The 72,089-nt window shown below is 39.6% G+C and overlaps 2 protein-coding genes and 1 long non-coding RNA gene across 4 annotated transcripts; 2 read left to right on the top strand and 1 right to left on the bottom strand.

Moving 5' to 3' along the window:
- Positions 1-9,065: 9,065 nt before the first annotated feature.
- dlx3b (distal-less homeobox 3b) lies at positions 9,066-14,584 on the top strand. The gene is made up of 4 exons (XM_060848513.1): positions 9,066-9,123; positions 10,271-10,636; positions 12,111-12,301; positions 13,304-14,584. Exons 1-4 carry the CDS (start codon positions 9,081-9,083, stop codon positions 13,607-13,609), a joined length of 906 nt encoding a protein of 301 aa, XP_060704496.1. The 5' UTR covers positions 9,066-9,080; the 3' UTR covers positions 13,610-14,584.
- A 4,736-nt stretch (positions 14,585-19,320) lies between these two features.
- On the top strand, positions 19,321-50,506 carry LOC132830732 (uncharacterized). The gene is made up of 4 exons (XR_009646439.1): positions 19,321-19,519; positions 21,235-21,327; positions 46,132-46,228; positions 50,328-50,506. It is a non-coding gene; the product is annotated as an uncharacterized LOC132830732 (long non-coding RNA).
- Positions 22,407-29,519, bottom strand: LOC132830731 (homeobox protein DLX-6-like). 2 transcript variants are annotated; one of them, XM_060848564.1, is made up of 4 exons: positions 29,498-29,519; positions 28,048-28,513; positions 27,127-27,320; positions 22,407-24,345 (listed from the first exon to the last, which is right to left on the bottom strand). In XM_060848564.1, the coding sequence occupies exons 2-4, from the start codon at positions 28,346-28,348 to the stop codon at positions 24,094-24,096; spliced, it is 747 nt and encodes a 248-aa protein (XP_060704547.1). In that variant the 5' UTR covers positions 28,349-28,513; positions 29,498-29,519; the 3' UTR covers positions 22,407-24,093. The 2 variants fall into 2 exon arrangements, with proteins under 2 accessions (XP_060704547.1, XP_060704548.1); XM_060848565.1 differs by lacking the exons at positions 27,127-27,320; positions 29,498-29,519 and having other exon boundaries at positions 24,223-24,345; positions 28,048-28,831.
- Positions 50,507-72,089: the final 21,583 nt, after the last annotated feature.

Here is a 72,089-nt window from a genome sequence, read left to right as displayed (position 1 = left end):
TTTCAAAACAGGTAGGTTGATTCTGATTTGTAAGGATATTGCTCTAATAAATGAACCAAAGAGTGATGTTACCTATTTTATTGGGTTTAAACAGAAGCAGTGTGTGCATAATTCATTGCATTGGGAGTAATGTCCATCACTATTAGAATGAGGCCAAGTCAAAAAATAAATCTGCATTACTAATGTGGTATATGAATTTTCATGCCAGTGTGATGCCAGGTATGTAAGCTGTACATTCCAAAGACTGGTGTATAGTATCAAACAACATGCCCCTTTAGTTGTCTGCTTTAAGCAAAATACTGACCTAACTAAAAATTGTTAGTTGCAATTGCAAAACTCTCAACATTGTGTCCAACATTAGGTGCAATTATGCAATTGGACAATATTTTCGATATAATTCTGGGTCTGTGAAGAACTATACTAACAACCAATTTAGGATAGTCAGTCCAGCTTGCAATGTCATGCACCTGTGTACTGTAAAACTCATACACTAACACACAAATAAAAAGAACATGTGTTAGATTCTTGTAAAAACCCAACTAGTTCACTAATATTCTTAAGAAAGAAGAACCTGCCACCCCATCCTGATATGGCCACTATATTAAAGCCTTGAACCATGCAACATGGTTGACTTTTAATGACCCAGAGCAAATAGAAATGGCTAATAAATCTACCCTTGCATGCCATAGTCTATATTCTGAGAAAAGTACTGTTAAATGTAATTTGTTTTTAATCACACGGTGTCCTTTTCTTTGAGTGTTGTCATCTATTCTCCATCAACTTCTTTCTGGTCAAAAATTAGTGTGTGTTATTAATAAATGTAAAATGCTGATTGGAAAGCCAGAGATACACATAATATCATCGGTTAGCATTGCACTTTGTCTGAATATTGATAAATAATGCAGTGAAATGTGCAAAATGTATGGTAGATCAATAGCTGAAAGAGTAAGATAACTTAAACTTTGGATAGCACCATTTTCAGAAATACCTTAATACTCAAAGATATCAATATTTTGTTAAGAAAACAACGACTCTGCATAAATTGTGGAATGGATGAAATAATAATGTCTTTAAAATATGGCAAACTCTACCTTTTGTCAGCACCAGGACATTTATTAGGGTGAAATTTAAACCAAACTCCTTTAGTTCCACTTGCAATAGATTTTAATATCAAATATTTAATGTTTCCTTTACCAGACCACTGTTAACAGCATAACATATTAAAATGAATAGTTATATGAGGATTCACGAAAGAAATTACATAGCCTCCTTATGTAAAGCATCCAGGCTATTAGCTTTCAAAGTGAACATTTTAATATGGTCTGTGCATTTTGGAAAAGGTAAATTATTTTACTTTCATTGTTGAGTGCATTACATCCCAAGCTTCCAAAGAACCTAAAAGCAAAAGTTTTGACCTATGTATGGTGGATTTGAAAGCCTCTGAAAGCTGACTAAAAGGCTGAAGCACAAAAAGAAACTCATTGTTAAGGCTTAAAAAAAAACTACACTCACTTGTGCAAAGAAAATAACAAGATGTATTTTGCAGCAGGAAAATCTGCAATCTGCTGCACAAAATAAAGACCCGATCTGAAATGCTTTTTGCAGCAGACAATACTCTCCAGTCTCCTTATTCACACTGACTCAATATGGTGCCATTGGAGATCATAATTTAATGCTGGATTATACTACATCATCCTCCTATTGGATTCAAAATTGAATGATTTGTGTACACCATGTTAATGGGAATATAGCGTTCCTTTGGAATCTCCATTCTTGTTGGTTTGCAACTTCTGGCTAGCTCTGTAGAAGCTCTCTCATCATAAGTCAGAATGAAATGGTTCTATCTCCACTCCAAGAGCAAATGTATTATTTGAGGTTCACACACCAAAAACAATGAAAAATTATTCGACCATCAGCGATACTGTCCTTTCGGTAAAATGCCAAGCTGATGCCTATATGCCTGTTCAGGTGAACAAAACATGTTTCGGTGGTCTCAGCTGAATAAGACCAGAAGTGTAACTCTGCTGGGGTTTCTCTCTATAAACACCACCAAACAGAATAGCTAGTCATTCATGTCAGTGATTCTTGTGAAACTGTGATATGCATAAATTGGTGGCTATATTTATCTACAAAATAACAACAAGTCATTCATTTAAATTGAAAGCAACAAATGCTGGTGATCACATTGGGTCAGACAGCATCCTACATTTAGTTAAATTGAAGGTCTTAAGACATGCGAAGGATGTCAAAAATGTAACATGGTTGGAAATATTTTTCTTTGCAAATTCATAAAAAGTGAAGAAAATATGTTCTAATCTGAAAAATAACTTAGGAAATAATATAATGTGCACATTTTAATTTAAGAAATCTCTCTCTAGAATGACCAAACAAATGTCCCACACTCATTGAGGAAGTGATTATTTTAATTTACATTAGTTTACCTGATTCGTTGATTGCAGTTTAGTGCTGAAGAGCTGTTAGTGTTCACTAAATTGGAAAATGAAGCATAGAAAATTCCCAAGCCATCAGTTACACTGCAAGTCTATTTTGGAGTAAAATTGAGGAGTCACTGACTCTTTGAAGAATACCATGAGCAACTGCGACACTGTTTAATTCTTTTTTTGACTAATGAAAAAAACATACAGAGTGAAGCTACTTTTTATTATGAATTCTTAGACAATGACAAGTTAATTATTTCAATATGGGCTTCATCTGGCTAAGAGTTGAGCAGTCTTATCTAAAACAGTCATATTCTCTGTTACTATGAGAGAGGGTACGATGTTAACACTTTTTCGATTAGTGTCATTTCAAAGGAGTATCTGATATGACTTTTAATTTAACTTGACAAATCATTAAAGAACATACTTTTAAATGCTGAGAACCTTGGAGGAAAAGTTTAACTACCAGTTGCTTATTTCATGCCCAGTAAATGAGGGATCAGCAAATGAAAGTCAGTGGGGAGAGGGATAGCACTCTAACTACTCCATTGGAGTAGAGTAGAGAGCAGAGTATATTTTATTTGCCATTTCTACCATATACAACTGGTACAGTAAAAATGAGACCGTGTTCCTCCAGGACCAAGGGTTCTACATGGGCAGCACAAACCACACAATTGTACACTGCATAAAGTGCATAATAAGTGCAAAACACATAAGTTACAGTATATCAAAGAATGATAAATAATAGATATTTTTCTGGAGCAATTTGAAGTCATGCAAAGAATTTCAAATGGGCAAGATTCCATCACACTGTGTTAAGGAGCATGATAGCTTAGGGGAAGAAACTGTTGCACAATCTGGCTGTGACAGACTGAATGCTGTGGTATCTTCCACCAGATGGCAGGAGGGAGAAGAGTTTGAGTGAGGGGTGTGCGGGGTCTTCCACAATGCTCTTAGCCTTTTGGTTGTAGTGTGTGTGGTGTAAATGTCTGTAATGTAGGGAAGAGGACCCCAACGATCTTCTCAGCTGTCCTTACTATCCGTCGTAGGGTCTTACAATCCGAGACGGTGCAATTCCTGAACCAGGCAGTGATGCAGCAGCTCAGGGTACCCTCAATGAACCCTCAGTAGAATGTAGTGAGAATGGGGTGTGGGAGGTAGGCTTTCCTCAGCTTTAGGATCACATTTAGAACTTCCAGGAAGGTCTGTAAATAGGTGAGTGACATATCTGTTTAAAGAGGAAGGAGGGTGGGTGAATATGCAAATCAGATGCTTTCAATATTAAATGGCTGCTTCCAATTTACATGTTCAAATATCCAGCATGTGAGAGGCTTTTAAGGTGCAGTGACAATATCCCTACTTCTGACTCAGGAGGCCTGGGTTCAAGTCCCACCTCCTCCAGAGGTGAGTACTAATATCTCTTAACAGCAGATTAGAAAATGTCTACATAGGTTGTGTGCCCCTCACTGCCTACCCATCTGTACCAGGCTTCAAGATGTGCAACCAAAAGCCTGAAAGAGAGGACAGGAAACTTTAATTCAGTTTTATCAAAGCCAGAAGAACCAAGTAGTATTCCATCTGCTGCTGGTCTGTTTGGGACCCTTGCCAGAAGCATCAGCCTGGTCTCATAGTCAAAGCTCCCACAGTTCTGCATGAGAGTCAGCCAATTTTCTCAGCTTTTTTCACAACTGACAAGCTATTAATAGACTTGGGGTTCAAACTAGATCAGGGCTAATGTGAAGTAGGTGCTCCAACAACTTTGAACCCATTTCAAGTGAAACCTAATGGACACCCCCTTTGCTTTTAAAGTTCCATGAGCAGCTGACAACTGGGTACTTTACAGTGATTTATTTTATAAGATCTGAACACTGCTGTAATGGAAGCTGTGAATTCCATCAAACTCATAGGATTCCTGCTGCTGACAGAGTAGCCAGGAGCCACTTATCTAATTGCTCACCACCTCAGTCTCTACAGGTTAAATGGAGACAAGCGAGTGTGACAGGCAGATGGGGAAAAGTAATGGCTAATTCAAAACATATTTTCTAAGCATTCAACTTACATTTTAGAATACATTCAACGCTAAGTGAGTGAGATTCCTCCCATCAATACTTTATCAAAACTGTTGATGTTTTAAAAGGGATTACCCATTCTGTGTCTGTGGCAAAATGATTTTTAGTAAAATCACTGACAGGTGGAATTTTGCTTTTAAATTTATCTGAGGAAGTTTCAGAATGATAGACTTTGATCTACTCATTTCAAAACAGTGAATGATTATGAAAACTGTCCTGTATAGAAATATATCCCTCGCCGTTGATCTTAGATGGTCATTATTTGGATCAAAGAACAAATATGCCTCAGCCCTGGTAGAGTCATTAACAAGTTCTGTATCCAACTTGATCTTCGTTAAATCCAATGTGACTTAGATAATTCAGATAAAATCAAAAGTGGTTGAGATGATGCTAAAATTGACTTGTTCTTATCATATACTTTAATTCTCTGTTTTAATTAAGGGGTTAACTGAGTTAGAATGAGTGGGTTAATTTTCCTTAAAGTACTGGACAAAAATAATTTTATTGAAGCATGGAACACACTTGTTTAGTAGTGTGTTTTAACAAGTTTGTAAAACTCTTGCACTATGGAAAACACAAAAGTCCTTGAATCCATTTAATTATCTTTTGGTAATAATAATTCATTATTTTATGCAAGTAAATTCTACAGCCAATTGTTCTCTAAACTGGATCCCATAAACAATGGCCTGCATTGTGTAGTGGCTGGGGAGGAATGTTGATCAATTCTACTTCCTGTTCTTTTTATCAAACTTTAAGGGCATTTATGTTTGTAATAGGTGGGGGGAGATGCTCGTATTAGCACATGAACTGTAATTGGCATCTCCAACAGTACATTATAAATTTACTACTACATTATCAGCCTAGGTTAAATGTTCAACTCTTAAAATGGTGCATAAACTCAGAATCTTCTGCCTTTATTGCAATAGTGGTTACTAGTTTAGTCAAATTGTAGTCACAGTGAAATTAAACTCATCTACACCAAGTTTCATTGACATTTCAGTGAGTGTTTTGGGATTACTCTGCATACTGTGTTGGTGTAAAAGCCCTAGGTTATACACCTCAGTGTGTGTAAATGGCTTTGTAATATATGGAATTATGTGTACTATGAGTACCAGTCTCATTGGGGCAGTTAATTTTCTGGTAAGATCAAAAATATTAGAATTAAGCTTTTAAACTTGGCATTGAGTCAAACTTTGCTTATGATGTATTGTAGCAGGGGAAAAGCTCAATATGGTTCAACTCTTTCTTGGAGATGGTCTTAGACCCCTGCTAAGTGTATTTTGCATGACTTCAAATCTAAATTCAGCCAAATTTCAAAGTGCTTCAAATCAGCGTTAAATGCTTATTCTGTGTGTCCATATAAATGCCTTTACTCCACTTCTAACTACATAAAAGTGCACAATTTCTCTGGAGAGGTAAAACCTGAATATTAGAAACCTGTTATTAACAACAGAAAGGTCCAACATGAAAGAAAATGCTGCGGATGCTGGAAATGCAAAATAGCATCAGAGAATATTGAAAATTCTCAACAGCTCTGGAAGCATCTTTCACAAAAGGTTATCAATCTGAAAAGTTAACATAAAGGATGTTGGCTGTCATGGGAGAGTCTGGGAACAGTGGGTATCATCTCAGAATGAAGGGGTGCCAATCTAAGACTGACAGGAGGAAGAATATCTTCTCTCAAAGGTTGAGACTGTTTGGAACTCTTTGCTATAGAGAGAGGGTAGAGTCTTTGCATATATTTAAGGCTGAAATTTATTCTTGATCGAGGGTAATGGGGTAGGGCAGACAATTGCACATGGGGACTGTCAGAGCTGCCATGATCCTATGAAAGGTGGAACAGGCTCAAATGGATTATCAGCCTTATCCTACTCCTGTTTCTAATGTAGTTTTTAAATAACTTTTTGCTTCTTTCGCCAGACCAACTAAGCTATAAGAAGTTACATTCAGTCAGCTCCCCAATGATTCAGAAAGTGCGGATGATGGGTCAGTGCTTGAAATCTTGAGGTATCTGGATGTAGGTTTGCTCGCTGAGCTGGAAGGTTCATTTTCAGAAGTTTCGTTACCTAGTATGTTCTCAAAATGTCTGAAAATGAACCTTCCAGCTCAGTGAGCAAACCTACATCCAGAACCTCAACCTGAGCTACAAATCTTCTCAAAACTCGCTATCTTGAGGTGTCTTTAATTCTTCCAAATAGTGACTGTCAAGTGGACTCTGTCAGCTGTTTCTGTTTCTGTTTTATCAATCACAGCATCTCAATCACTGTCCAATTCTTTGATTCTGTTGGTAACAACATTTCTGGGGTAAAAAAAAACAAGACTACTAGGCAGCACCTATGAATAGGAGAAAGTGAGGACTGCAGATGCTGGAGATCAGAGTCCAGAGTGTGATGCTGAAAAAGCACAGCATTCAGGCAGTACCCGAGGAACAGGCGAATCGACGTTTTGGGCATAAGCCCTTCATCAGGAAAGGGGTCATGCCCGAAACGTTGATTCTCCTGCTCCTCGGATGATGCCTGACCCGCTGTGCTTTTCCAGCACCACTTATAAATAAAAAAAAGCTACCTGTTCATACTGATTTACCTCACTCGCTACTAATTGGGCAGCTAAATATTCACAACACAGTGAATAACTCAGCAGGTCTGGCAGCATCTGTGGAGAGAGAAAGGGAGTTAATGTTCCCAATCCGGTATAATTTCTTCAGCACTGTTTTTCTCAACAGATTCTGTGTTTTCTTTCAACAACACTCGTAGCATTTTGTGTGAAAACCGAAGTCAGTTTGCTTCGGTGAAGAATTATTGACGAAGACCTTGACAATTCTGCTCTTCACCAAAAAGAAAATGAAATAAAATCACATTGAATAAAAGAGGCAATGGCTGCTGAACTTTTACGTTGGCATCTAACAAAATATGTTAAATCCAAGCAGATCATTCCTGCACAGTTCTGACAAAGGGTCTGGAGGCGGAAATTCGATTGATCGCTCCACGAATGTTGCCAGACCTGCTGAATTTCTCGAGCAATTTCCGTTTTTGTTTCAGATGATTTCACAGACTTTGTTGACGTTAGAAATCACGAATGGTATCCTGAATAATATTCCTTCCTTGGTCTGACTCACAGATTGTGTCACCTCTTCTTGTGTTCATGTATCACCATGTAGCAGATAGCGACGTTATTAAAGCTCATTGTATTGCAAGCGTGCACATGAGATTTGCAGGGCCCAATGTTGTCAGGTTTGAATGAGCGTTGCTCCCAGTTCACATCCTGGCACTGTCTAACAGTAAGTACCGTTCACAGTTTGAGGGTCACTTTTCAGGATATGCCAGGATTTTTAAAAAACCCTCCTCATCCTATCTATCGAAGCCTCACGGCAGGAAGACACAACCGTTAAGTGTTCAATGGAGTGTGAAAGCTTCTGATGAAGAGTCACTGGGACTGGAACCATTAATTCTGCTTTCTTTGCAAAGATGCTGACAGAGCTGTTGAATTTCTTCAGCAGTTTCTGTTTTTAGAATATAGAATGTGGCATAGTACAGGAACAGGCCCTTCGGTCAACCAGGTCTGTTTTGCTTCAGACCTCCTGCAGCCTCAGCTTTTCTTTATGTTTTATTTTAAAGTTTAAAAGGTGATTTGTTAAGATACTTGATTAAGCCGCGTTCAGGTGCGTGAGGCTTTCTGTCTGATAGATGATAATGGTGGTAGGATTGCTTATCCTGAGCATTTGTTCCAGACAAATCAAAATTAACCGAAGCTAAACTTATGAATAAGCGACTCACAACTATGCTCCAAATACTGGACGGGGCCAAGTCTGTGCGGAGGGAACACTAGGTGGCACCATTGTATATCAAATCTGCCAGTATTACTGATTATCAACTCAATCTCCCAGCGCCAGAAATATTCTTAGAAGTCATTATTTGAAATATGAGGTGCATTTTAGCTTGTAGTGCAACCGTGTGATAGCGAAAATGTGTAATTTCTCCGTTATTCAGTAGCATTTGCAAGGAACGATGCATACACTGATCTCGGGAGTTGAAACAATGTAAACTAACTTTGCACGGTGTTTTCTATATGACTTAACCACTGCGTGATCTATAAGGAACAGGAACCCGGTTCAGTTTGTCTTGTATTTGATTATAATCCATGAAATATTGTTTTGAGATTCAGGGAGAATGCGAAATAGTTTGTGGGGGGGGGGGGGTGGGGATGAAGCTGAAAAGAGTAAAACCTGAAAAAGAAACCAAGTTGAACATCAGTTAGTGACGGAGTTTGCTCTCAGCTTCACGGACAGAGGCCGTGAAAATGTCTCCTGTTAAATATTCAGGAAGGGGGGTATACAAGCACCACCTTACATTAATGTAACGTTTGATGTGAAATATTACAAGATGTGGTAATTTGTAGGATCTGTCATCCTAAAATAACTAGCCGGTCCCTTTCCTCAAACTTTGTGCTAATCGCTTGCAAAATTCCGCCGTTTGTTTTCTGTAAGTTTGTTTCCCCTTCATTCACTTTGGAGCCGAGTTATTTAAGTTCTCCTCAAAGCCCGCGAGCGAAGAGATCTTTCCGGGGAGCCTGGTCGATGCTGCGCACTGTTTATTTGCCTCAGTCTCCCGGTCGGTCAGGTAAACGTGGGCGGGGGAGGGAGGGTGGGGGGAGAGGGTCACCCTGTCGGTGTCTGGGTCCATGCGGCACCGCATGTTGGTGTCACTGCGTGCCCGCGGCATGTACAGTCCGGGACACCTCAGCTCGTTTACCTCCCTCCCTCCCCCCCGCCGTGAGTCACTATGTCAGCGGTTTGCAGCATGTTCGGCCTCACTGTGGGAAGGGTGTTTCGCCTAGTAAGAAAGGTGGAGATATTCTAGATGTTGGCGTCTGAAACCATGGTAAAACCAGCAACACATTTTCAGCTAAAACCAGCAACACAGGTTTAAACCACACCCAGTTCCCTGCAACTAAAACACTCAGTTGGGAGGCTGCACTCAGTTGGAACTGCATATATATTTTTTAAAAAGTTGGTATACACGGTTTAAAAAGTTTATGGTTGTAGATTAAAAGGGTTTGGATATTTGTATAATCCAGGTCCGATATATTGTATCGACCTTTCCTGTAAATTTTAGCTTATTTCAGCTTTCAGCACAAGTTTCAGTTACACGTAGCCATGACAATAAATGTGGCTCGAACAGGAACGAGCAGGACTCCTCTCGCCTCGCTGTCTGTTTTTTTTTCCCCTTGCAGGCTTTGATTTTTGAAAGAGAAAAAAACTGTAGAATGTCAAGCCGGCGCGACCACACCATCTCGCCTCGCCCAAGTAGATCGGGTCTCACCCTATTTTGTCTCTGTGTGTGTGTGTGTGTGTGTAAGAAATCAAACCAGTTACAAACGAAGAAGTGCTAGTCGGAACTTGCTCCGAGTTCTGTTTAAATTCTTCAAGCCCCTCCAAATGAGTGCTTGCAGGGAGCATCTACGAAAAAAAAGGCAGACACTTTTAATAGTTGAGGAAGAGGGATAATAGACTTGGCTCCACAAATATGAGCGTGGGAAGTCTGAAAAACTTGGACTGCTTTTCTCGGCGACATCTGTGGAACCAATAAGCTTCCTGTATCCACCCTTCGGTTCCATATAATTAGGGGTTTAAGCACGCCGGGCTTGTTCGCTTCCATCAGTTTGGTTGGAGTTGCTGTAAGGATCTCATCTCCTTGGTGCACAGTGATGTGTGCATAGTTTGAGCTTTGTATTTTTTTTAAAAAAGTCTTTCTTTTTTATTTTAAGAAAAAAGAGAGAGAATCTGGTCGTTGGGAACAATGAGTGGAGCCTATGAAAAAAAGCTGCCTGCCCTCCTCACGGACATGCAGAGTTCGATGGGATGTCACCCTGCGAAAGATTCTCCAACCCTCCCAGAATCAACGGCGACAGATGTTGGCTATTATAATGCGCAGTCCTGTCATCCTCAACATGACTACTACTCGACATCAGCCTATTCTCAACCGGTGAACCACTATTCGTACCACCAATTTAATCTGAACAATATTCCGGGGCCTGGCTCTTATTCCCAAAAACCCGAGTATGCTTACAGCAATTCGTACCGTCAGTACAGCCATTTCAACAGGGATCCGCAACTATCGGCGGCCGAGAGAGGTAAGGTCTCTTGAAATTCCCAATTGCGAGGATCATTCCAAGTGCAAACTAATTGCTGCTTCGTCATATATAATGTCGCATTCCCTCGCAGAAAGAGAGGGTTGCCTGTTTGCATGTTAGAGGGAGATTGTTAGTCTAGTCTTTGTGCGTGAATGTTTATACCTGACGGAGTGTTATAGAAAGCGATAACACAATTTATCAGACGCTGTAAGGCCCCCTTTGGATGAGCTGACATGCCGTGCAGAGATACCTGCATCAGAATAAAGTATCTAACTTGATAGACAACACACACATTTTCACTTCACTCTTCGGCTGACGCCGTTTAGATCGACAGTAAGGTGTTACCCAATGCTACAGTACACTTGGCTTTGTTAAGGCTTGTATTGTAATCTTTGGAACCATCCATGGTGACCAAAATGTTTTAAGGCGCGAAATAATTATAAGGATCTTAACCAGGCACATTTGACAATGTCAACCAAGGAATGACAACCCAAAGTATCTAAGGAAGTTAAGTTCTCGACTAAATTTAAAATATCACTTTAAATTGGTGCTCAGTGATACTAGGAGTTAGTCAAAGTGAACGCTTCTCATGAAGCAGGAATTTGGTAGACCTGATTAGCTCTTTACGGTAACATTTGAACCTAACAGGGTTGCGAGACAGGAGTCCTGGGTTCGAGCTGGTGTTAAGACCAAGACTTGTTTTCAGCATTTGATGGGAACGAACTTGCTTTGTTCAGGCTCAGGCGCATTGCTGCTTTACTAGTTTGTGAAACATCAATATAACAATCGTACATCGTGATCGGGAAAGTTGAGTGTTAATTTCTAGTCAGCGATAATGCATCTTGTCACAGCTCTAAAAGGGACAAATGCAGATTAGAAAATTAAAGCTGGCCACATCATTTCAAGTTGCACAGTGTAAAGATTGCCCCCAGTCCACCTTCCTCATTTGGGCACTGGTCAGTGCTCTGTATGGGGATGTCTTCTTTAATCCTGCCATGATTTTATTTCTCTATTGGCCCACTATAAAACATAAAGCCTTAAGTAAACAAAATTATCCTGTATATGAATGACGTGGAAAACATGAAAAGGGATTTCACTATTTAAATTAGATAATAATCCTTTGGGTTGTATCGTGTAATAATAATTAACAACAATAATAATTAGCAGTTTCTCCCCTCTTTCTGTAATTAGTATTATGCAAGGAATCATTGCCTGAACTAACAGAATAGCAAACTGAGCTTTAAAAGTATCTTTCTATTAAACAGTCAACTATTCAAGTTGCATTCTAATCTTCTAAAGAACTCTACAACCCATTTGATATACTTTACATTTGCAATTTGGATGAGAAGGAAAAAGAACAATTTTGTTTTAGCCTTGTGTGAATTTTGAATTGCTGCATCGTGTTTTTTTAATGATGTGAAGTCTCAACCATTCTGTGAGACCATGTTTAACTTTTCTTTGGTGTGTGCTTAAGTTTCAGTGAAAGAAGAACCAGAGCCTGAAGTGCGAATTGTGAACGGGAAACCTAAAAAGATCCGTAAGCCCAGGACAATATACTCGAGTTTCCAGTTGGCAGCTCTGCAGAAACGCTTCCAAAAGGCACAGTATCTGGCGTTACCTGAGCGGGCAGAACTGGCAGCCTCTCTGGGACTTACGCAAACACAGGTAAACTCTATTCACAGTATCGGTGCACCCACTGCCTTTACATCAGTACCCTTGGGCTAAGGCTTAACCTGGGAGGGTGCAATAAGTATCTGGAGTGATTGCTCCACACCCGCTTTACTGCTGAGACAAGTCACCTTTCTTTCTGGCTTATAAACAGGTATACTAGCAATATATACAATGTTACCTGAAATGGTTTTCTCACTACACTGCTTTCTCCAAATATTTCTCACAGCCAATCATTACCATGCTTTGGTTTCATTGCCTTTTTGAGAATGCACCATGTAGCCAAATAAGTATTCACTTATTTATGGGATTTTGCATTTTTCACTGTAGGTCTTGTTTCTTTTTCATTGATTGATCATTGCTGTCCTATTGCCACTGGAAAAGATAAAGTGGTGTAATGATGAAAGCTTTTACATAACAGTTTGCAAAGTAAATTTGTAATCAGACATTAATATAATATTATGTTTTTAAAATAGCAAATTTATTAAATCAGTGACAAAGAGGGAAAACATCTGGCATTGTACCTACCTGCAATCATATATAGTTTTCTACATAATAAAAAAAAGGCATCAACACAACAGTATGAAAATATTTCAATCAAACATATTTCAAAAGCCTTAAAATGTGTTTTCCACATTTTCTCTCCGTGTGTGTGTACATACATGGAAGATTTGAATGAGGAGGGGTGCAGCATGAGTTCGGATTAATACTGATTATAGAACAGAATCTATGTAGTAAAATGAGCTTATTCTTTGAAAGATTACAGGGATTAAATAAAAAGTACTAAAAACTGAAAACTGAAATAGAAGAAATGTCCTTTAGTCTAAGTGACCATAAAGAGGCAAATCTTTCCTGTAATAATGGTTGTAGTTACATATTTCTGAGAAGTGATTTTTATGGTATCCTTTGTTAAAATTTGCTTGCTTTCTCTATTATGCTAAATAACAAAGACTTAACCACAAACTTCATTTTTTAAAATTTTCTTTCCCACCTACTCAGGTGAAAATCTGGTTTCAGAACAGAAGATCCAAGTTTAAGAAGTTATACAAAAATGGAGAGCTCACAATGGAGCACAGTCCTAACAACAGCGACTCGATGGCATGCAATTCACCACCTTCTCCAGCCGTTTGGGAGAGCCACAGTTCAACTAGGAACCCCATCAAACATCAAACCCCTCATAATTCATCTCAGAGCTACCTGGAAGACTTTAATCATTGGTACCCACCCCATCCCTCAGGCTCTCACTTAACAGCAACAAACTCACTGCACCAGCCACCACCTCAGAGTACTGGAGCAGTCTATTAAAACTTTTATTTTTACTTCAAAAACCTTGAAACATTTGAACTTTTGATCTCTTGCTGTTTTGGAAAATGACAACAACAACTTGCGTCTATATAGCTCCTTTTAGTGAGGGGAGGGGGGTGAGAAATATGCCAAAACTCTTCACAGATATGTAAAAATAAATAAGGTATGTAGTGAATAAAACTACATCGACATTGCAGAAGAGCCAGGCTGTAAGTGAACTAAAAACATCAGGAAAATGGAATAAATTTCCAGCATATACCCCCATTCATTTCTATAGTAAAACAAAGCAGTTTTGTACATAATACCAATAACTGTATATGAGGAACAAAATCGAGGTATTTTGTAACTCTGTCAGTTGTCAGATCTCCGCTGCACACTGAACTGTTATAATTTTCCCAATTTCAGTAACACACAATTTTTTTGCATTCCTTTGCCTATGTTTTGTTATATTATTTAAGTTTTTTTTGATCTATTGGAGTGGTTAAATTATTACTGCCTGTATAATATTAGAGAGTAGTGGCCAGTTTGTTTGATGTAGCAGATATATTGTATCCATTGAACGATGTCCGATGCAGTATGATTTAAAATATGGTATTCACTGTAAAATGGGAATTCAGTTTGCAATAGATCAAACGATGGAGTACAAACTGTGGACAAATAGCAGGAACTCTATTTATGATGCTCCATCAGGGTATCTTTTTTCTAAAAGAAAGTGTACATAAAATTTTACACTCCAGCTATAAAGTAATAATTAAGAAAAACCTTGCGGGTAATTTTTAAGAATATATGTGACACTGGGAGGAACTCCTCAAAATCATGAAAATTTCATTGCAACTATTTGGCTTGTAAAGAATGTCCGAGAAGCACCAAGCTCTGTTTTAACTTACATTCTGTTTTGTAATAAATCTTTTAAATGCTTGTCTGACTATGTCCTTGAGAATGTTAATAATAATAAAAAAAGTCATCATTCCACAACTTGCTTCCATATTCTTTATTTAGGAAATAGAAATGATGACAACTTGAAATCTGTTGACAAGATGGCTTATTCTAAACTACACTCCGTATTCACACTGTGGTCTCTTTTTTTCCCCTGAGTCGCCATTAAATAATTAAATATTCACGATCCGCTAAAGTTGCTTTCTTAACCGGAGTACCATCTCCGACGTTACCCCCAGTTGTACAAATTCTAGAAGTTACAATTTAACAGGATGGTGACCCTGGGTTACACCTGCATTCTACTAAGATTGAAAGGCTTGGAAATGTGACTAATAGATGGCTTACTTTACCGAAATGGCCCCTTTTCCCCAACAGGGCTGGATACAATGTCGGAATACAATGAAATATTAAAACACACATGAAAACCGACGAGAACTCCCACGTAAGGGTAGCATATGGAAAACAAATAGTTAAACGTACACCCATCTCCTGCTATTAAAGGCAGTTTGGTTTGAGGGCTGCGTGCAAAAGCTCTATAGGCGACAGCCAGGCAGACATTGTGGAGACACTGAGTTGCGTGGAGCAGGATTTTATTAGGCACGACTGCCAGAAAAAAAACTGCTCCATCGCCTGGGGTTAATATCGTGCTAGAGCTCACATACCAGCAAGTGCATCAAAGCTGTTGCAATTGCCAGGCTGACTACAACAGGAGCTGTCTGGTTTAACCCTATTCTTACCGAACTCAGCAACCGAATGTAACAGAGGTCGGCATTTGAAATGAAAAGGATGCGTCTACCAGAGAAGGGGAACGGGAATAAAAGGGGATAGTTACTTGGAAGCGAACTTGAAGTGGAAAAGATTTCCAGTGACAAAGTTCACCACTCATGCCTGTGCCTAGTGTATTGCAGCAGAATGAATATTTAGTTTGGACATGTAGTGAGGTAAATGTCACTATCCCCAGGTAGTTCTCAATAATTCCCCATGCAAACTCCGAATCCAGATGTGACTTGAGGTCCAGTGGTAGTAACTGCGCTGACACATTTTACTGCACAGCATCTTTAACAGGCTTACCGCTCAAGGTTCTGCCTCGCCGAAAAAAAATAAAGCCAGGAGTATTTCTAATGTAGGATTAGGACATCAAATGCCATTGCTATCAAAGCCAATTCGGTACATAGTTCAAAACTTGATGATGCATTTGCTTCTAACGCAGGCATTCTGTAGCGTGTATTTGTCCTGTCCTTTCTGCACATAAATAGATCCATAGGTGGTCTATTTCGTACAATTCCGTAGAATAGTTGCCCTGATTTCCCCATCTATGTGCCTGTGTATAAAGTGGACAATTTATGGCTTATTCGATCCTAAAAGCGCGCCGTACTATTTACAACAGTGAGCTTGTGAGTCAGGGTTATTTTTCTCTATTTGTGTACATAATACGAGTAATAAGTAAGGCTGAGTAACAAGCACGCAGCGTTAGGAAATATCTTAGGTAGTAATTAAAACATGACGAAATCCTAAAAGCGGTCTCCTCGCTGTAATTGAAGGGAGTGTGTGTGTGTGTCATGTTGCAAAATATACAGCGTTGTGATAAATTGGGGGAAACTCAAAGTAAAGACAGATTCCAAACTTTGAGGAATACACTGGCTGCGTCGGGAGTACCAGAGACCCAAGTCACCATAGGTTTCACTGTGCTATCCATGACTCTGCCCTCTGTCATGTTAATATCTCCATCTATTCCGCCAAGTCGTGCGCAGAATCCCTCCAGGAAAGCCGATGTCACTGTTGAATGAAACGTTTCTGTTCCCGTCGGTAGCAACAGCTGTAAAAATCAAGTGGAAATCCATAGATCAAAAGAATAAAATTGTTTCGCCAGACGCTATGCAAGGACTGCAGTTGTAGAGAATGTGACCAACATCAATTGCAGGCTGCAGTTAAAATACAATGATCAGTTATCAGTCATCATTATGAAGCACGCAGACAAATTGGTTGAAAATGATCGCTGATCACACTACGTGTTGTTATGTAGCCCAGTAACTACATGCAGATATTGTGATGGACGTTGTGCACAGAATTCTAGCAAATGCACACATCTTGCCTAGTGAGGTACATGGAACACCTATAGGAACTGATCGAAGAAATTAACATCATTTTACGTTCATTTCATACCAATGCATCATCGCGCTATTTCTTTACTTGAAAGAAAATGTTCTTGCCCAGCTATGTGTAGAAACAGGGAGAACTCCAGCCAAACACTCTTGATGACCAGTGACAGAACTTCGACAGATATCATCCCCGACACTTGAAGAATACTCCCAATTTATTTCGGAAACTTCATAGTTTCCCCCCCCCCCCCCCCCCACCCCCCATCCCCACCCCGACAATCTGCAAAAATGGCACAAACGCAAATGATGTTGTTCCCATAGCCATACAGGAAACTGCGTTGTTGACATGCAGAACAATTTAACGGGTGGTGGTGGGGGTCCTTCGAGGAAACGGCGGAAAATTGTAACCCTCTGCACTTCCTAGGCCCTACAATTTGTACAAAATTAACCCAAAAGGAACTCCATCCGCTCACATTGCGGCCAGGAAATTAAATGCTTTGTTTATTAGAAACAAAACTAGAAATTGCTGGAAAAGCTCTGCAGGCGTGGCAGCATCTGTGCAGAGAAATCCGAGTTCATGTTTCGGGTTCAGTGACCCTTCCTTAGGACTGGTCTCCCCAATTCCTGCTTTTGTCTGTGATTTCCAGCAACCGCGGTTCTTTCGGCTGTGGTTTTGTTTACGCCTTTACTTAGGTCTCAGTTTCAGAGTGTAACACTTCCACCAAAGTTCGTATCCAAAGAACAAAAAATGCGTTCTTTGATTAATAAATGCGCCTCTCATTTCTATGAATTTTTTTCCTCGATTCGCGAAACGCGAATTATCAGTTTGTTAAGTCGGACTGGTGCGGCGGGTCACACAAATGCACCCCTGCCTGGATATTATAACTACTTAACGCTCGAATTGCAAAATCAGCAAATGATTTTTTTTTGTTTTTGAATATTATTCGATGGGTCAGGCGGTTACAATCTGCTCATCTTACTTCATGGTGGAATTTTAGATGACTTTACTTAAAAATTGGCATCTGAAGGGATAGACAATAAATGAACATTCTCCACAAAATAATGCATATATGGTTTCTTCGAACAATATATAACAATCCATTTCTGCAAAGCGAAATATTTAACTATGTTGAATATTAATTATGTTGCGAATACAGTGTGCAACTTCTTAGTGCTGCATTTCGCGCAGAAAAATTTGACAAACTGAATTTACTGGCTCTAATTGAAGATAACTAGTGTTGGAAGGAGGGAAAAATCGTTTAAAACTGATACACCAAAAAGGTGGAGGCTATCTAAATGCTGGCATTTTACGTGACACAGGTAGAGGGAGCAGCGGACTGCAGTCATCTCGGTGAGGATGACAAAGGTAATGTTGTTTTCAGAAGAACGCTTTGCAGTACAAAAAGCAGCTCGTAAATACTTTGGTTAGAGCCATGACTTAAAAATAGCCCGCCCATTGACAGAGAGAAAGTGAAACTGGCGCGGGTGGGTTTCAGTGGGAAGGGTGGGGGTGAGATGGGGGAATGCATAATTGGAAAAAAAAGGTTAAAGCTTCAGTTTCATTGTCGCAAAATGTCCGTGATTTCAAATATTGCCAATGTTGCACTGACAACATTTAGAATGTACGGTTAGAGTTGAAAGGAAGCAAGCAGTGTATCCAATTTCGGCACGGGGTGTGCACGTTAAAAAAAAAGAAATAGATGGCATAAAACAGCATTCTGGAATCATTACATAACATTTAGCATGTAACATCGTCCCTAAGAGCAATAATTAAGTGTAACCCTTTCCGGCCTGAAAGGCACCATTTGCATTCAATAATATTCCTCAGCCTGGGAACTATGGAATCGTGATGAATCCCCTTGTACTGCTGTAGCGTTGATTCAATTAAAGCGAAGAATTGACAATTTCGAACATGATGCCAGGATTCTGTGCAAGGCTGCCAGCGGAAGGTTAAAACGAAACCCAGTCCCGACAGTTCTGTCAAGTGAACACGCTGTGTGATTCGGGTCGAGAGCTCGAGCTGCCGCCCCCTCCCGAGTCTGCAATCGGCGGAAAAGAAATACCGAGATCCGGCGAGCCTGATCACTAGTACACGCGATTTAAAAACCCCTGATCTTTAGACATCAAAGCGTGCAGCAGAATTTCATCCACATTGCCGGAACCCGGTTTGACCTCACAACTCTTTGAACCGTTACAGCGGAAAGTATTTTTAACAAAGCCCATTGAAAGATCCCTCACCTCACCTTAAAAAGACCACTTTCCAACCTCTTCTCTTCCCACAGAGAAAAGAGGGAATAAATGCCTAGCCTGATCTCGGCTCCTCACTGTGGACAAGCACTATCATTCCCAGATTTACTGGAGAATGTGTCCCAGCGGCTCGTAATAATAAAAAAAATAATCCGAACTGTAATTATATCTGTACGATTTGTATTCATCAAACAGCCCCAAGTTCGTCAAAGAGAAGAGTAAATAATGAATTCAGTTCTCTGGAGTTCCTAAACCTTTCCAGTAATTATGCTGTTTGGAAGACTATACGTAGGCTGTCCAGATTGGACTGCTATTATTATAATCTCAAGCTTTGAAATTACCTATAATTTGCAAAGATGAGCAATTTCTCTATTCAACACATTTTATCCCATCTCTCGATGAGTAAACATGGCCAGTAATAAAGGCTAATTGAGCTGAGAATATAAAGAGGACGCTGATAGCAGAATTAATTCACACTTGGAGCTTTAACCAGAGCTAGCAGCACCGGCGTTGTTAGCTCCATTTTTTTTACCGCATGCATTTCAGGGGAAGAAAATAAAAGAGGCTGACAAATTGCCATTCTGTTCAGGCTGCAAAATAATTTCCGAGTAAACACCAACCATAGCAGGTAAGCTCTCGCCTTCGCCTATGATTCTCGTATTCTCTTAAACAGGATATCTGCTTCAGTGGAGTTAAGAAATATACTGCCCTGTGCATTGAAGGTGTTGCTACATAGAAGGGAGGAATGCTGAGATACCGAGCAATATCTCAAGTCAACATGTTAAGTTTGGATGTAGGAGACGGATGTGTGTTCTGCTCACCCCTGTGGTTGCATGTGGTATGTTTCTTTTGCCTCGAAGGCGTTCTTAACGTTTAGCAACCTGATTCGGTATGTTATTAGTCATGCATTTTTTTTTGTATCGGTGGTCGACCCGTTAGGACAGATAGTTTGCAGAAAACAACGGGCAGGATTATTTTTTTTCAAAAGACGCAGCTGTTGTGTACGGGGGAGGCAATGGAGATTTGGGAAAAAAAATACTAATAAGCTACCTCGATTACATCAGCCAAGATGCAAGTTTTGAAATAATTCCACACCCACTTATGATTCCCTGGTGTGCTCCATCACCCATTTGCCCCAAAGGCATTGGGTGTAACGGGGCATAATCTGCCCCCCTCCCCCTCCTTTTACCAAACTGGTTTGTTGATAGATTATTTGCTGAGTATTCCAGTACATGAAAATTACTTACAGGCCTGGTGCTGTCAATGGGTAGGCTAAGCCGAACTCACCAGGCAGGTCACTTAAAAATGTATGCTAATGTTTAAGAGGGATCACGGATAAGATTTACAATATGTTAAGACCGAATATGTCAATAAACGAAAAGGATGCGTTTTAGGTGATAATGTATCTGAAGTAACAAAAGAGGGTGTACTTCAACAGGGGATAGAAAAAAAACCCAGAACCCCATGATCTTTCACTTGGCTTGTGACTTAATTATTCTGTATCTCAGCCATCAGTTTAGACCCAATGATACTGAATTCATTTTATCCTTGTATCTTTGTTCTCTGATTTTATTTTACTTTAATACCACCGCTTGCAATTTCACAGGATAAGAACTAACATGCCAGATAGGCTTCAGATTGCTTCCCCCTGGTCGGCACAACATCAAGGGCCGAAGGGCCTGGACTGCGCTGTAATGTTCTATATTCTACTTAATGGGGGGGGGAGTTACAATTTTTCCTACAAGGTAGTGAAAGTTAAGAGATACCAAATTTCACTGGACTATTTAGCAGTTTACTATTAAATAATCTACAACGGCTGGGGCTGGTACGAACCAGCAACACTATTGTCTCCTCGGTTCACTAATTCTATAACGGATGTTGTCGCGCCATTTGTGATGCAGATTTCCTCGTTTGTTTTTTTAAACTATCGATCCAATCCTACTTCTTTTGTATATATATTCCTTTATCAGTATTTTGCTGATTACAATATACACCTGCAAGTAATTTAGGTAATAATAACTCAAATCTGGGCTGCCCAACTGCAACCGGTGCATCTGCCTGATTCGCATTTTTTTCCCCCCACTCGGAATTGTTACATATTAAGCAGCGCATTTAGGCGACTGAAAATTGCTGGTAATTATCTTGATGGAAAGCGCTTTATTCAGGGAGCTACAGTCAAAATTGCTCTAATTACAGCCCTTTTCACACAAGCATAAAAAAAATCTTAAAATAGCAGAGAAGTGGGCTTTGCACACGGCTTCCAGTGCAGATGTTACGGGGGGAGGCTTGACATGCGAGCTATTATGCATTAAAATCTGTAAACACCACTATCTTGTCTTGTAGACTGACTTTGACAAAAAATTGGGAGAGCAAACCATGGATTTCAATACGTGTTGTAGTTTGTGAGACCTGACAAGTGGAGATCAGAGACACGTGGTAAGTAATGAGTTTCTTAATTGGGAATGTTAGATACAGGTGTATCTGTCAGACCGCTGAACGAGGAATATAGATTTATTCGCTTCTAGCATTTTCTTTCCCCCAGGAAAACGTCGAACACATTCTTCCAAGCCCGAGGGCTTAAAGGCCGCTAGCCCTGACTGGCAATCAGCACATATTATATCTTAATCGACCTCATTTGATAGGACGGATTTATCATTTACTTGGCTCATCAGGGATATACTGTAGCAGACTCTAACTCTTCACTCCGCTTAGAAATACATCCAAAAGGCATGATAGTGGATGTTTAGTAACATATCGGGGAGAGAGGCTAAAACACGGCCCGTACAAAAGGTGCTATTCCCCTGCAGTGAATATTGTTACTGAGAACAGAATTAGCACAGATTTTGGATCGGCCTCCGCTGACGTACTGCAGACATTGAAAGGCACACGCATTGCTGATTCGACGTTGGCACCATTTTATTACTTTAAAGAAGGAGGGGGTTAAAACAGCGGAAAACTAAATAACTGTCATCTAGGTGCATATATTGAAGGATTGATCAGGATGAATGGCAATGAAAATCAAGATAAAATATTAATGTCAAAAGTGCAACTGACTGTACATGTTGGGGCGTTGAGAATGTATACTGATCGTTGGTGATAACATCGACTGGCCACAGGTAGTACAAGATGATGTACAGCCGCCGGAATCACTTAACAGACAATACATATACTGCACATTGGAAAGACATGTTATCATCTACAATTATTCCTCATACGACAAGTACTAACTTTATTTTTCTCTCTCTGTTAGGACCTTTTTAATAGGACGTGCCCTCCTATAATAGAAAATAAATCTCCCCCAACATTACAACTATCTCATCCCAAAATATATAATTAGTTTAAAGGGGACAACATGTCTCAGTTGTTAACACATTAAGGTTTCAAAATCAAGAATCACAGACAAATTGCGATTTTTTTTTGTTCAAACCAAATTTTCCACAATATCAAGGAATTCTTCTGTCACTTGTGAGAAATACAGAGGCACAATCCTTGGTGACCACACTGAAAACCACAGGTTCATTTTAAAAGTCCAGGTTTTTTTTTAATCATGAAGACAAATAACATTTCCAGAAATGCACCAGTTCTTGGCGAATCCAAAATGTGGTCATGCAAAAAAAAAGTCACGTTTCCTCCACTTTTTAACATGGCCGCATACATTTTATATATTTATATATTTTAAATTCTATCGAGGTTCCTCTTTATGTTTGACCCCAAAGGAAATTGAAGCGAGAAACTGTGACGGGATGTGCAATGAATGGAATAGTTTGATCAATTACATGCAAACCTTGTGTCGTTCCTTTACACATAATTACAGTTAAATCCACAGTTAAGTCGGCATTGCTTTTTTTTAGAAAAATGCTAACACGCTTCGGTTTCTATAATCCTGAGAAACGTACTATCAAATTGGGTAGCCATATTTATCCAAATTGGTTCGATTGATCGCGTTAACACGGGTTTTACTTAGAATAATGAGACATAATACATATGCACTATTTACAACTAATTAAACAATATATACACACGTAATGTTCCCTCGCTGTCTGCTCTCCAAGAAATCGTTTACCTTCATATTGCTTGCTTTTTAATGTCACAACATAGGCTGTATTTCAAATTTTAAAAAAACACGTTCATTGTGAACAGCATTGTTTGCTGTTGAGAGACTGGAGGGATGGGCACAGAGTGCATGCACCCTGTTGAAAACCCTTTTGCAAACGGTGGGAACGAGTCAGCCCAGAGGTTTCCGCCTCCAGTTAGATTTGAAAGATTTGAACATGGCTGAACGACTGCCCACAGCAGTTCCACAAATTGGAGATCTCAATGGAAATAGGAGTTTAGAGTGTCCCAGTTCAATTATATACAGTGCAAATCAAACGTTTACTGTCTTGAAAAATACAGGAAACGTTGGAAAGATAGAATATTTCCTCCAGGATCTTGAAAACGGTTATTGTTTGAGGTATTGATTTTTTTTTCAGAAATTCAAGGGAATTTCTGATCAACAATCAAATCCATCGCGAATTTCCAAACTTGCTGAACCATTCCGGTTTTGTGATTGTATGTGTGCATTTACCAAATTCACTTCACATTAAACAGATCGTTTTTGGGGGTGAAAAAAACCCTGAATATTCCAGCCGCATATTCTTCAATTAACCAGGTGTTCGCAGCTCGATCTGACTGAAGCCATATTTGGCAAATGACACATTCATGCTTCAAGCTTGAATTACGGTAATTAAATAAAAATACACAAAAAAGAAAGCTGATATGGTAGGAGCCCAAAGAAGGGATTGGATTAGTTTATCCGTAAACGCTTTGAAATACAGCCCATGCATTTGCCCAACTAAGAAGGATTTGCATCCTGGAGTAAAAAAAAGTTTTGTTTTGTCAAAACACTAAAATTGAGTTTAATAGAACAGGTATAAAATCAGATTTTTTTTGTAATTCACAACGTAGATTATAGACGCATCAAACTACTCCAATAGAATTACAAACATTCGACAACTGTGTATTGCACTCATTAGAGGAGTTTGACTCTATATACTCATTGTATTTCTGGAACAAACCTGTTTAGATACGACTGAAAGCATATAGTCATTGTTATGTCGATTCAGTCGTCTTTTCTCGTCCATAAGACTACTTCAAATCATGTGACATTGTTTTGAGTGTTTTTTTTAAGAAGTTTGTGGGAATGATGCTACTCTGGGTTAATCACATCATCTGGGGTCTTGGCATGGTGTCCTGGTGGGGCGGCGGGTACCATGACCCAAAACTGTTAATGTAGCTGTTCGGTGGCATAGTGGAGCCCTTATTTGGCATGGGCACGTCCCAGACTGGTGGGATGTTGGGCGAACATGGAGACAAAGCAGCGGAGGTGGGCAGGTGGTCGCCTTCTTGCACATTGGAACTGTGTTTCATCAATTTCTTGTATTTGGAGCGCTTATTCTGAAACCAGATTTTCACCTGAAATAAAATGAGAAACAAACGCATCACATTTTACCGTACTGCTAAGCTAATGTGCTAACCCGGCGCTTTTGGGCTTCTGCCGAATGCAAGCCAGTCCAATGTTTTACTTAAAATTAATAAAAATCGATTGTCTATGTGTTTATCCATTCATCTCGCCAAAACACCCCCAAAAGGACTCCCATTTAGCTTTTAATATGTTAGGGATTTTTTTTGTAAAAACAAACTAGTTTCACATTTGTTAATACTTATAAATGGTTAATGTGTTATATACACAAGACTATAAGCTACTGCAGCCGTTCCCAATGATCTTGTCAAGCCATTGTTGCCCGAACATACAGGCTGCTCTCAAAAAGGTCGTGAGTAAATAATTATCTACTCACATTTAGAAGCTCCAAAAGCAATTGAGTGCAATTGAGTACGGTATATGCATATTAAAGATTCAGATAACGCAGTTGTGAAAGGTTTCAATGGGAAAGTACAAATAAAACACACGCTAACAGACTGCCCAGGCGGTTCTAAATGCAAATCAAGATGATATGCCACTGTCCAGTTTCTTTAAAAACCATTTAGGAATTTGTATAACGTAGCTCAAGTAAAGGTAGGATCAAAAAGCTAGAGATTGACGGTAATAAGTCATAACGTCTGGTAATTTTAATTGCCCTACAGACCATAATAAAGACGAACATTCACATTTTTTTCGTAGAATTTGATTATAGATAATAATTTTTCAACTTAAAAAAAGAAGTGTTGCTTCCTTAGTAAAGATGTCATGGCTTAACTTGAAGCTAAAGGTATCTTTTTAGAGACAGAGCACCTGTGGCATTTTAGGAATTTGGCTCATGGCAATTTAACTTGCATTGAAAATCCCATGTCCTTGCTTATTACGAGGTTTTCAAGTCTTTTGCCAATGCAAAACGACTTGATGCAGACCCTAGTTCCTCAGGCAAGATTAAAGTGTTAAAAAAAAAGCTAAAGGGGACTACTGTCTGTTTTCCCCTTGCTCCAACACTTCAGGGAGAAGAAAGTGACACAAAAAAGTCAACAGATTAATGCAACATCTCTGAACGTTTAATCAGCATTACAAATCCACAAAAAGCACAACTTTGAATATAAATTATTTTATACTAATCTATCAAGCGTCCAATTATTAATTGTTTTAGTCAAAAAAAATCGGTGCCTTTATGTAGGCCGTGGGATCTGTAGCTAATCTGCATTTTAAAAAGTATAGATTGTTTGAACTTTCATTTTACGTAAACCGGATAAGGACGCTATTTCTAAGATGTTCCAGATAGAACTACCTGGCGATCATATATAGCGAGCATTTCTAGTTCAGACACAACCCAAATATCGAAGTGTCGCTCGCTAACACGTTACCTGCCTGCTTTAACTGCTCTACTGCTATTTGGGTAAATTGTCCACAGGACAACAACAACAACAACAAAAATCGAGCAGAGAACAAGCACCCAGAACAATTGCTCAGAATTCGGAGGGCGGCAGTATTCAGTTTTCTTACGTGTGTGCAAACTATCATTCCTTCAATTGTTCTAAATAAAGGGTTTTGAAAGTCCGCTAAATTTGTGGTAGCAATTTAAGAGCTAAAACAAAAGGCTGTAGCCAAATCCTTACGACATTTTAAAGAAATAATGCAGCAATAATTGAAACAAACACTTAGACAATTGAATCAAATAGCATTCATTTGGCAAGAAGGGACTGTAGCAATGCAGGGTCAATTCTCCGCAAAATCATCACTTGTTTATAGACCCTCAATAAACCAGCCCATTGAGGGTCTATAAACAAGTGATGATTTTAGTTGTGTGGAGGAAGCAACGCGTCTTTTGTGAATCCCTGCAGTGTGGATTTATCTAATGCACTGGAATGAATTCGGAGAATTGGAAATGGTTATCTTTTCATCGCAGACGGCCATTTTGGATAGGTGAATGTAGCATTTTTAAAACCTGGGGAAATGATAGTAAGAGGAAGGCGCAGCAGTCATGTAGCCGCTGGAAAAGCACTATTCCGCCCTGAGCTACCAATCACAAAACAAATGTTTCAAGTTCCTGGAGAATAGTTGTTAACATGCATCCCGTTTTATGAAAGAAAAAAAACCCTTTCGCGATAAAGTTGGCGCGTAAACGATGAGCGTTTAATTTTGCAACATCCTCCCCACACAAAATAAAATCTGTGCCGTTGAAGCGACAGAGGCTTTTTTGACATAACACAGGATTTTCCAACGCCACACCCTCTAGAAATTAGACAAAAACAAAATTTCTCTAAAGCGGCATCGTGCACATACAGTGCTGTAATTAGATCCCGTGCCGTTTTGTTGAACGTGGGGGGGGGGGGGGGGGGGGGAACATGTTTCAGTCCACGCTACATCTTCTTGCATCTCTACAGCACACGCTGTCATTGAGTGAATCTGAAGTGGGAATTTCTGCACACATTCCAGCGCCCTGATAGCTTTAAATGTGTTCGGATCTCGGGTGAACCGTCCAAGAATTCACAGCGAGTCTTGTCTATTGCTGTTTCCTTTTTAACATTTAGTTCATCGCTTATAATTCTAATTGGACGAATTCCATTCCCTTTACCAACAGAGAGGGGTGATTTTTTTTTCTTTACATTTGATCTGTGTTTGGCAGACGGGGTTATGTTTGTACACAGATAGCCTGTTTGATTTTCCCCAATAACAAACAAGACGGTGCTTTAAAATAAAACAACAAAAAAAGAAAATGGACTTTCTACCCCTAAAGAGGGGAGACTTGGTTCTGCCTAGTACCCTACCTGTGTCTGTGTGAGTCCCAGAGAAGCTGCTAATTCTGCTCTCTCTGGTAGTGCCAAATACTGTGTCTGTTGGAAGCGGTGATTCAGGGCTTGTAGTTGCAGACTCGAGTAAATGGTCCTTGGCTTTCTGATTTTTTTCCCTTTGCCGTTCAATCGTATTTCCCCGTTTTCGATTACAGTCGATTTCTCGTGCTCTTGGAGTGAAAGTGGAAAGAATGCAATTTTAGGGAATATCAGTTCCACAACACGATCTGCTCTCCACAACAACAACCACCCACCTCTCAAAACAAAATATCAAATTTACATGCCTGGAATGGATGATCCCATTAAAGACGGAAGTTTAACGATGCGAGTGATAACCGAAGAGAGAGAGAGAGAGAAAGAAAGTAATGCTTTGAACCGAAGTTAGGTGTTGGATGCGCTGCAGAAACTCAGTTCTGATGTCTATGGCTTGCTCCCTCACTCGGAGCTGACTCTACCGCACACAAAAAAGCAGCATTTGCGTGCCTTGTCTGCCAAGTCGGGAATATTTGCCCCGACTGCTCAATGTGATAATACAATTCTACAAAAAAGCCTGGTCAAAGTGGATCTCTCGGCAAACAATAGATCATTTTAGCTGTAGCGCTGGTCCGTGAATGTGACTATTTGGACAGGGAACAGGAGAGTTGTACACAGCTTCTGATTTCCCAGCGTTAGTTCTGTCCACTTGCCTATTGTCTATTTAAAGACCGCAATTACCTTTCGTTTAATGAACACATAAATAATTTCATCAGCGAGGCCTCTCAAATCTCGGCAGCGCACTCTCTCCAAAAAGGCTTTGAGTTGCAGCGTGGCGACAGAAACCACAGGGGAAAGCGGTCGGATACACTGCTTTTTTTATTCAGTAAGTTTGAAGTCGGTGGCCGGAGCCCGAGTCCTTACCTGAGTCCTCTAACCTGGTGTGGCCCAAAGTGCTGCTGTTCTGGTAGGGCATGTACGGATTGGGTGCGTGGTTGCTAACTGAGCTCGGGTACGGGTAACCCAGCGATCTGCCGTAGGAAGAGGCGCCGGAATAGGAGCCATCGTGTTGGGAGTGTCCGCTGGAGTGCAGGCCGTGCACCGGGTAGTGTCCATGGGACATGCCAGGGGATGACTGCTGAGCGGGATGACCAAACTCCAGAAAGGCCGACTTGGATGAGTCTGGTGCTAGCAGACCGTCAGCCATCGCGGTCATAGTCATCATTAACGAGGAAGTGCACGGGACTGACTAGGAATTACCAGCGTGCAGGAAATTGACAAGGAATTGACGCGCCACATGAAACTGACCCAGGGGCCGCTCGCCAAAACCCAAATCCAGGCGTCTTCCCCCTCGATTTTCCCGAGCAGAGGCGAATTTCCCGCTTGACGGCTGAGTCGAAAAAAAAACAGGGGTTTAAGTTGAGAGAATTCCCCGTGAAATTCAGGAAAACTTCTGGATTTGCATGGCTGCTTCATGCATATGGATCTGATATGCCAACGTATCCAATTGGCTGTCTCCTGCCGTGTGATTGGACGACGGGCGTATTACATCACCTCGCCGGCGGCGATCCTAATTAACTTTAATTAGGACTCGGTTAATGAGAGCGCTCCAGCTTCAAGCAACTAGCAGCCCCGTCCGTCCCAGATAACCGGCAATCTCTCTCTCTCTCTCATACACACACACACAAACATGCGAGAAAATTGTCCTGTGCGCGGCAGCCACTATGTATCCTTTGGGTGGGGAGCTGAGTTTGGGGGGGGGTGGGTGGGGGAGGGAGGTGAACATAGAGGGGTGGTGTTGGTGGGTGTGGGTGGTGACAGAACCTGATAAACAAACAAACTCCCCAGCTGCCAACAGATGCGTAGCTCAGGAACCACGACTCGAGGTTGAGTTTGAAACAAACTGAGCAGGGCGCAGTAAAACGAGGAATGGTTTTATTTTGGGGCTGGAGGTGGGTGGTTGGGAAGCAGAGACTGGAGGTGGGAATACAGCAGTACATAGGAAAACCGTGTAGATGCCGCCGCGTTCTGAAAGTTTACGTTTCAAATACAACATTACTGCAATCTAACTAGAGAGGCAGGATGCTTTCTTTTTAAAAAATGGATGAAAATGATCTCGAAACAAAGTCTGCCGCTGTGAAGGAGCATTACAATGGCATTTATTTGTAGCCGTGGGTTCCTTCGGCCTCTAGTCTATCTGTTCCATCACGTTCTAAAAAACTTCAGGGTAGGAGGAAAAGAAGCAAAAAAGTTGCATTTTTAAAGTGCAGTTTAGGACAAATACCTTACATATTGCCCTTTAATTATACCTGGTCTCTTCCGCTATCTGTTAATCAATGCACCGATGTAAATGACATTCTCATGTGATACCCACTTCAACTATAAATATCTTTAGCCCTGTCGCAAAGCGGCGAATTGTCTGGCGCTGTCACTGCCGTCCCTGCAGCCTCGTGTCTCGGCCACACCAGGTATTTGTCCCGTCAGAGTCAGATCTCGCCATGATCATTTGATTCCATCTTGGTGAATGTAGGTGGGACAAGTCCCCGGAACTTCGTTTTAACAAGTCAAGATCGTTTACTAATTTCTGTACATTGTTCTTGTCCTCTCTCCTCTCTGTCACCGCTATGTTGAGTTCGCTTCTGGCGTACCATTAAATTAACGGGTGATTTGCGGATCATTGCTCGGATGTATATTTTGGATCAATTTGATTATAACTAGCTGCTTGTATTGTCAAGGCGACGACGGGTTGGGGTAGGTTTATATATATATAGTGTGTGTGTGTGTAGAGAGAGACAATTTACAAACGACTTTTGCACAGAGGGTGAACGAATTGTCAAAGAGTTATGGGGGGGGGGGACTTTTTTATTAAGCCAGGCGTGTCAGTGGGAGATAATGAGAAGCGTTGTGACAGTTTGCGCTAACGGCTGTGTGAAATGCGTGAAAGCGCTACCTGAGCTTCCGCCTCACCCACCGGAGGGCTCAAAGATGCTGGAAAGCATGTGGAGAGCCTGAGCTGTTCTTTGTTTGGTCTTCGTGTTAACCTTGGAACGGAACACGCGAGAAAGAAATCCGATCTTCCGACGGTCTGGGAACTGTACAAAAAGAAACGTTCAAGCGATCTTTAAGAGATCCCCCCCAAAAAAGTCCGATGCTGAATTCCATTTATTTGTCGGCTTTTTACAAAACAAATCTGAAAAGAAAACAATGCGACATCGAATGACTGATTCCCAAACTGTTTGGTAAATACAATTGGAGAACCTTAAAAATCTAGTATCTACCGACACGTGGCCCATTTAAATAACTTGCATATCTCTTTCCCAACTCAGCATAAAACATTGGAGGTTGGGGTGAAGGTAAAGCTTGAAGCTAAACTTCCAGATTCTAAGTCATTCTTTCCCAATAATTTGAGATTTTTTAAATCTTGAGGGTAGGTGCAGGCAATGCACACACGCACACACAGAGGGCTTCCCGTCACGGTTAAAATCCTCGTTTTCCCTGTTCAAATATCGGCTAGTTTTGCCGTAGCGATCTGAGCAGGTGAATGTTGACATGTGTGGACAAAACTCAAGGGGGTCTATGAATCGAAACGTTTCCCTGTCGCCTCCCCCAGCTCCCCACCCACTCCCCGACCATCTTGTCTTGAAGCGTGTTGCCTTTATATGTATACTTTGTTCCAGTACTGTTTTTTTAAATGGCTTCTTTTTAAAATAAAAGAACTCTGCGGGGTGTAGTCAGTTTTTAACATTTTTTTGCCTTCTAACGGCCCGTAATTACAGCCGATCTGTGCAGCATGAATAAGCCCTCATTGTAAAACTCCCGGCCGGTTCGCTCCGTTTGCTTTCTCCCGCTGAGTAGATGATTTGCAGCTTTCCAAATGCACCAAGAACGGGCATTCAAAGCCAGGCAGAGAAAAGATCCTCACTCACAAAAGAGAGAAGCGGGCTATTAAATAGTTAATTATATAACAGGTGCAACCAGTCTGCGGAAATTGGGAGTAGTTTTCGCGATTTTGCTTGCTTTCATTTAAAAAAATTAAATATAAGGCTTTTAACTCATCAGTTCGAGGCGAATTGCGAAGACTGGAATATTATTCCAAATTGGAAGCTAATTGATTGGGAAACACGGATTATAAATATACCATCATTTCGGTGTTCTGAGCAAGTCATACTGGACTCGAAATGTACCTGCTGAATTTCTCCAGGATTTTCTGCATTTTATTATAATATCAGTAGCGTGAAGACTAGCGACATTTGACTAGCGACATTTTTAGCTTAAGTACAATAGGATGCGGGGAATTTGCAATGGTGTTGCTCTGTGAATTTAAAATGCAGCAAAGACTGTGTGTTGAGAAGAAACTGTTATCTTGCCTAAACAGTACATCGATGTTCTATGTGGCAAGCCTTGAACCTGTTCGTTTAGAGTCCGTTCATAAATGCATTTGGAGTTAGACACTTTGCTACTTTGTATGTACCACGCGTCACCTTCTAAACCAGTCTACGCAAAGGTTCAGGAGTCTTAGTTAAATTAACAAGTGCATTCCGGAGCTTCTGATATTCCTGTTTGAGTTCCCATCTGGAGGTGTGTGATCTGCGGTTGCACATGTTTAATCCGGGGGGGCGGGGTGTATTTCCAATTAATGTTGGAATACTCAGCAGGTCTGGTCGCACTCCGTGGAGAGGGAAACCGGGTTCATGTTTAAAGTTTGCGACTTTTCTTTGGTACGGTTCACCAGAAATGCCACAGCAAACCTACCCAGCCTTTTCATCATTTTTCCCTGATTTTATTTCAGATTTCCAGCATCCCCAGTATTTTACCTTTGTGTATGTTGAATCCGGAGTTCAAGTAAGCACTGTTGTGTTGCATTTAAAGGGATTGGAAGAATTAGTAATTTAGATTGAACAACCACCAGCAAATTTTAAACTGATGGAAAAATCGGCGACAGTTGATTCTGATAGGGGAATAGAGTTCACTTAGCAAGACAGGCACTGGAAGGTCTTAAACCAACCCTTACATTTATAATTTTCATGCATACAACTTGAGAAATGGTACTCCTCACCTTTTGCCATTCCACCCTGCACAAACCCATGTTATGTTATTCTGCCTTGAAACAAGTACTGTGTTTTTCACACGTTGCAACATTCCCTAAAAACTGTTTGGTTTACACAAGTTGTGAAAATTCCTATACCTCCGTTGTACCCAGATGCTGTCTGTGATCCACTCGTGTCCTGACGATAAGGAACAAGTTTCCAAATAATGAATGGTGTTGTGTAAACACTTCGTCCTGAGATTGTGGAAGTAAAGGTGTGTATCCATCAGCCATTTTAGGAGCTTTGCGAAAAGTTCATTATTGGAATTAAAAAAAAACAAATTGTTGAACTCCGTCCAGTTTTGGCAAAACAAAATCTGTTCACTTAATGAACTAAAAAAAAACAGATAACAAACCTCTACTGCTCTAACCCACCTCACACTACAGGCTGGAAGGAGTTCTTGATCATCACGCAGGGACCTTTTCAATTAGAAAGTAATTCCTACCGAACAGTAATGTTCTTTGCATTGAGAATTTATTTGTTTCAGCCAACACTAGAGCTACGGCATTGCAGCTTTTGCCTAAGATTATTAGACTGAAAACCCCTCTGCACAGCCTGAAGCACCAAATGCAGAAATAAATATGATAATTAAGCCATTTCCTTACGTGTGCCCTTCGAAAAGCGACATAAGCAACAACTCTCCTGCTTATTGTGCACGCGTGATGGAATAGAATGATGTTGGGAGTCTAATGTTGAATTGATTCTAAAATCCATTTCTGATACAAAACTAAGCTAGCTGCAATTATTAGGCTTAATTTTGAACCATGTAGAATGGTTCCACTTTATTTTTGGCTTTCTTGTCGTTTTAAATACAAAATCCGTGTTCAGGTAAAAGCAAACGAATATTATGGAAATAATTGATACTATCAAATACATTGGGGATGTTTATATATATATATATAAAAACACATTTGCTTTGTTTAGTTGTTGGATAATATCTACATCTAACAGAAGAAAGGCATAATTTTGGCTACTACGAGCTTATTAAAATATAAATAAAACAGAATTCCAGGTCCCCTTAAAAAGAAGTCCAGTCCCTGAATACTGTAACTTGAAGAACGCAACAAAGTTTGAAACGAGAATTGAATAGCCGAAAGTGTTCACGGGGTCTATAAACTCAGTGATAATAAAGCAAGTATATTCCAGAAAGGTCAGCTTTTACTTTAAGAGCTGTTCTGGCAGAAGTCAGGGTGAGAAAGTTTTTTTTTGAAAAGGCAAACCTATAGGAAAAGTTAATATCGCTGGACTTGGTAACAATTGCTGCAAGTGCGTTCTCACGAAGAAGACTCGCTAATGGCAAGTCAGTAGCACACCCTAGTTTGGAGATACGTGTACAATCGCTCGCAAACTTGGTTTGAAAGCAGCGTTGTGGGGACGATTAAGTCACACTTGCTGATCTACGCCGACTGCTTTTAACCAAGTTATCAAGTCGGCATTGCAATCTAACTTTAACACACATCAGTGTTATAGTGAAGAACATGTAGTCAAGTCGGATAACACAGATGCTTTCACCAAGGAATGAGACCAGAACAAATACATGGAATAACATTCAAGAATTCCCCACATACATGTTTTTCCAAAACAAATGCAAATTCACATTACAGCATGAAAGCAAAAGATAAAGGCAATGTTTTCTTACTAGAAGTTAAAACACATTCCACTTTTATTTACTTGTGTATTTACCTTTTTTTTAACAAAAAGAATAAATACTTAGACTTGCAAAGCATAAGTTTTAAACGCAAATCGTGCAGGGCAAGACGTAAATCATTTGGTGACAATTCAAAGTGGTTGTCATAACACGGTGAAGCACCGAGAAAAGGAAAGGTACCCTCTTTTAAGAGCTATAATTATGGATAAAGCAAGAACAAAGGCGAGCCCTGGAGCCATGCATTGGAGGTTGAGGCTTCAATGTGCAGTAATAGAAGGAGAGAAGCTTTAATAACTAGACATGGGAACGTCAGAGCAGACATCCAGGCGTCTCAACACCCCCACTGCACGACTTCGAAACGAATTAATACGTTTTAGAAACAAGACCAACAAGCATGGTGTGAGATGGGCATAAATAATAAATGCCCCATTCAGATCCACTGAAGAAAACTGGACATTGTTATTGGGCAAGAGCGGGTTCTCAAAATTCACAAAACCAGATACTGCTCTTTAATCAAGATAAATATGGTTTCTATTGCCAGAGTCAAGTTAAAGTGGGCAACCTTGGCTTAAGGAAAATTACTGAGTTTAACTATAATGACACAGGGGGAAAATGCAGAGCAGCCGCTTTCTTCTAACTGTAAACGTTTCTTCCGTGTTTGGCTTTGTAGCAGTACATTCCTTAGGCAGTGTACGTTTGAGCTGTGTTGCCTTCAATGAACACAACACGAAAACAGGACTTTACAGATGCCCATCTACCCCGACAAAGTTACGCGTTCGCCGCAAATAATTAAGTTGTCTCAAAAACTAAATCTTGGTTAAAGATTGTCGCTTTTAGTTGCTTGAACTTTATCGACAATACTTCACAACTAAACGAGCTTACCATTTAAATCTATCAAATGGGAATGATAATGTGGGTCAATTGCACACATGGACAAAACTCACCAACTGCTCATTGTAAAATGCAGACTTTAATTTTTGTAAACCTAAAACCGCAAACATCCGTTAGAATGGGTTCTCACGGCGTTTTTAAAAGCTCTAGACATATGCATTGCCAAATCTAATAACTGGACACTGGGCTTCTAAGACACGGTGAGCAGACTCTTTAAAATGAACGAATGCTGTGCACACAGATTTATCTAAAATGTCGATTTTTCTACAGCTGAAGGAGGAATGGGAGCCTGACCTGTATAGGTGAGCGGCCCAGTCACTTGACTAGCCAGCTATAAGACAAAGCAGAAGCCAAAGGCTTAAACTGGTTTGGGTGGCAATGTTTGTTCATCACAGAATCACATCCGAAATCATTGGGGACTTTTCTCTCGAGTATAGCGGAAAACACAAATTGGAATTTGACAAATAGAATCCAATTATTCGAATCATTAGCCTAGTCTTCACTTGTAAACGAAACAACAAATTTAATTAGAGCTCTTATTAGTGATTTGGGACGGCGAATTGCTGTCAGTTTTCAATTGGCATCACTTAGTTCAGCGGAGTTTTAACACCAGCAGAATAGAAACTGTCCCGGTCTGACGATTCCACACAACCACCGATTGGTGAACTTGCAAGTTGCTGGTTTTTGGGGGGAGTGCAGGGAGGAGGGGAATTGGCGGATTGGGAAGTGTGGGGTGGGGGTAAGAGGGAGTGGAGAAGTGGGATTGGGAGACATGTGGATCCGGGTGCACTTTTCAAATTAATTCCCTCCCAATTCTCCATCTCTGATGCTTCGAATTTCGCCAGTGTTTCTCAGCTACAATTAACATTTTCTGATGGGCACAAAAATGACTATAATCGCGGCTGGATCGGTTTGAGCTCTTTCTCAGCAGTAAACAGAGAGCAGCTGCGCTTCCAATGATTAAAACATTTACGAAGCTCTTCAAAATTCAATTGGCATAACGCTCCCCATCTTGTGAGACAGCTTTGGCCTGCGCTGGTTCGCAATTCATTTTAAAAAAATGAGCCGAGATGGATGCACAGATAATCGCATGGTTACATCTCCACACAGAACCTATGTGCAGAGCACCTCGAGTCACAGCTAAGCTGTTTAACATTAGATCGCGTTGCTGTCTCATCACTTGAGTTTTCTAATGATAATTTCGTCACACCAAATTTTAAAACCTTAATTTGTGTTTTTAATTACACCAAACACGAGCCGTACACCAAAAGACCACAAACATTGCTGTTCAGCAAATCATATTATTATTTAATGTTTAATTTTCTACTTCAAATAACGGAGCGCTCACAATGGTTTTGTTAACCTTAACGTATTATTAACATTAATGTATTGTTCACCTCCTAATCAGCACTTTTGATCTGCAGTTTACAAATAACAGCCCATAAGCAAACATATAATCAAATTCGCGTTCCAATTCGTGCAAAAGGATCTAAACACAACACAGCGTCCTCTGCTAAATGAGCGCGCTCTCTCGCCTCTTCGCAAATAAAAATGAACATGTTTGCGTTCCGCTGCTGACTTTGGAAAGTCAGTACTCTGTCTATTCCACTTGTGGTACTGGAGAGTGGCCAACTATCACATAACCACGAGATGTGTTTAAGCTTGCAGGTTTGGAAAGAATTTGCAGCAAGCTAAGTGAGGACAGGAAGGGCAGTAATCCCGCGGTTGTTCATTCACCACCATTTCCCCCCCCCCCCACCCCCCTGCAATCCCTGGTTTCAGAACCACTCCACTCCCGCCATTGATCTCTTGAAGAGGTGAAATGACCCAGTCGCCTTGACTGCTGCATAAGTGAATGACAAGTGGCCGAGAAGATCGGCGATTCAAACCGAATTCGCGGGAGAAAGGCCCGGATCCACGCACTGCTGTGACCAAAGTGAATTAATTCTTATGCCATGACCAACAAGTAGTCTATCCTAATTAATGCTGGAGTCAGCTCTTGCGTGCTCTGCAATTAAATGTTAACTTTTCAACATATTGCTCTTGATACCTTTCATACATTCATCCTCTCCTCCAATATAATTCTGTTCATAAATAGGATGGGGTGTATCATTAAGTAAGTGGAAGTGCCAATAATAAAGAGGGCAGATCAGAACTCTGTATCGGTTGCGCCTTCTTACTACCGAATGGCGTTCAGCGTCTCTCTCATTAAGGTCCCAATCATTTCCCGTCTTTGTTGGTCTTCAGTGATTTTAGAAACCTTTCTTTATTCAAAAAAGCATAATTAAATCTCACGTACACTTGTGGCATTCGCTGACTGGTCGCTAGTGTACGGGATTGGTGCCACTTCCATCATCTTTAATCTCAACATGAGGTAAAAATGGTTTAAATGGGTTAGTTACAGTTGGTGATCACAGATAAGTCTTCGCTGGTTCAATTATTTATTGTAAAATGCTCCGTCAGTTCGATGGCCTAACTATGTCGATCACGCTTATTTTTGGAAATGGGCACGTGATGTGATCAATAAACATTTTAAAAATGTGTTTTTTTGATGAATTTCGCACAGTGCAACTGGGGACATGAATATAGGAAAGCAATCAAGTTCACCAAAATCTTGTTCATAACGGAATCGGCCAAAATAATTTAAAATAAAACTTTCATCAGTATAATAAAGCACAAAAAAAGTTATCTAGACTCGAACGCGCAATTAGAGGTCAAGTTGCCCCCCCCCCCCCCCCCCCTTCAATGTTTTTGCACCTCTCGGTGACTCTGGGACTAAAGGGGGAGCAGATTAATTGTGCCAATTCGGAAAGAAATATTTTCGCACACGTCTGTTCTGGTCCGCAGTTCAGTCGATATAATAAGGGGGAGCCTATTTAAGTCAAGGTCCCTGCCACAGACAAACAAGCAAAACCAGCACGAAATGTACATTCACTGTGTTAACGTTGGATGATTGATGAGTATCCCTCCTCGGCCGGGCTGCTTATTTTTGTAGGATCAAGTGTAGCACTTGCACCTCCCAAAAGGGTGGAACACATCGGTCCATTTTCATTTTGTAACCTACACACAACTAAACAAAATATTTCAACTTCAGATTCCCGCCTCCGAATAATTTCCTGGTGAGTTTACTCCACCTGCCTGGTTTCATGTTCTTTACTTGTTTGCATCTTGTTTTTACATAACTGAGCACCACTCTGTCCCGTATTTATTTCGCATGTCATTTGTTACTCTTAGGAGAGAAAACATTAGACGCTTCGATCCCGAAATTAGTAGCTGGTCAGTGGTAAATCAGAAACAGCAATTGGGTTTTTGTCCGTTCGTTTTCTGCTCTCAGTGATTGGACAGAGATTTGACTGACCTTAGATTTGTGACCAGTTCTTGATAGATTATTACTAACTATCTATTATTTTGCACGTGGAAAGAGAGTCTTCTGTATTTAGGGAGATTGTCGAATAATGCAAAATTGCCAACAGAACTGCGCACAACAGAGAATCAGTGGGGCATGATCGATGTTACAATTACATACAATGAATAAGACAGGTGCCACTAATCTATGAAGATTCTCCTGGAAGATCCCAAAAATAAAAAAAATGGTCCATTTCATATATTTGGTTCCTCTTAGCAGTTTCTATTCTAACATCACATGCAAGTTCTCGAGCAGTAATGTTCAATAGTGAGCTATTCAGGCAATTATATAGTTGGAGGATGGCACTCTTGTAGTGAGATTATAGTGTCCCTCTTTCAATGCTAGTGTCCCATTGTTGAATTAGCAGGTTGTGCTCAAGTCCGATCCTGCTCCAAAGGTGTGTATTAACATCTCTGAACAGGGTGATTCAGAAAATTTCTATAGTTGCAGGATGCCACTATTTAGTGGGAATTACCCCCACATTACCCCACACAGCTCCTCCTCTGAGTCCATCAGTTCTTATAACATACAATTCACATCCCTTCCAAGCCAAATGGAAATACACAAGATTCCTTTTATCAACCACTAACCGATCTTTTACATTTCTAAACAAAAGTTATGCTGCAGACTGCCTGTTGTAGAAAGTCAGTAGCAAAATAAAATCCATAAGGCAGGAAAATAATCCACTTTGTGATTAAACCTTTTTAAATCCAGGAAAATCTCAGTTCCAAGATATGTAATTGATGATATTTTAATCATTAACTGCTAACTGAACCCAATGTGCTGATTCTTTGAACTTGAAAAGGCATTCTTTTATTAATCCATCTGTACTATATAGCGCACCATGATTTATTTTAATCTGTTCCCTTAATTATTCCTCAGGGAATAAAAGCTTTTGAACAAAAATATTCACACAGAAGATTCCTGCTATTTTGACTTTGAGTAAATACTTTGGCTTTTTTTTTAAAGCGTCTTTCATTTTTTCCAAGCAAGCTCTATTTTCACACCAGTTGCACGTGTTTTACATGAAATGCAATTAATAACTAGGTGTATTATTGATAAGGTCAGACTTGCTCATGTCCTCTGAAGATTGCTACAGATTATTTTAGTTGTGTAAAAAGATGTTAATTTATAAATTTATACGATGTCTTGTTTTTCTCCTGCAGTAAGGGATTAAATTAGTATTTGAGTTGATTCACGTGGATTATAAACTCAGCTGGGCATGTAATGACTGAGTAAGATTAAAACTTTGAACAATTTGCTACAAAGAGAATGATGACAATTACGAAAAGGTGAAATGACTTAGTAATTGATTAGATTCTCCACAAAATGGAAACACGCTCTTCAGCCCAATAAGTCCACACTGCCCCTCTGAAGAGTAACCCACCCAGACCCATTCCCCAACCCCATATTTACTCCTGACTAATGCATCTAACACTATAGGCAATTTAGCATAGTCAATTCATCTGATCTGCACATCTTTGGATTGTGGAAAGAAACTGGAGCACACAGAGGAAACCCACACAGACATGGGAGAATGTACAAACTCCACACAGCCTGTCGCCCAAGCTGGGAAGTGAACGCAGGTCCCTAGCACTGTGAGGCAGCGGTGCTAACAACGGAGGCACAGTGCTGCCCCTATTCAAACAATATAAACCATAAAGGTGAAACTTGAAAACTTTGATCACTCAACTTAGATCATTTTAGTATTCTGTTAATATATTATGAAGTTTGCAAACTGTTTTGCTTAGTTTTGAGTCCTCTTTTTGTGCAGTGTTTTTGTGATGATACCCCCTGTAGTAGCTTCATGCCTTTGGCCTAATCACTGCAAGCTCATAGGAGAACATACCCTTTATTACTAGGAGAAACAGACAGAGCTACATTGGTTCATATGAATCATAGTTTTTATTAAAATGATATGTTGGACCTGTTATCCAATTAAAAACAATGAAAATTTTTGATCATCAAAAATCTTAATGAATATCACTTTCAATGATACAGTTACTGTTCAGTCGCTCAGATGATCTTGCAAAGGGTCACAAAAGATTGCAACTTAATTGCAGAGGCAAGTCATGATCTGATGGGGTGTGCAGTGATGTGAAACCTCCTTTAGACTGGACATTAAATGAAGTCTAGCTTCAGTGTAGTGTCAAGTTGAGTATCAAAATTTTTTACTGGTGAACTGAGAATCTTCTCAAATGATTTTGTTTTTGCTTCGAATTGCTTTGAGAATCTGCAACCATCCTAACCTTGAGTTTATTCACTACCCACTTTTAAAATAGATCTCCCTAATTTATTTCAGATATACAGAATTGCCAAACAAAAATCTTCTTTGGGTCAGCATTTGTCTTTAACCGTTCTTCTGACACCAAGAACAGAAGTTGTATTCAATCAAACAAGCATTCTCATAGAGTCATTGAGGTCCACAGCATTAAAAAAACATTGACCCATAGAAGTCATGAAGTCAGCAGAGGTTGCAGAGATCGTGGACAGTCAAGGGATTTGAATGATAGCAGTTTAATCATTGTGATTTAGTAAATATCTGTATTTAGCTTGAAATTCAGTAAAAAAAAGAAATTTTTAAACACAGGACTTTGCACTGGACAGTGTACTTTGGGAAGGATGTGAAGGTATTAGAAATATGGCAGAGAAAGTTTATGAGAATAACACCAGAGAATTTTATTCTGATAGATCGATTGAAGAAGGTGGAACTGTTCTCATTGGAGAAAAAAATTAGAGGGAATTTAATTGACATATTTCAAATCAAAGGGATCTATTCTACATAGATATGGAGAAAAGTTCCCTTTGATGCAGATCTAGAAACAGAGGACGTCAATTTAAAACATTTTTACAATTCATCAATCCTTGTCACTGGCTATGCCAACAATTTTTGATCATCCCTAAGTGGTCTGTAGAAAGTGGTAAGCTGCCTTCCTGAACCATTGCAGTCCAGAGGAAGGGCAGGCGAGTACAATGACAATGTTGTTGGGAAGGGTTTCCAGGATTTTTATTCAATGATAAAGACTGTTTAGCAACATAGTTTCAAGTCAGGTTGGTGTGTGGATTGGAGGGCAAGTTGCAGAGGGTGGTGTTTGTTGGCCCTTGACCCTTTGGTTGTAGGGTTCATCAGTTATGAAATTTGAGAAATCTTGGTGAATTGGTGTAATGTATCTTGTTGATGTTGCAGACTGTTACACTGAGTGTTAGTGATGAGGGAGTGAATAATAAAATGTGTTGAACAGGATGCCAATTAAATGAGCTGCTTTGTTCTATATAGTTTTGAGCTTCCTGAATGTTATTGGAGATGCACTCATCCAGACAAGTGGGGGATATTCCATGCAATCCTGGCTTCTATGGTGAGGATTGGCAAAAGACACAGCAACATGAGGAAAACATGTTTTAAGCAGCGCATGATTAGAACCTGGAATGTACTTTTTGGAGTGTAGCTATGGCAGATTTATCAAGGCCACCAAAAGGAATTAGTTAATAACCTCAGTAGAAAACAATTGCAGGGCTACAGGAAAAAAAGTGGGAAAGTGAGACAAATTCATATGGTCTTGAGGAGAGCCACACAGACAGGAGGTGCTGAATTTTCTCCTTCTAATTATAAACATCATTTTTATAGAATTTTTGATTAGAATGGGAAAATGAGCAGTTTTAAAGTCAAAGATTTTTGAAGGATTGCAGCACATTTTTAAATTGACCCTTACTGTAAGTGATGTTTTCATATCTGCTGGTTCAAACAGTCGGCAAATCCAAGCTACAAATCAACTGGCACCAGGAGCTGTGTATTTGTGAAGATTTGGATGGAAACAAATAGCTGGGTCACCTGCGAATAGGTGTCCAGTTGTCAATGAAAAAGATCTCGTATCGGCCATCACTGATGTGATGAGTTCCTAGCTACATGGACAGCTTGTGAATATGAATGTACAAGGCTGAAGCCATTAGACTTTTGGAAGGGAAGGAGCTTTTTCTGTTCTGCAGTAAAAAAAAGTATCTTAAGCCTAATGATAACCAATTAATTTTCCTCTGGATGTGGGTTCGCTCCCTGAGCTGAAAGGTTCGTTTTCAGACGTTTAATCACCATACCAGGTAACATCTTCAATGAGCCTCCAGATGAAGTACTGGTGGTGTAGCCCACTTTTTATTTATGTGTTTGGGGTTCCTTGGGTTGGCGATGTCATTTCCTGTGCTGATGTTATTTCTTATGGTGATGATATTTCCTGTTCTTTTTCTCAGGAGGTGGTAAATGGGATCCAAGTCAATGTGTTTGTTGATAGAATTCTATTTGGAATGCCATGTTTCTAGGAATTCTTGTGCATGCCTATATTTGGCTTGTCCAAGGATGGATGAATTGTCTCAGTCAAAATGGTGTCCTTCCTCATCCATTTATAAGGATACGAGTGAGAGTGGGTCATGTCTTTTTGTGGCTAGTTCATGTTCATGTACAGTATCCTGGTGGCTAGTTTTCCGCTTGTTTGTCTAATGTAATGTTTGTTACAGTTCTTGCAAGGTATTTTGTAAATGACATTAATTTTGCTTGTTGTCTGCTTAGGGTCTTTCAAGTTCATTTGCTGCTGTTTTAGTGTGTTGGTGGGTTTGTGGGCTACCATGATGCCAAGGATTCTGAGTAGTCTGGCAGTCATTTCTGAGATATCTTTGATGTAGGGGAGAATGGCTAAGGTTTCTGGATGTGTTTTGTCTGCTTGTTTGGGTTTGTTGCTGAGAAATCGGTGGACTGTATTCATTGGGTACCCGTTCTTTTTGAATACACTGTATAAGTGATTTTCTTCTGCTCTTCATAGTTCCTCTGTGCTGCAGTATGTGGTGGCTCACTGAAATAATGTTCTAATGCAGCTTCGTTTGTGGCTGTTGGGAAGATTGCATCTATAGCTCAAATGTGGTCTGTTTGTGCTATTTTCCTGGTTTGACACTGGTTTGAAGGTCCCCATTGATTGTTCGCTCTACTGCAACATCTAGGAATGGCAGTTTGTTGTTGTTTTTCCTCCTTAGTTCAAACTGGAACTCTATCAACAAACATACTATACTTGGATCCCACTTACCACACCCTGAGAAAAAGAACAGAAAATGACATCACCATAAGAAATAACATCACCACAGGAAATGACATCACCAACTCAAGGAAACCCAAACACATAAATAGAAAATGGGTTACACCATCAGTGCTTCATCTGGACGCTCACTGATGATGGTACCTAGTATGGTGATGAAATGTCTGAGAACGAACCTTCCAGCTCAGTGAGCAAACCTACATCCAGAACCTCAACCTGAGCTACAAATCTTCTCAAAACTTGCCAATTGCCCTCTCACCAATTGCAGTTGGGATTGCTTTTTAATTAATTAGTTGGAGGCCTTTATCAATGTGAACTGGTCATCTATTCTCACAAAACAAAGTGAATGTACCTGAAAAAGGAAGATTGGGAAGTAGCATTCTGCTCAGCAAAGTGATCATCTCAGTAAACCCTGTGGACAGAGACCACTAAACTATCTTTTCAATCTTTCTCTCCCCTCCATGACATCCATGTGTAAGTAGAGAGGGGATTTTATGAGGGAGTTAGAGTTTTATCCAGTGGACTCATATGTTGATGGTTCATAAGTTATTATCTGCAGTTTGAATCTACTTATTTGTAATAAAAGGGAATTCTCGTTTAAGTACAGAAACCTGGTCCATGTTTTCTGTCAACCTAGATCTAAAAGACAGATAAATTGGGGAATTCTTTATAATTTAAACCTTTTGTGATGAGTCTGGAAATAGCAAGGTTTGATTTCCAAAACACTACTTCAATGAAGCATGACATAATCTGTAACCAATTTATGATTCTCTGACATTATCAGGTAAAACTAGAAATTGATGTAGAAATGCAACTTCAATTTCTGAAGAAGTCAAGTTCAACTCAATAAGTTAACTGCCTTTCTACAGCTGCTGCCTTACCTGCTAAGATTTTTCAGTGAATTCTGTTTTGATTTTAGCTTTCCAGCAGTGTTTTACTTTCACAGTTTTGGAGTGAAGTATATATACATGTACAAATTAGCAAGTAGTAAATTAATTTTTAAAATTGAGATTCTTTTTAAGATCAATTTTTGACAAGTACATAAATATTATGAATTTAAGTTCAGCAGCAAATACTTAAGAAGTGGCTAGCATTTCATAGAGTTTTGTAAGACACAACCTAATATCTGATAATAACCAATGAGTTAAGTGGCCAAGCAAGTATTTCCTTTGGAAATGTTTTAGCCTTCACAGCAGTGGTTAAGGCTCCATTATAAACATTATAAAATCCCTTTTGTGCACGTAAGATGACATCACTTAATGTTTCTTTCAGGATGCTTAGTTAAAATTATTTTAACATTAACCAAACATTTAGAGTCTTCATCGATTGTATTTATTATAACATATACTATAAATAAATTGATGACTTCTAATTTTTATTCTGCTACATTACATTAACTAAGGCAAAAGGGAATCAATGTATCTATTATAATACATAAAAAATATGCCTTTTAACAAAATAACACAAATTAACTACATTTCAAATAAACACATTTATGACATTCCTAAGGAAGCACAATCAAATTTGTGATCGAGCTTCACATCTTCAGTTATCAGCTAATCTTCTGCTCTTGACAAATCTTGTCAATATCCTTCTGTTTACCGCGATTAGTGATTATTCAAAGTTTCTTTCCCCACAGTGTGAAATGGCCTTCCAGATCCTTTGGGAGGATATAGCAATTGAAAGGATACTCTTTCCTGTCCTAGATGACATTTGCATGACATACTGCTAAACATTCCAAATTTCTGCAAACATCCTCTATAAAAATCATAAATCAGACAAATTACTTTTTCTCAGTTTTTGTTTTAACTTATGGCAACTAGTAATGGATGTATTGGCAACAATTTTAGGGTTCACTTGTGTTTTGTAAAATTACGTACAAAAAATTTCTGTGGTAGATCCTCAAGTTTTCAAATCTGTAAGAAAGCTTTCTTAGCAAATAAAGAATACAAGTAAATCAAGTTACTTACTTATTTCATAGCATATCCATCAAGAATTGAAATGGCATTGCAAGTGTATCTGTTCAGCTGTGATATAAGTGAAGGCAAACGTTAGAATTCTTTCCTTGACACTATATCCTAGAAATGTACATTCTTCTGTTTATTTGATACTAATTCAACATAAGAGAAAATGACTAGTGATTATAGACACATTCACCATAGTTACCTCAACCACAGGACCCAAATAAGTTGAACTGTGTTACTGAAATTTCTGAGTGTAACATTTTTATATTTCAAAAACACATTCTTATTGCTTTTCCTAAACACTGCCATTTTTTGTACAAATATTTGTTCATTGAACAACTTTATATCTCATTAAAAATGATAGCATTAATATTATGAAAAATGGTACAGTTGACAACTTTCATGTAAGAATACAATCCACTTTGCATCACAAAGAACATTAAACAGTATAGCAAGAACTAAAGTCATTGAAGGAATGAACAGACATTAATTTTTCTCTTGTAATATTTTAACACCAGAAATAGCAATAAGTCTGTTAGGATAATAGCATACAGTTTTTTTTTCTCACTGAAATTAGTCAAATTAATCAAACCCTAGGCTATTAAAACAAGAAATAACCACCAGGGATAAAACATTTTAATTGTCCAGTCATTATTTTACTGAAAATAATGTTGGTATTTATCAAAACAGAAATGGCAAATACAGTTACATCATGTGAAAAGATGAATGCTGTTGGATTCATAATCACAAATCCTCTCGGGTGGTGGGGGGGTGGTGCAATCAGCAATTTTGACATTTTTATCCACAGTACGATTTCACAGGTATTGTGCACTGATGAATTCCATCAGGAGTTATCTATTCTTTGGATTTCTATGGTGCTAACTGTTTTCTGAGTGTCTTTACTTTGTATAACCAAAGACTGTTTTGTCTGCATTCCCAGAACAGATCAACCCATTTAAATGAACACATGACCTTTAATGGAACTGAGCTTTCTAATCCTTAGCTGACCTGCAGAGGACCGTTGTGGCACGAATCAGGTAATCTAACACGGTAAAGCAGGGAATTACACTCCCTTGAAGCCAAAGACGTCCCTGGGTCCTCCTGTCCACCAAACACCAATTTGAATCAGACAGTTTGTTTAGGACATACAGAGCCAGATCAGCCTGTGTGAAAAAATCTCTTTGCAGGTAGTCCACGACTGCACACTGAATTAAAAGGTTTGTTTTGCAATAATAATTAGGAAAGATACATTTGCAAAGACAAATTCATGAAATCAGATAGGCAATAATCTCAAGTCCAGCTGACCATAGAATGGGGAATAGAGTCAGACAACATGGAAACAGATCCTTCAGTCCAACTCACGTACGGTGATCTGATATCCTAATCTGACCTAGTCCTACTTGCCAGCATTTGCCCCATATCCCTCTGTACCCATCCAGATGCGTTTTTTATACTGTAAGTTTACCCACCTCCACCACCTCATCTGGCAGCTCGCTCCATACTTGGAATACCCTCTGCATGAAATATTTATATCCCTGGTCTTTTTAACATCTTTCCTCTCTCACCATAAACCTAGTTTTGGACCCCTCCCCCATCCTAGGAAGAAGACTCATCCAAGTGGTGCAATGCTGACTCTAGAAGTAATGTCCTGAATTTAATATTTAGATATCACGTAGCATATATATTCAAGTAATGGTTGATCTTGCGTATAAGACAACCCTGATGTTTAGCCAAAAAAAAATACAAACTCTTTCTGTTTACCAATTGCTTGGTCCTGGAGTCAAACCCATCCTGGTACAAATATACTAATTCATAGAATCATACAACAAGACATCATTGAATGCTACGGTTCAGCTCCTTGTACCTGTACATGTCAACATGTGTAGTCAAGGCTACCACCTCACTAACATGTGCTGCACTCTTACCAATTTTGACCTCCAATTGACAAATTAGCATCAAGAATGAATGACAGATGTACAGTGTAAGCAAAATAAAGTTGTTGAGATTGCAAGGCAGACAAATATTTGTAGAGCAGCTAGAGAATTCTGATTGCAGGAAGCACATCTGAGGGGCCTAAGAATAAATCTGTGAAGAGAAGAAAACCTAGCAATATGGGCAGCAGTTGTCAAATGAAGTTGTAAGATAGATATCCATCAAAATTGCCAGAATGGTCTGCCAGATTATTACTACCTAAAACTATCCATATTTTTGCCCTGAAAGAAGCAAATAGATTAGGCACTGCAGATTTCAAGAAATAATTTTGCATGATCACATTTGACCAAAACTTTGCATAATTTAAAATAAAAAATCAATAATAAAAATACTTGTTGGCTTATTTTACATTAATTTTGTTAATAAGTTTGGCAGGAGCAAACTCTGATCTGGCAACTTTGCAACAGTGATGGGAGAGGGTGAATTTCTACCCTTGAAAATATTACATGTGTAAAGTCAAGCCCTACATCTTGGTAAAGTGTCAGCAATAGAAACTCAATCATGACATGAGTATATATTATCTAACAAGAGTTTGGTGTTCTGAAACATGCAGAATTATGCTGAACTTACGAAAGTAAACACTTTCATTCCATTGTCATTTACGCGTTACAGGATAGCCCAATTCTCGATTTCTCATTTTGAACATATTGCACCACCTTTGTGTGTGAGAGTGGGCACTAAGCAATTGAGAATCATTGACTCCTGATCTTCTTAGCTCTACGTTGCATAAAACTAAAGTTGTTTCATCCTGTCAGAAGAAATATTTGCATTTATTTAACACTTGAAATTGCAATTTTGTATTGCTAAGTTACATATTGGGCCACCTGCATCTAAAATACAACAGCACAATAATAATAAATTATCGAGTGAACCAATGGTTAAAATCAAACATGAGCAGAAATTGCTGGAATAACATGACAAGTCTGGCAGCATCTGCGGGTGGAAGCTGATTCACAGAATCTGTAGTTCTTTATTTTTCTTTTCTCGAACTGCACATGTAATTTGTTATTTCTTGGCTTTTACCTCGGATTTTAAATCCATTGAAGGCTGATGGTTAAAGGGAATGAATGTGAAATAAGTATGGGCAGCCTTAATGCATTTCTTGGTACAAAAGGGAATGTAATGTTTTTTAAAAAAATAATTCTCACCCAAAATTTGAACATTGTGGTTTCAACATGCAAGTGAGATGGCACAGAATAGGTTGCTTGGGAACTGGAAGATGTCACATTGGTGCACTTAGCAGCATTCTTCTAATGTTGATACAAATGGATGTTATTAGAACATAGTACATGCTTTACCTTACATAACAGTAGGGCAGTAGCTGGTACTAACCCTCAAGCTTGAAACAGAAGAATTCCATTTCTCAACATGAACATTTCTCAGTTCAATCAGCATAAATGTTTTGAAAACAAGTTCTGATCAAAGTAAATTAAGAAGTTAAATTTTCTGATGAAGTTTGCTTGAACTAAACAGGGAACCATTGGAAACTGAATACTATTTGTTAAGAAAATATCTCTCAAAACTTCAGGATTCTCCAAACAGTTTTTGGCCCATCACATACTTTTCAAGTTTAGTGACTTTCTCCATTTCAGTAAATGCAACAGCCAACAAGTATGATGCACGTTTCCGCAAACACTGGTGAAATCATCATCACACCACTCAATTTTAGTGAAACTAGTTGAATGATAAGCATCAGCAAGGATACCAGGGAGAAACAACTGATTTTCTTTAGAAAGTCCCAAGGGGTTTTTGTTTCTCCCTTGGCAGTAAAGCAGAGCCCCCAGTCTAATGGTACCTCCCTCAGTATTACACTGTAGGATCAGCCGAAATCTAAAGATTCCATTTGTGGAGTAGAGCTTGAACCCTAAACCTCTGAACCTCAAAACCAATGAGAATGCTACTACTAAAACATAGGTGACACCTGCACCAACCAACCCCATCGCCCTTTGGCTGAACACTTCAACTCTCCATCCCACTCCACCAAGGGCATGCAGGGTGTGGGCCTCCTCCACCCTAACCACCCAATGCTTGGAGGAAGAACACCTCACCTTCCGCCTTGGGATCCTGCAACCCATGCGGCATCAATGTGGACTTCACCAGTTTCCTCATTTCCCCTCTCCCCACCTTATCCCAGGCCCAAGCCTCCAACTCAGCACTGCACTCTTGACCTGTCCACCGTCTTTCCCATCTATCTGCTCCACCCTCCTCTCCAACTTATCACCTTCTCCTCCACCTTCATCTACTTATTACATTCTCAACTACCTTCCCCCCAGCTCCCCCATGCCCCTCCCCCACCCTCCCACACCCCCAATCCCATTCATCTCTCAGCTCCCTGGCCCACAAGCCTCATTTGTGAAGGGCTTATGCTGAAACGTCGATTCTCCTGCTCCTTGGGTGCTGCCTGACTTCCTGTGCTTTTCTAACACCGCACTCTTAAAAGATTATGTAATAAAGCAATATACATTGTACATAAAAGAACAGTGGCAACTTTATATAAATAACTTTATCTAGATATTGTAACCAGTGTTGCAATAGGAAAGCACATACATTAAGAAACAGAACACAGGTATCCATTTAGCAGACCTCTGCACAAAGTCAAAATAAAAGCACTGTCTCTTTCACATTTTTTTTATATTGAAATAGTAACTTTTTTAGGATAAGAACACTGAAGTGAAAAAAAGTTAACAAACCTTAAAAAAAAAATTGTATTCTTGCAAATTAAAGTATTATCAACTATGCCATTGATAATTTTCTTCGGGGAACAATCTAACAGTGTGTAAAGTCAAATTTTGGATGGATACATTCAAAGAATATTTCATATCAGCAACCTTCAAAAGATCTGCCATTTTAGCCCAAAATTCCTGCAAAGATCTTAAAAGAGTCTGCAGAGGAGATTTCTTTATTTGGCGTGGAAGATGGTGGAAGGGACATCCCATTATCAGGTAAATGTGCCAGCCTGCTTGATTAACTATGCTTAGCTACTTTGTACAACAACACAGGGATGCAGAGTCTATATTCTGATAGAAGTCAAAGTATTTGTAATCTCCTGGGTTATGATGTACTCTAACTCTTTTGATCTTGGTGGAAGGATGGGAGAGGCATTTCCTGAAATATGTAATCCATTTTTCTGTCCTTTCTTTCCAGGTGCAATAAACTCATCGTTTTGCTGTATGAAGGATACTAGTGATAGCTTTCAAAGATTAAAGTTCAAAATGCAGTAAAAGTCTGAAATTATAAAGTTATATTTACACTAATATATATATTATGAACAAATAAGTAATTGCTCGCAATTTCCACTCATGTCAATCTAGCAAGTAATCTATTGCCACTTTCTCTTCCATCATGTTAAAATATATATTTTATTTTAATAGTAAATTACTCTGCATACCTTACATTTTCAAAATAAAACATTCTGATTGCAATATTTGTTTTGTTGTATTTAATAAATTGTAGAATAAGTAACCTAACAAGCATATTGAAAATCTATATTAGTCTGAAATGTATATATGGTCACAATCATTTTTATCACACACCAAAGGCTAACTTCTTAAGCACCTCTTCACTTTTTGTATATTGAAATGCAAATTTGAATATAAATAGAATTGTGACTGTGGATTAAAAAGGCAGTTGTTCAGTAATTGATTGTACAACATATCATCACTTTTTAAGCATATCTTCACACATGGGTCTTTTCCTTTTGGGGAACAGTGGGGAGATGGCAGAAGGATTTCAGGGCTGATTATCAGTCCATTAAACCACATCATGAATTCGACTTCCATGGCCAACAGGTCCTGGCAGGAACTTGAAACTGAAGTTTCCAGGCTAAAGATAGGGACACTGCAACTGCATCATTGGAAATGAGCCATGCTATAAACCATCAATTGCCAGTTGTGACCATGTCCATTTGACCAGCTGGATCTTGTAGACTGTGAGATCTCTGTTTGGGTTGTTAACCTGGGCCAATCAGGAATCCCTGACTGGCTAAGATAAACAGGAGATTATTTTCAACTCTATTTCGATTTAATCTCTACCCTCCCCTTCACTTTTTTGATCACACAGCATTGCTCTTTGATGAGAAGGGCATTACATGTCATAGGCCACTCCGGGGTTTCCTTTCTTCCTGGTGGTGGGAATTGAATAAAGATTTGTTCACCCGTTGCCCTTCACTGTGTCTCACACCTCACACCCACAACATAGATGCTGGGGAGAAAAGAAAAAGAAAAAATACAAACAGGGGATACGTTCATGCCCGGGTATCCAAAAAAAAAAGAAAAAAGAAACATAAACAGAAGATTTAGAACCTTCTCAGTTCAGGGGACTGACTCTGAGCTGGCTGTTCATAGCCAGTGCATTATGTGCAAGTAAATAAAGGGTGATTTGGTGACAGGACACTGGCCTCTATGCAGTTATTTCAGGTATGTTCCTGGCCTTTCTGTGAGATCAGCAGCATTGTGCAAATGGTAAATATATTTCAGACAAAATAAAAAATCTATTGACTAAGTTAGAAAAGTTGACAGTTTCAAATTAAAAGTACAGATGAAATATGAATCCTTAATTCTATTTTTTAATTTTAAAACTGCTTCAAAGACCAAAAGAAGAGAGTATTTGAATGAGCCTTGAAGTATATTTCCATATTCATGGAGTTCTATTTCATTCCAGTCACCTACATATGTGGTTGAACGCAATTAAACAAAGATAAGCAGATATTGCCTCTATTATAGCTCAGCATTTCATGCTATAAGCGTGTATTTCTGTGTAAGTAATGAAGCATAAGAGTCTCCTAATGTCTTGTGAGAAAAGTTCAGTTTGATGGCACACATACCATGGTGGGCCTGTGGCTTCATTTCAATGAAAAATTTGAGTTTTCTAATAGCAATATGTAGACTTGCTGTTAACATTTAGTTGAAGCCTGGGTCAATGTGATACTATAATTGTCTATCAGGCAAGTGTGGGAGAGGGTTGATCATTTGTTGGATTTAGTAGTTTTGTGGGAGTGGGGAGGAAAAGATGGCCTAGTCAGGTAGTTGGTTGGACTGAGAGTGGTAAGGGAATTAATGGTTGGAGTATTGGTTTGGCAGTAGTCTTTCATTGTGGGTTTGAGAAGAAAGTTTTGTCCCATGTTCAGTTAGAAATATTGATATTTCTTTGAAAATCTTTGATTAAAGCTTGAAAGTTTTTTGATGGTCAAGTTTTAGATAGGCCTGTTCTTCTACTTGGCAGGTCCTTCAGGGTGAACCAATTTTATAGTGAGGCTCACAAAAGTGTTCGGCCCTTAATTACAAAGGGTCTGATGTCTGTTTCAAGCAAAAGAATTGGTGTTGATCTATTCCTAGCTTTTCACAACATGGCTAATGGAGAACTTTCTACTCATAATCAATCCACTTGAATTTCCTGCTGCTAGAGAGCCAGGAAGCCAGTTAGAACTTGAATAAAAGGTGCTGCATGGTCAAATTTCTCGTCGTCCAAGGAATCTTTGTCTAATTTGATGTTGCAATTATAATTTAAAAAAAAAATGTTGTTTGCCAGCAGGATACTCTTCTTCATTTAGCCAGCAAATGATTCTCTCGCTTGTTGCAAGAGCAAATGTGCAAATATTGTCTGAGAATTTAATTAAAATGATTTTGGCCTGATATGGATTTGGTTTTTAACAATCAAAATAACGAGATGTTGGTTGTTCAATGAAGCTGGCTTTATAATTCCAGACAGAGTTTGCATATTTGTCTATCCCACACACATAAATAAAGACAACATAAATTCTTTTCAGAAATAAGTTAATAGAAACCAGTTTTAATTTAATAAGCAATGCTTCTTGTGTTTATCCACTTGCAAAGCATATGTACCCAAAGGACAGAACATGCTGTTTTTAGACACTGGTTAACAGAAACAAGTTGAAATTTGTCAAATTTTGGCCCAGATAAATCTTTAATGGAAAGACATCAAATGTAAAAATATTATAATTTGCAGCATGGGTCCATTACACTTCTCTGTATTCTTTGTATAATTATCTACTTATTCAGTTAACAGCAGCAATTAGGAGAAGATTTTAAACTAGATTGATTTTCAGTCAATGGAAAATTTTGCATATCAGATATTCACTTAGCAAGAGTATTGCAGTCAACTGAACTTAAACCATACTGTTACATTAGAATTTCTTCCACATGTAATAATATATTCAGAGCTTCATGATTACTGTACTTTATTATTCATGGCATTTAAATCAAAACATTGCTTGGCCCATAACCAACTAAATCACTGAAACAAGCATTAAGCAAAATCTGACATAGTGTATTACATCTGAAATTTTGGCTGAGTCTCGTTTCTCCTGGTTCAGGAGCTTGTTGATTATTGGCTACATACTTGAACCAATGCCAGAACCAATTCCTACAACAGTGCCTTCTGGTTGATATATACCTGACAATCATTTCTATTTACTAAACCTGTAGCTCTGACACAATGCCAAGGACACCCGCACATAAGTGTTTAAATTCTTTACCTGAAATTCCTCCCTCCACTATTTTGTCACAGGGCTCAGGCAATTTATTTTAAATAGGCTAACCCTCTACTATAACAGTAGAGGAAATTCTGTGACAAGAATCAAACCTCCATAACTGCATGGGGTAGGTTCAAGCATTTAAAAAAATCTATGAAAATGGCTCCCACCACCTTTCAAATGTTTGCTAATTATGAGTAAACGTTTGCACTGAAGCAGATTGTTCAGTATTTGTGGTCAGCGTTCAAGTTAATGTAGAGTTCAAATTGAAGAAATTAAGAGTAAAAGGATCTCTTATTAAATCGAGAACAAGATAATCACCTTGCATGGAAAATATGGACTTGATTGTTTTTATCTGTTACTTCAAGTGAGGGACGAGTGCGGTAATTCCTGGTCATTTGAGAAAACCCCTTTTGTACCAAAATGTAAAGCGTTAACATTGGACAAATGCGCAGTATATTGAGGAAATATCTCTTTAAAGGAATAGAGCCCCTGAATTCCAAAAGTATGTCCCAGCAAGTTGCTCTGTTCTAAATAGTATATTAAAGATTTAACCACCACATTAAGTAGATGTCTGCAGTTGGTGTGAGTCCAACAACATTACCTAAAAGTTGAGAACAAACAAAAAAAAATGACAGATTTTACTAGTATTATTGCAGAAAAATTCTTGATCATGGGGTACAAGAACTGTGCACATGATAGTGATTATAATTCAGAGGTATTTCATTGGCTGTGAAGTGTTTTGGAATATCTGGGTTGATCAATGATGCTATACAAATGCAAGGACTTTCTTTCTGCAATTGATATTTAAGTATAAAAGAATCCGGGCTACACCACAACTATGTTAAACTTCTCCTTTAGTTTTATTGGCACAAGCATTACCCAGAAAAGCTGGGAAGCGATTCAAATCCAAATAACTAGAGCTGTATCTGACCATTAATCCCACAGTGAAATAATGGTTTGGCTCTGTTTGGGAAGAAGCAATAAAAACCCAGCTCATATCATTTCTTACATCTTCATAAAAATGACATCACTTGCAAGATCTACAGCTGCAATCATTAAAGTTTCCATTGATTTCATCTTGCTTGCAGATGACATTTTATATGATTCCATCTCAGACATGATAAAATATGACCAAATGTCACTGACGGCATCTTCAAGAATACAAAAAGGCGGAGGAACTGGTACCTTTTGTATAAAGTGCTTCCTTTTTTTTAAAGACAAAACAGTCTTCATGTTGTTTTTTAAATATGAACTTTTTCTTCATGCTCTGATTGCATACCACATGAGAATTCATTATCACTTATATTTTGGATGCATTCAGAGGAACATATACTTTCTGAGGATGCACACATTACAACTGGTCTACATCTGTGGGGTTAGAACACAACTGCAAAAAGATTGGTGGATTACTTGTTAATCAAATAATTGACATGTAAATTGTATCAATAAACTGTTTTGGCAGCGGGTCATCCAGTCATGTTAACATCCACAGAAATATTGTAAGCAGTTTGCATCTTTGACAGGAACTTGCTGATTCTTACAGGTGGCAGGAGGAAAAGGCTACAACATGTTTTTTAGGTACAAGTGAATTCCATAAATGGTACAGCATCTAGAAAATATGGGAAGTGTTAACAAGTAAAGTATCTCTGATACCTGTGGGAAGGCAAGAAAACAGGTAGGGAGTGTTGCCGAGGAGGGTAAAGTTCAGAAATCCAGAGGAATTAAATGCCGTGTTTAGTGATAGGGTCTCACGGTCATTTTAAATGTAGTGCAATTGTATTTAGTTCCCAAGTTAATTCAGTCAATCAAATTGACCAACTGGCCAACGTCCAAACAGGAAAACCAGTGGTAGGAGGCCTCATTTCCTTTAGATAAATGCTGGCTTGAAAGATCCCTTCTGTTCAGGTGGTTTGCCAAATGCAAAATCTGACAGATTGAACCTTGCCAAGTTCATAATGAGAGAGTCTAAATGCTGACACTAATTGGGAATATAAATGGGAAAATGTGAATGAACTGGAATTCCTCCAACTGGGAAAGTGTGGCTGAAGGGTGGTGTGGTTGTGTCACAGCTCAACAATTGTTCTCACCAAATTTGTTCTGCCCATGATTCCTCAGCTAGTTGTATTTTATGTGATCAAATAAATACATATATATATCTTGTTCTGTCACCCCAGAATACATATCAATGGTTATGTAACATCAGTCCTTTCAATACTAGCTCAGAGATTCAGGCCTTAGAAAGTATTAATAATAATAATGTGAGACACAAATGGGGAATCACAGACTCAGAGGCTCAATTAGGAAGGAACGTTGACAAACATAAATCCGAGATATTCATGTGCTAATGTGAATGTCCATCTAATTGTGATTTCATGATATGTTAGATTATTATTCTGAAAGGGTTAATATTGGAGAATGCATGAAGCTCCACCCAATTTGATCTCTTCTTTCCATTTCTGCAAATATGCAGTATAGTTTGAGATCCTGATGGAGACAGGTGTCATTATTGGCTAACTAAAATTATCAAGAGACAATGTAACTTGCATCAATTGCTGTCATGCAATAAGCCATAATGATAAGACAAATATCTCTTCTCATTAAGACTCAATTGCGTTTTATCCTCTACCACTGTGAATCAGAGCCAGTATAGAAAGAAGATTGGTGCCAACACTCTACCACACTATTAGGTGGTGGTTTGTTCCACAGGGCATAAAGTATGATCATCAATACTCAACTTCATTGATGAAATACTAGACAATAAAAATGGTCAGTCTTTTGGACCTAGGAGGAAAGAAAGGTCAGAAGAAAAGTGAATTTATAACTTTAAATACCTTACGGCTGTCAGAATACTCAAACAGTCAGCACTGCAAGAGTTTGAACAGACAAGCAGTCAGCAGAACTCACGGGAGAGATAACACTCCAGACTAAAACATTCACTTCAGACCTGGTTAAAAAGTACAGGACAAGCAGAGCTAATGAGAACCTAAAAAATTGGTCACACATAGTAGTCAGAGTTCTTAGAGTAAAGGAATCTGTAGGGACATTCCTGATTTGGGGTTTAGCTGATAAGTAATGTTTTTGGAGCTCTGTGAATAAAGTTAAACTCCCTCTTCAGCACGGGAATGAAACAGTAATGGTACAAAGGACCTAGCCAGAAAAACGTGAAGTCAAAGAAGCAGAACTTGCTGTTTACAATGAGTGTTGCTGGTATAGCAAGTGCGTAGAATGAGGTGTGGCTACAGTAGCAATGTTAAGGACTATGGTGTTAACTTGTGCTGAGGCCATAACATTGAAAATGCCAGGAGAAAGATTTAAAGTGACAAAAGGACAACTTAAAAGATACAGAAGGCAATAATTAGAAAATTCCAATGACATATCAAGAATGGAACATTAATAATTCAAAACAATATTTTAATGTAAGAGTAATATAATCTGCAATCATAAAACTTTATTGAAATGTTATGGAAGCATGGTGTTTTAGGCTGTAAAACAAACCCCAGGAGAATGTCCATTTTGCTCGCAAAGAATCTGAAATCTTTATAATGGCTACAAAAGGGAGGAAAGCCACCATTTGTGTCACACAAGACAGGAAGCCATTATTTTGACTGCAAAAGGTGGGCAGTCACACAATAAGCAGTACAGAGCTACCTCATTGTTACTTCACAGCATTTGAAGCTTTAATAGAAGAAAATGATCCAATATTGTCTCTGCACTTTTTTGATTAGTTTAATGGAATATTGATAAAACAGATAATCCAAACAAGAAAAAGTGATGCAGTATTGCTATCTTGCAGTTTCAAAGCTTGTAAAATGAAAGGAAATGTGTAAAAGCATTGATAGTAAAGCTACAAAGAGATTACAAAACATTGACTTCCTGCAGGATTTATTGCTGTGAGGCCAGAATACACCAGCTGGAGGCTGGAAGACAGCAGGCCAGGCAGCATCAGGAGGTGGAGAATTCGACATTTTGGGTGTAATTCTTCTTCAGGACTGGAAGTGGGTGTAGGGGGAGCTGCAGATAAAGGGGGTTGGGGTGGCAGGATGATGAGGTGGGGATAAGTGAAGACAGGTAGAGGGTACGACCTGGTTAGTCAGTCAATGGGAAGGATAAATCCGGTTGGTAGCTGGGAGCAGTGGAAGGGAGGGGGCGAGGCAGGGAAGGGAGTCAAGTGATGGGAAGGGAGGTTATTTGAAATTGGAGAATTCAATGTTGAGTCCTCCAGCCTGTAGCCTGCCCAGGCAGAAGATCCTCCAATTTGCAGTGTGGTTCATTGTGGCAATGGAGGAGGCCTAAAAATACCAAATGCATTCTTAAGAAAAAACATTGATTCAATTGACTTAAGTTTGACAGAACTTGTTTATTTCAGTCGATAACTTAGCAAGCATTATACGGAGCAAGTAACTGTCTAATAAGCTTGAATACTGTAACTAAAAATACAAAAGTTACAAGCTACAGAAATGAAACTATATGTTTCAGATACCTTTAGTCTTGATTTTTATGCTATGGAACAGAACCCTGTGACTGGCAGTCAGTTTCACTGAAAGAATTGGATGAAGTGAGGATCATTGCAGAGACGCAGAAAGACCAATGGCAGACATGAATGAGATACAGAATTGCAAAAACTATGTTCCTTCCCAATATTCAGTGCCAATATTCAGGGCAGCATTTGGGGGTTGGGAGAGGAACTTGAAGTGAAAAGGGAAGGATCAATTGTCATGGTTCTTGCAGGTACCGAGATAGTGCTACTCATGGATAGCACCAGGAAACAGGTTCTGCTGAGCAACTCAGAGCTAAATTGAAAAGCAGATCCAAAAAGGGAACTAAGTCTGGATTACTATCTAGGCCGTGTCAAGTTGGCATATGGTAAATAAGGTTAGAGAGGTAAATGTGTGGCTCAAAGATTGATGCGGGTGAAATGTGTTCCATTTCCTTTGTATTGACTTCATTTGAACCATGCTGGAACCAGTGACTTGTTGATTTATAAATATGATATGCATTTAAACCATCTGGGTGAGGTTGGGGTCAACTGAGTTAAAGCTTAAAGAATCAAAAAGAAATGAGTGTAGAAGTGCCACTGCCTCTCTTTTTTAATTGTCTGTAGGCCATTACTGTGAAAGACATACACAGACAGGCCTCCATGAATTTTTGAAAAGAGAACTCTATTTGTAGTACTTAACCCAATCTGACTGAAGTTCACACTTCCACAAATAGATTACAGCATGGAAGATAGATTAAGGAATTTCAAGTCCAATAAAGTCATAGCCATTTATGAATCTTGAGGGTTGGTGACTTAAGACCATAATACCATAAGTAGTAGATGTGGAAGTAAGGCCATTCAGCCCATTGAGTTCACTCCACTATTCAATCATGGCTGATGGACATTTCAATGCCACTTACCTGCACAGTCCCAGCATCCTTGCAAGATTAAGAATTTATCAATCTCTGCCTTGAAGACATTTAACATCCCGGCCTCCACTGCAGTCCGTGACAGTGAATTGCACAGGCCCACCACTCTCTGGCTGAAGAAATGTCTCCTCATTTCCATTCTAATTTGACCCACTCTAATTCTAAGGTTGTGCCCATGAGTCCTAGTATTCTCGCCTGATGGAAACAGTTTCCCAGCGTCAATCCTTTCTAAGCCATGCATTATCTTGTAAGTTTCTATTAGATCTCCCCTCAAACTTTAGAACTCTAAAGAATACAATCCCAGGATCCTCAGCCATTCATTGAATGTTAGACCTACCATTCCAGGGATCATCAGTGTGAATCTTCACTGGATATGCTCCAGTGCCAGTATGTCCTTCCTGAGGTGTGGGGCTCAAAACTGGATACAGTATTCTAGATGGGACCTAACCAGAGCTTTATAAAGTCTTAGTAGCACCTCACTGCTTTTACATTCCAACTCTATTGAAATAAATGACAACATTACATTTGCTTTCTTAACCACAGACTCAACCTGCAAGTCCAACCTTAGAGAATCCTGTACTAACACTCCCAGATTCCTTTGTACTTTGGCTTTATGAATTTTCTCACTGTTTATAAAATGGTCCATGCCTGTGTTCTTTTTTCCAAAGTGCAAGACCTCACATAGAATGGCTAATGAAATTCATGGACCATTCTCCTAAACTGTCTAAATCAGAGTGAGTGTGTGTGTGTGCGTGCGAGATCAGACTGAACTCAGTGGTCTTTCTGGGTTTGACGCGACATAGTGAAAATGTTAATGTTTTACTTCTCTCTCCTTCCAGTGACAGCAGCTGCTAAGTTGATTAATTACATTCTTTGCTTACAGCTCATAGGTAATCAAATCAGCAGATAGACAAGTTCCAAATCTGTAGAACTGGGTGAAGAGTGAGAGACAGAGCGTGAGATGTACAAGGAGATCTTGCTCGTTCTGTATTGCATTTCTCCTGCTCTGGTCTACAGACAATTCAGCTGTTTGAACACCCAAATGGATTGTCACTCACTAACTGCCCAAGGACATAAACATAGTCATCACTAGTGGATTCCACTTAATTTACATACTGGATTTCTTATTGGCTCATTCCTTTACTTACTTAGGTCCCATGGCAATTAATCCTTCCCATTAGGTCCCATTGTCCACATTATATCAATGATGCCAAAGGGCCTGAGTAGTCTGACATCATGGTAGCCCACAAATCTACCAACACATTGAAACATCTACTGATGAATCTAAAAGACTGTATACAAACAATTTACAAAACATTATGTAAGAACTGTAACAAACACAAAATTGGACAAATAGGCAGAAAACTAGCCACCAGGAGACACGAACACCAACTAGCCACCCACTACCACTAGTATGCTTACAGACAGATGAAGAAAGGCACCACTTTGACTGGGACAACACATCCATCCTAGGACTAACTAAATAGAGACACGTACAAGAATTCCTGGAGCCTGGCATTCAAACTGGAACTCCAATCAACACATCGGTTTGGACCCCATTTACCAACCTCTGAGAAAAACAACAGGAAATGATATCACACACTTTCAGAGACCAAGACACAAAAATAGAAAGCAAGACAGAACACCAGCACTTCACCGGAGCTCACTGATTTTCCTAGCATGGTGACAAAACAGCTGAAAACAAACCTGCCAGCTCAGCAAGCAAACTTACAACTTGAACCTCAATCTGAGCTACAAATCTTAAATCACAGTTGTAGTGCCTATTTGAGTCCAATTGGGCTTCAGCTGTTAGGTGTTTTAACATGGTTACATCATTAATTTCACATATCCAATGGTCTGTCAGCATCTCATTAAGGGTTAAAACAATGTCTCACTCCTCTGCTAATCATCCTAACCGAGTCAAAAATCCTGATACGGATTCCTTGGTTCTCAATTTGCTGAGTTAAACTCAAATCATCTCAGAATTAGAGGAGGTTTGGGGTCATGATCTTCCTTAACAACATCCATTCACTCTTGGAAGACTTTTTTATCTGATCCCTCAGAGAAACTTAGGTTCTAATAACTGAAAATGGTCCAGATCCACAAGCTGTCAGGAGAATTACTCATTGCTTTGCTTCTGCCCCAATGTCACTTGCCTGGAAAAAGTAAAGCATGCCTACTGGCAGGACAGTAGGATTGAAGGAGCCAAGCTTCCAAAATAATGGCATGATGCCAGAAATGATTACCCAAACTCAAAGATAACTTTGACGAGCGAATTTCTTCAGGATTGTGCTTATCTCCCATTGCTACTGAAGTAACTCCAGAGGCTGGTATACTGTCACCAAGTCTTCCTTTATTTGCACATTAAGAGCTGGTTCTGAAGAAGCTAGATCAGTGTCAAGACTTTCCAAGTGAACATGATGTCTGACACTCTTGCTTTTATTTGTCAGTTTGGGCTTCCTGATTGGACCAGATTAACAGCCCCAATCAAGGTACTCTTATTCTATGATGTCCGCCTGGCTGATCTTGTTACAATCACTACAGTCCGCAAATCTTCCAGTGTGATCCTGTCCATAGGACAGGTGACTAACAGTTTTTGTTTGCCAGTTCATCAACTATGGTACCTTTGCCAGCCATGTTGCAAGTTCTCAGCTCTATATGTCTGGAAGTCTTCTCACCAATACAGCGTGGCATCAACTGCATTCTTGTCATAATTTGAACAGTCTCAGAGGAACCAGGAATATTTGTTAACTCTTATTCAATGTAGAACCAGCCATGAAACAAGTTTGAGTTGGCATGCATGAGTTCTTAGTTAGCTACCATCATGATTTGTTTTGCAGTAGTTCATGTTCCTCGATCTCTTTGGATCTGGAAGGAAGCATAAGGACTGTGAACAAAGTGACAAAGGATCTCCACTATAAGCTAATCTCATGGCATCCATTAGAAACTTAGTAACTGAAGCCTTGCAGCACATGCCATAATGAATGCCTAAAGACTGTGACTGGATATTTAGCCATTAATTATGGTGTGATTGACTGGACCCTTGTCATGCTGAAAACATTCAGGAATTGGGACAGATTCAGAGTTGTCCTTAAGCCTGTGACCAGTAGCATGCCACAAGGATTGGTGCTGGGTCCACTACTTTTCATCATTTATATAAATGACTTGGATGTGAGCATAAGAATTATAGTTAGTAAGTTTGCAGACACCAAAATTGGACGTGCAGTGGGCAGCGAAGAAAATTACTTCTGATTACAATGGGATCTTGATCAGATGGGCAAATGGGCTGAGGAATGGCAGATGGAGTTTAATTTTGATAAATGCGAGGTGCTTTTTTTGGGAAAGTAAATCTTAGCATGACTCATACACTTAATGGTAAGGTCCGAGGGAGTGTTGCTGAACAAAGAGACCTTGGAATGCAGGTTCATAGCTCCTGGAAAGTAGAGTCACAGATAGATAGGATAGTGAAGAAGGCGTTTGGTATATTTTCCTTTATTAGTCAGAGTATTGAGCACAGGGGTTGGGAGGTCATGTTGTGGCTGTACAGGACATTGGTCAGGCCACTTTTGGAATATTGCATGCAATTCTGGTCTCCTTCTTATTGGAAGAAAGTCGTGAAACTTGAAAGGGTTCAGAGAAGATTCACAAGGATGTCACCAGGGTTGGAGGATTTGAGTTATAGGGAGAGGTTGAATAAGCTGGGGTGATTTTTCCTGGAGTGTTGGACATTGAGGGGTGACCTTAGGGAGGTTTTTAAAGTCATGAGGGACATGGATAGGGTGAATAGTCAAAGTATTTTCCTTAGGATAAGGGAATCCAACACGAGAGGGCATAGGTTTAGGGTAAGAAGGGAAAGATATAAAAGAGACCTAAGGTGCAACATTTTCATGCAGAATGTCTGTGTATGGAATGAGCTGCCAGAGGAAATGACAGAGGCTGGTACAATTACAACATTTAAAAGGCATCTGGATGGGTATATGAATAGGAAGGGTTTAGAGGGATATGGACCAAATGGTGGTAAGTGGGACTGGATTAGATTGGGTTATATGGTTGGCATGGACACGTTGGACCAAAGGGTCTGTTTCCATGCTGTACATCTCAATGACTCTATGACAGTAAATATTCACCAGCCAGACACTTCAGATTGATTGTGGGTTGTATTGTGCAGTAGTGAGACATTGACCTAGATGCAGAGATGAGATCTTCTCAATTGATTAAAGGGAGTTAGTTACAAATGGTGGGTAGGCTGACAACTGCAATGTCTACCTACCCAATGTATTATTGTGCAATTGGAGTGAGCTTAGCAGTGAGTGGAAATACAGTGGACTGGACAACTGTCCTATTTTATGGCTCCTGTCTCACCAAACACCTACTTGATAGAGGCACATAAAACCACTCATGATTTCAGAAGAGGTAGAGGTAGCCTTCTCCAATAATAGCTCAGAATATTCCTTGGCTTTCGAATCCATGGGAATTCTGCCAATGATATGCTATCCACAGTTTGGCATAGGCAGGGTTAGACAAAGCAACACAAAGGCAACTAACTGACAGGCAGGCTGTGGGTGAGAAGATTTTTTTTGATATGGCCCAGCTTCACACTTCAGTGCCACCATTGTGTTGAAAATTACTTTGAGGCAGGTCTGTGTGATGCCATCAGACAAAGGCTAATGCATGTGCCAATATATTTCAGGTGGCAGACATGTTGCACTGTAGTCACAGAGTCACAGAGATGCACAGTACGGAAACAGGCCCTGTGATCCAACATGCCGACCAGATGTCCTAACCTAACCTAGTCCTGTTTGCAGCACTTGGCCCATATCCCTCTAAACCCTTACTATTCATATGCCCAACCAGTTACCTTTCACATGTTGTAACTGTACCAGCCTGCACCACTTCCTCCGGCATTTCACATAATTGAAATGCATGATTGCCCATCACACTGACCATTCTGTCAATGAGGGAAGGTAACATCCCAATGGTCTACAATATCTCCCACCTCATGCTTGGTGTGATCTCTTCCAATCTCTTCATAGCAAAAGCCTGTCAGTGTACTGTAGTTTGTCTGGGGCTGCTCAACGATTCTGATTATTATTCCAACTTTTCGGGTACAAGATCTATGTCGAGCTGAGCAGAGATTGGAAAGGATTCTATCCAGTGATGTAGGTACTACTGGTGTCAGCATTCACTCTTGTTGACTTTGTCATAATGATGATGAAGTGTGAATAATTGATTTTTGAATCCCATTATCTGATTGAGAGACCTGGGACTTTCATGGACCAAAATGCTTTTGGAAAGGAACACACACTAATGTAAGATGATCACAGCAGTCAGGGTTAGCTAAATTTTGTGAAGTTAACATGGAACAACCGAAATCATCCGACGTCAAATTAACATCTTTATTAAAAGACACAAACTCGACCGGACATGATGAAACCCTCATCTCCAGTTTTGATGTACATTTGCATGTTATGTTTCACATGTTGGAGATGAACGACATCACCTATAATATCAAGCTTAGAAACAACAACTCAGAGATATTCTCATGGTAAGATTGTCATTGTAATAGTGAAGGATGGAATTGTACAGAATCACAATGTTATAGTGCCATACAGTCCATCACATCTGCACCAGCTCTTCAAGTAAGCATCATCATTGACTACCAGTCTTGTGCTCTCCCTCCATGGTCTTGCAATGTTATTTTTATCCAAATTTTTATCCAGTATGCTCTTGAATGCCTCATTTGAACCTGTCTTCATGACACTTACCTACATACTCTCACCTACCATTTGCATTTCTTGCGGAAATCATTTAAATCCGTGCCCTCTGGTTTTTGGTGCCTTGAGAAATGGAAACAATTTCTTCCTATCCAGACCGTTTATTTTCATGAAAACCTGTTTCAGATTTCCTCTTAGCATTTTTTTCTCCAAAGAGAACGGTCCCAACTTCTTCAATCTCACAACTGAATTTCTTATCTCTGGAATCATTTTTGCAAATTGCTTCTGTATTGTTATGAATGCATTTATATTCTTTGTATCATTTAGCACCCAAAACTGTACACAATACTTCAACTGAGGTTTAAAAAGTAACTTACACAAGTTCAATATCACTTTGTTGCTCTTGTACACCATGCCCCTTTATTAACGTCATAAGTATTGTATGCTTCATTAATTGCTCTCTTCACCTACTCTGCTACCTTTAGTAATCTGTGTCAATATACATCCAAATCCATCTGCCTCTGCAGTTCTGTTAAAATTGTACCTGTTATTTTGCAATATCTTTCAATGCTCTTGCTACCAAACTTCAGCACCTTACACTTCTAAACATTGAACTCCATCTGTCCACTCCACCAACTTGTCGATGTCCTTTAGAAGGGCTACAATTTCTCTTCACAGTTTGCAATTCTCCCAAGTCACTGGACTCAAAACATTAACTTTGATTTCTCTCCACAGGTGCTACCAGATTTTCCAGCAATTTCAGTTTTAGTTTCTGATTTAAAAAAAAACCTCAGTGCACCAAGAATGGTGGGCACTGTGGTTAGCACTGCTGCCTCACAGCACCAGGGTCCCAGGTGACGTCTGTGTGGAATTTGCACATTCTCCCCGTGTCTGTGTGGGTTTCCTCCCACAGTCCAAAGACGTACAGGTCAGGTGAATGGTCCATAGTGCTAGGTGCATTGTCAGAGGGAAATGGTTCTGGGTGGGTTGTTCTTCGGAGGGTTGGTTGGGCTAAAGGTAATCTAATCTAAAAAGACAATTAAATATTTCCTACTAATGTGGATTTCAGACACCAATTAAACAATCATGGCCTCAGGTTAAAATTGTTTACCTTAATAACACTCTAAAGACGGAAAACTGTACCTTCCTTTTCATTTCCTTTTGTACTCGACACCATCCCTTTGTACCTGCATGTAGGCTTGATGTTGTATCTTTATTCTTTTTCATGGAGTTAGTAGGTAATAGAATTACTCTTTCTTTCACTGTGATGGCTCCTTACTGATAAAAAATGGCATTAGCTAACTACATTTTAATAGCAGGAGGGTTAATCTTGTGCTAAAACGAATATAAATTCTCTTCCAGCTAACTGGCGAACTTGAAAGGAGGGAGCCAATTCACCTCTCATGAATCGGTAGTAAGTTGTGAAAGTATGAGTCACCAGGCAGAAACTCAAATATCCATGGGAAAGGTCTTATCTCAGTGTGAATATCTGAGTATTTCAGAAACATTGAGACATTGCTGCTTCAAAAGGACTATGCTTCTTTGAGGACTTAACTCCGCAGGGACATGGGAACCTGGACTGTAGCTCTAGGGTACAGGACCTTGAGTATAGGGAGGTTAGGAACATGGCATCGATCTCAAAGGAGGGTGCCTGTAAACAGGAAGGTGGCTTGAAGTCTGTATACTTCAATGCCAGAAGTATAAGAAATAAGGTAGGTGAACTTGCAGCGTGGGTTGGTACCTGAGACTTCGATGTTGTGGCCATTACAGAGACGTGGGTAGAACAGGGACAGGAATGGCTGTTGCAGGTTCCAGGGTTTAAATGTTTTAGTAGGGTCAGAGATGGGGGTAAAAGAGGGGGAGGTGTGGCATTGCTTGTCAAGGATAGTATTACAGCGGTGGAAAGGACGATGGAGGAAGACTTGCCATCTGAGGTAGCTTAGGCTGAGGTTAGAAATAGGAAAGGTGAGCTCACCCTGTTAGGAGTTTTCTACAGGCCTCCTAATAGTCCAAGAGAAGTAGAGGAAAGTATTGCGAGCATGATTCAGGAGAAGAGTGAAAGTAGCAGGGTGGTTGTTATGGGGGACTTTAACTTCCCAGATATTGACTGGGAAAGCTATAGCTCGAGTTCGTTAGATGGGTCGGTGTTTGTCCAATGTGTGCAGGAGGGTTTCCTGACACAATATGTAGACAGGCCAACAAGAGGTGAGGCTATACTGGATTTGGTTCTAGGTAATGAACCAGGCCAGGTGTTAGACTTGGAGGTAGGTGAGCACTTCGGGGACAGTGACCACAACTCGGTGACTTTTACTCTAGTGATGGAGAGGGATAAGTGTGCACTGCAGGGCAGGAGTTATAGCTGGGGGCAGGGAAATTATGATGCGGTGAGGCATGACTTAGGATGCGTTGATTGGAAAAATAGGCTTCAAGGGAAGAACACAAATAATATGTGGAGATTTTTCAAGGAACAGCTAATGGGTGTCCTTGATAAGTATGTACCAGTCAGGCAGGGAGTAAAGGGTCTTGTGAGGGAGCTGTGAAAGGGAAGAGGGCGGCCTATGTAAAGATGAGGCGTGAAGGTTCAGTTGGGGCGATTGAGAGTTATAAGGTAGCCAGGAAGGATCTAAAGAGAGAGCTAAGAGCAGCGAGAAGGGGACATGAAAAGTCTTTAGTTGGTAGGATTAGGGAAAACCCAAAGGCTTTCTATAGGTATGTCAGGAATAAAAGGATGACGAGGGTAGGTATCGGTCCAGTCAAGGATAGTAGTGGGAAGTTGTGCGTGGAGGCGGAGGAGATTGGAGAGACACTAAATCAATACTTTTCGTCAGTATTCACTCCGGAACAGGACACTGTTGCTGATGTGAATATTGAGTCTCAAGTGATTAGAATGGATGGCCTTGAGGTATGTAGGGAAGACGTCTGGGGAATACTGGAAAGGATGAAAATAGATAAGTCCCCTGGGCCTGATGGCATTTATCCTAGAATCCTCTGGGAAGCTAGGGAGGAGATAGCGGAGCCATTGGCCTTGATTTTTATGTCGTCGTTGTCTACGGGAATAGTACCAGAGGACTGGAGGATAACGAATGTGGTCCCCTTGTTCAAGAAGGGGAGTAGGGATAGCCCGAGTAACTATAGGCCAGTGAGTCTCACTTCTGTTGTGGGCAAAGTCTCTGAGAGAATTGTAAGGGATAGGATTTATGAACATCTGGATAGGAATAATGTGATCAAGGATAGTCAGCATGGTTTTATGAAGGGCAGGTCGTGCCTCACAAACCTTATTGAGTTCTTTGAGAAGGTGACCAAAGAAGTGGACGAGGGTAAAGCAGTAGATGTGGTGTATATGGATTTTAGCAAGGCGTTCGATAAAGTATCCCATGGCAGGCTAATGCAAAAACTACGGAGGTATGGCATTGAGGGCGGATTAGAGGTTTGGATTAGGAATTGGCTGGCTGGAAGGAGACAGAGGGTAGTAGTTGATGGTATAGGTTCATCTTGGAGTGCAGTTACTAGCGGTGTTCCACAAGGATCTGTTTTGGGACCATTGCTGTTTGTCATTTTTATAAATGACCTAGAGGAGGGGCTTGAAGGCTGGGTGAGCAAGTTTGCAGATGATATGAAAGTCGGTGGAGTTGTGGACAGTGAACAAGGATGTGGCAGGTTACAGTGGGATATAGATAAGTTGCAGAGCTGGGCAGAAAGGTGGCAAATGGAGTTCAATGTAGATAAGTGTGAAGTCATTCACTTTGGTAGGAGTAACAAGAAGATGGATTACTGGGCTAATGGTAGGCTACTTGGTAGTGTGGATGAGCAAAGGGATCTTGGTGTCCATGTACACAGATCTCTGAAAGTTGCCACCCAGGTAAATAGTGCTGTGAAAAAGGCATATGGTGTACTGTGCTTTATTGGTAGAGGAATGGAGTTCCGGAGTCCTGAGGTCATGTTACAGTTGTATAAGACTCTGGTGCGGCCTCATCTGGAGTATTGTGTGCAGTTTTGGTTGCCATACTATAGGAAGGATGTGGAGGCATTGGAACGAGTGCAGAGGAGGTTTACCAGGATGTTGCCTGGCATGGTAGGAAGATCGTATGAGGAAAGGCTGAGGCACTTGGGGCTGTTCTCATTGGAGAAAAGAAGGTTTAGGGGAGATTTGATAGAGGTGTACAAGATGATTAGGGGTTTAGATAGGGTTGACAGTGAGAACCTTTTTCCGCTAATGGAGTCAGCTGTCACTAGGGGACACAGCTTTAAATTAAGGGGTGGTAGGTATAGGACAGATGTTAGGGGTAGATTCTTTACTCAGCTGGTTGTGAGTTCATGGAATGCCCTGCCAGTATCAGTGGTGGACTCTCCCTCTTTATGGCCATTTAAGCGGGCATTGGATAAGCATATGGAGGTTATTGGGCTAGTGTAGGTTAGGTAGGCTTCGGTCGGCGCAACATCGAGGGCCGAAGGGCCTGTACTGCGCTGTATTTTTCTATGTTCTATGTTCTATGACTTGTCTTTACCACAACTTATTACTCTACATGATGCATGAAAGCCATTTGGGAGATAACAGACAAGACTCATCATAGGCACAGTGAGAATGTTGCAAGTTATGATATAGATGAATGTGTTTTCTTTGATGATGTGGCATTTATTAAAGTTTGTGGCTACTGTCTCCATCTTCCACAGCCAAGACATCTGATCTTCAGTGCTTCCTCCTCTGCAATTGTCAATCTGTGATCTGTGGGAGATTTCTTTATTCTTTCCCCCGCTCTGAAATTCTATGCATTTTCTACTTGTAAGTAATGCCATTTGCTTACCTGACAGATTAAATGTCATTGGTGAGGATATTATAATGGAGAGGAATGGCATAACAAATGGAAGTGTGTAAGTAAACATGGAGCTGATTAGATGGGGATGTGAGAAAATAGGTAGATGGATGGACCTGTAAGTAAAAGGATGAGAGAAGCAATGGAGTGGTGTAGCTGTTAGAAGATAGGGTCAGAGGATGGGAGATGTGTACAGAAGGATGTAGGTATATGTATTATGGTATTGACATTTCTTTCCCATTTTGTGTAAATAAAATGTAATATTTCTCCATTTGAATCCAGGAATGTGAGTCCATACTTCTGCTGTGAACCTCCTCTGCAACCTTCAACCAGGCTTTTCTGGTCTCAGTTGTAGGATTTGTCTCCCAGCTTCTCGGGAAAAGCACGTTCCTCGGTCTCCTCAGCAACATATCCAAGGAGGCATTTGTGAAGTACAGTGCATCCTAGGCTCATCTTAACCACACAGAACCACATCCAGTTTGCTGAAAGTCAAATCCAGCTGTTTCAATTTGCATGTTAAGGTTGTCTCTATAAATACCAGAATAGGGCCTTCATCAAGTGAGGCCACATTGTGTCTGCTTCAATTGGTTTTATGCAAAACTCAGAAGCAAAATGATAATGAGTTAGCTGAGTCAAAAACCTCTGACAGACACACTTAATATATTTCAGGGATTTCCATACATTGTCAAATCCTGTCCCTGAGCGCCTTGCCATACTGTGCCTGTTTTATTTGTACATTAACTCCCATCTTATTGTTTCAAATCATTTAAAGCATGCTTTATTTCTGCCTCAGTAGTGTACATTATTTGGCATTCTTTCTTAAGGTTTAGAGGAGCTCCATACATGCACTAAAAGTTTTATTCAGTCGTTCATACCTGCAAATAATCAACATTGCAATTGTTAAGATGTACACTTGAGGAGGTATATGCAACAATCAAAGAATGACTGGACATAAATAATGCAATGAAAAGCTTTGTGAACAAAAAAAAAGACATTGCTACATTGAGTGTAACCTGCAGTGCCTCATATTCTGGCATTGCTACACATCTCAAACACTTATTATTCTAGTTGTTATTGCATGTAGGTCCTCTACAGCATACTGGAATGAAACAATGAAAGAAAAATCATGGGCACAAAGTTGAACTAGAATGGCAGAAACTGCTCTGATTATATCAAAGGACTTATTTTGATATCGTGAAGAAATTAATATTTCCATTTTATTGCAGATTATCAGCTACCAGAAATATCTTACTGTTTGAACTGCATCATGGTCTGTGACAAAAGTCAGCTGCTGGCTAATGAGGGATAGCTGGAGACTGTCACTTACTGTCAACAATCTGATTCAGCAACTGTAATGTATATCGGATGCTGGCTAATTACATGACCAGTCTCTCCTGGTGCACAGATGGACAGTCGTGGCTTAAATACCAGTTCTACAGAAGAGATCTAATATTTGATCATTGTACCATAGAAAACAGAGAGCATAGCTGACAGTCTACACCCAAAATACCAACACATTTCTAAATGTTGATGTGCTTAATTCCTAGTTTCAGTACTTACTTTATCCCTTTCTTATCAGTCTGGAGGATGCTTTAATGCAACCACCACTGTGGTTATTTTTCATTATAGGTCATATGGAACACATGCAGCAGTGTTCAAAACTCCAGATCAGCACTGAATGAATTGAGTGAAATCATTCCAATTTACCTTCTGTAATGATCCATTACATTAATTTCTCTGATAGGTGCATATTCTAACAATTTAATATATCATCGACTTGCAGAAGTATAGACAGGTTGTAATATTGTCAAAATTTATAACAGCTTTGCCGATTCAGTGCACTTCTTGACAAAGTTTTGAGCTTGTTGGTGGAAAGGCATTCAATGAATTACATCCCAGTCAGAATAAGCTGTTAAAGGTATGCTAGTTGTAGTGTTAAATTAAATAACTGAAGTCATTGACCAAATAAGTACATAGAACATTTATAAAGAGACATTCTCACCACCATTTCCCTAGCCAAACTTTAATTTAAATTTTGAAAGCTTAATCTGTGAGTTGAACTTATTTAAATGATTGTTTAAGAGGTTGACACTTTAAAATATGGTTTGATTTGGTTTTAACTGAGTTTATTCAAAATAGTATAAGATGTGGTTTTGGTAGGTAAAATACAAACATATATAATCCTGCATTCTGTGAATAAACCCCTTATCAACAAAAATATTACCGTCTAATTCCCGACTTCAGTAACTGGCCTGAGACTAGATTATGTGTTGCTGGAAAAGCGCAGCAGGTCAGGCAGCATCCAAGGAGCAGGAGAATCGACATTTCAGGCATAAGCCCTCCCTGAAGAAGGGCTTATTCCTGAAACGTCAATTCTCCTGCTCCTTGGATGCTGTCTGACCTACTGCGCTTTTCCAGCAACACATTTTTCAGCTCTGATCTCCAGCATCTGCAGTCGTCACTTTCTCCTGAGACTAGATTA

This window comes from Hemiscyllium ocellatum, chromosome 32 (genome assembly GCF_020745735.1).
Source record: "Hemiscyllium ocellatum isolate sHemOce1 chromosome 32, sHemOce1.pat.X.cur, whole genome shotgun sequence".
In the NCBI taxonomy this organism is placed as follows: Eukaryota; Metazoa; Chordata; class Chondrichthyes; order Orectolobiformes; family Hemiscylliidae; genus Hemiscyllium; species Hemiscyllium ocellatum.
Note: the sequence above shows the minus strand (reverse complement) of the source record. Positions and strands in the feature narration are given on the sequence as shown.

Bases quoted from the DNA above. Each gene is read 5' to 3' on its own strand.
- dlx3b (XM_060848513.1), top strand. From the start codon at position 9,081: ATGCTGCGCACTGTTTATTTGCCTCAGTCTCCCGGTCGGTCAG. The intron at 9,124-10,270 runs GTAAACGTGGGC...TTTTATTTTAAG, and splicing joins TCAGTCTCCCGGTCGGTCAG to AAAAAAGAGAGAGAATCTGG. The intron at 12,302-13,303 runs GTAAACTCTATT...CCACCTACTCAG, and splicing joins TGGGACTTACGCAAACACAG to GTGAAAATCTGGTTTCAGAA.
- LOC132830731 (XM_060848564.1), bottom strand. From the start codon at position 28,348: ATGATGACTATGACCGCGATGGCTGACGGTCTGCTAGCACCAGACTCA. The intron at 27,321-28,047 runs GTAAGGACTCGG...TTTCACTCCAAG, and splicing joins CACCAGGTTAGAGGACTCAG to AGCACGAGAAATCGACTGTA. The intron at 24,346-27,126 runs GTAGGGTACTAG...ATTTTATTTCAG, and splicing joins TGGGACTCACACAGACACAG to GTGAAAATCTGGTTTCAGAA.